At 48.6% G+C, this 71969-nt stretch overlaps 2 protein-coding genes across 2 annotated transcripts in view; both read right to left on the bottom strand.

Annotated features, from left to right (window-relative positions):
* Window positions 1-12912: 12912 nt before the first annotated feature.
* LOC140111071 (uncharacterized) lies at window positions 12913-69733 on the bottom strand. The gene is made up of 5 exons (XM_072132318.1): window positions 69608-69733; window positions 54607-54722; window positions 27526-27613; window positions 14529-14655; window positions 12913-13786 (listed from the first exon to the last, which is right to left on the bottom strand). The coding sequence occupies exons 1-5, from the start codon at window positions 69731-69733 to the stop codon at window positions 12969-12971; spliced, it is 1275 nt and encodes a 424-aa protein (XP_071988419.1). The 3' UTR covers window positions 12913-12968.
* Window positions 69734-71473: 1740 nt separating this feature from the next.
* LOC140111070 (uncharacterized) overlaps window positions 71474-71969 on the bottom strand; it is a 6433-nt gene continuing 5937 nt past the window's right edge. Inside the window, exon 4 of the mRNA XM_072132317.1 lies at window positions 71474-71969. This exon is cut by the window's right edge and continues 2893 nt beyond it. The gene's annotated coding sequence lies outside the window, so the exon portion shown is untranslated.

Raw genomic sequence — 71969 nt, 5'->3', positions numbered from 1 at the left:
TATGTAATAGGAGGGGGAGGTGGTGTATGTGTATATATATGTAATAGGAGGGGAGGTGGTGTATGTGTATATATGCTAATAGGAGGGGAGGAGGTGGTGTATGTATATATATGTAATAGGAGGGGGAGGTGGTGTATGTGTATATATATGTAATAGGAGGGGAGGTGGTGTATGTGTATATATATGTAATAGGAGGGGAGGTGGTGTATGTGTATATATATGTAATAGGAGGGGAGGTGGTGTATGTGTATATATATGTAATAGGAGGGGAGGTGGTGTATGTATATATATGTAATAGGAGGGGAGGTGGTGTATGTGTATATATGTAATAGGAGGGGAGGTGGTGTATGTGTATATATATGTAATAGGAGGGGAGGTGGTGTATGTGTATATATATGTAATAGGAGGGGAGGTGGTGTATGTGTATATATATGTAATAGGAGGGGAGGTGGTGTATGTATATATGTAATAGGAGGGGAGGTGGTGTATGTGTATATATATGTAATAGGAGGGGAGGTGGTGTATGTATATATGTAATAGGAGGGGAGGTGGTGTATGTATATATATGTAATAGGAGAGGGAGGTGGTGTATGTGTATATATGTAATAGGAGAGGAGGTGGTGTATGTGTATATATGTAATAGGAGAGGGTGGTGTGTATATATATATGTAATAGGAGGGGAGGTGGTGTATGTATATATGTAATAGGAGGGGAGGTGGTGTATGTATATATGTATTAGGAGGGGAGGTGGTGTATGTGTATATATATGTAATAGGGAGGGGAGGTGGTGTATGTATATATGTAATAGGAGGGGAGGTGGTGTATGTGTATATATGTAATAGGAGGGGAGGTGGTGTATGTGTATATATATGTAATAGGAGAGGAGGTGGTGTATGTGTATATATGTAATAGGAGGGGAGGTGGTGTATGTGTATATATATGTAATAGGGAGAGGAGGTGGTGTATGTGTATATATGTAATAGGAGGGGAGGTGGTGTATGTATATATATGTAATAGGAGAGGAGGTGGTGTATGTGTATATATGTAATAGGAGAGGAGGTGGTGTATGTATATATATGTAATAGGAGGGGAGGTGGTGTATGTATATATATGTAATAGGAGGGGAGGTGGTGTATGTGTATATATATGTAATAGGAGGGGAGGTGGTGTATGTGTATATATATGTAATAGGGAGGGGGGGGGGGTGTATATATATATGTAATAGGAGGGGAGGTGGTGTATGTCTGTATGTCAGAAGAGACTTAAAAGCGGTTGTGAATGAGTCAGTGTCTCAGAGTGTGAGGAGGCTGAAACTTTGTGGGTTGAAATTCAAAGCCAAGAGAGCTTTGAGAAAATTATTTTTGGTGTAATTTATAGACCCCCTAACATCTCTGAGGAAATAGAGGGTCACCTATATAAACAGATGGAGCGGCTGCACAGGGGGGGACCGTAGTGATAATGGGAGACTTTAACTTTCCAAATATAAATTGGGGTCAGGGCTCGTCTTCCTCTGTGAAGGGGAGACATTTTATCACCTTTCTGCAGGATAATTTTATGTTGCAGCTTGTAGAAGATCCCACAAGAGGTGACGCATTGTTGGACCTTGTGATTTCTAACAATGCGGAGATTGTCCAAAATGTCAGTATCAGGGAACCCCTTGGGAACAGCGATCATAATATAATTATTTTCCTCTTAAACTTTAAAAAGCAGAAACAGGTGGGAAAATCGAAAACTTTGAATTTTAAGAGGGCTAATTTCCAAAAATTCAGGGCTGCAATACAGGAGATAGACTGGGATCAGATTCTGTCAAGCGATGATACTAATGTTACATGGGAGAAATTCAAATCTATCCTGGGTTTTTATACTTCTAAATTTATTCCAATAGGTAACAAGTATAGACGGGCGAGATTACACCCCGCGTGGCTACAGCTACAGGTAACAAGTATAGACGGGCTAGATTACACCCCGCGTGGCTTACAGCTACAGGTAACAAGTATAGACGGGCGAGATTACACCCCGCGTGGCTTACAGCTACAGGTAACAAGTATAGACGGGCGAGATTACACCCCGCGTGGCTACAGCTACAGGTAACAAGTATAGACAGGCTAGATTACACCCCGCGTGGCTACAGCTACAGGTAACAAGTATAGACAGGCTAGATTACACCCCGCGTGGCTACAGGTAACAAGTATAGACGGGCTAGATTACACCCCGCGTGGCTACAGGTAACAAGTATAGACGGGCGAGATTACACCCCGCGTGGCTACAGCTACAGGTAACAAGTATAGACGGGCTAGATTACACCCCGCGTGGCTTACAGCTACAGGTAACAAGTATAGACGGGCGAGATTACACCCCACGTGGCTACAGGTAACAAGTATAGACGGGCTAGATTACACCCCGCGTGGCTACAGGTAACAAGTATAGACGGGCGAGATTACACCCCGCGTGGCTACAGCTACAGGTAACAAGTATAGACGGGCGAGATTACACCCCGCGTGGCTTACAGCTACAGGTAACAAGTATAGACGGGCGAGATTACACCCCGCGTGGCTACAGGTAACAAGTATAGACGGGCGAGATTACACCCCGCGTGGCTACAGCTACAGGTAACAAGTATAGACTGGCTAGATTACACCCCGCGTGGCTTACAGCTACAGGTAACAAGTATAGACGGGCGAGATTACACCCCGCGTGGGCTACAGGTAACAAGTATAGACGGGCGAGATTACACCCCGCGTGGCTACAGGTAACAAGTATAGACGGGCTAGATTACACCCCGCGTGGCTACAGCTACAGGTAACAAGTATAGACGGGCGAGATTACACCCCACGTGGCTACAGCTACAGGTAACAAGTATAGACGGGCTAGATTACACCCCGCGTGGCTACAGCTACAGGTAACAAGTATAGACGGGCTAGATTACACCCCGCGTGGCTACAGCTACAGGTAACAAGTATAGACAGGCTAGATTACACCCGCGTGGCTACAGCTACAGGTAACAAGTATAGACGGGCTAGATTACACCCCACGTGGCTACAGCTACAGGTAACAAGTATAGACGGGCTAGGATTACACCCCGCGTGGCTACAGCTACAGGTAACAAGTATAGACGGGCTAGATTACACCCCGCGTGGCTACAGCTACAGGTAACAAGTATAGACGGCTAGATTACACCCCACGTGGCTACAGCTACAGGTAACAAGTATAGACGGGCGAGATTACACCCCGCGTGGCTACAGCTACAGGTAACAAGTATAGACGGGCTAGATTACACCCCGCGTGGCTACAGCTACAGGTAACAAGTATAGACGGGCGAGATTACACCCCACGTGGCTACAGCTACAGGTAACAAGTATAGACGGGCGAGATTACACCCCGCGTGGCTACAGGTAACAAGTATAGACGGGCTAGATTACACCCCGCGTGGCTACAGGTAACAAGTATAGACGGGCGAGATTACACCCCACGTGGCTACAGCTACAGGTAACAAGTATAGACGGGCGAGATTACACCCCGCGTGGCTACAGCTACAGGTAACAAGTATAGACGGGCTAGATTACACCCTGCGTGGCTACAGCTACAGGTAACAAGTATAGACGGGCGAGATTACACCCCGCGTGGCTACAGCTACAGGTAACAAGTATAGACGGGCTAGATTACACCCCGCGTGGCTACAGCTACAGGTAACAAGTATAGACGGGCTAGATTACACCCCGCGTGGCTACAGCTACAGGTAACAAGTATAGACGGGCTAGATTACACCCTGCGTGGCTACAGCTACAGGTAACAAGTATAGACGGGCGAGATTACACCCCACGTGGCTACAGCTACAGGTAACAAGTATAGACGGGCTAGATTACACCCCGCGTGGCTACAGGTAACAAGTATAGACGGGCTAGATTACACCCCGCGTGGCTACAGGTAACAAGTATAGACGGGCTAGATTACACCCCGCGTGGCTACAGCTACAGGTAACAAGTATAGACGGGCGAGATTACACCCCACGTGGCTACAGCTACAGGTAACAAGTATAGACGGGCTAGATTACACCCCGCGTGGCTACAGCTACAGGTAACAAGTATAGACGGGCGAGATTACACCCCGCGTGGCTACAGCTACAGGTAACAAGTATAGACGGGCGAGATTACACCCCGCGTGGCTACAGCTACAGGTAACAAGTATAGACGGGCGAGATTACACCCCGCGTGGCTACAGCTACAGGTAACAAGTATAGACGGGCGAGATTACACCCCGCGTGGCTACAGGTAACAAGTATAGACGGGCTAGATTACACCCCGCGTGGCTACAGCTACAGGTAACAAGTATAGACTGGCGAGATTACACCCTGCGTGGCTACAGGTAACAAGTATAGACGGGCGAGATTACACCCCGCGTGGCTACAGGTAACAAGTATAGACGGGCGAGATTACACCCTGCGTGGCTACAGGTAACAAGTATAGACGGGCTAGATTACACCCCGCGTGGCTACAGCTACAGGTAACAAGTATAGACGGGCGAGATTACACCCCGCGTGGCTACAGCTACAGGTAACAAGTATAGACGGGTGAGATTACACCCCACGTGGCTACAGCTACAGGTAACAAGTATAGACGGGCGAGATTACACCCCGCGTGGCTACAGCTACAGGTAACAAGTATAGACGGGCGAGATTACACCCCGCGTGGCTACAGGTAACAAGTATAGACGGGCTAGATTACACCCCGCGTGGCTACAGCTACAGGTAACAAGTATAGACGGGCGAGATTACACCCCACGTGGCTACAGCTACAGGTAACAAGTATAGACGGGCTAGATTACACCCCGCGTGGCTACAGCTACAGGTAACAAGTATAGACGGGCGAGATTACACCCCATGTGGCTACAGCTACAGGTAACAAGTATAGACGGGCTAGATTACACCCCACGTGGCTACAGCTACAGGTAACAAGTATAGACGGGCGAGATTACACCCCGCGTGGCTACAGGTAACAAGTATAGACGGGCTAGATTACACCCCGCGTGGCTACAGGTAACAAGTATAGACGGGCTAGATTACACCCCGCGTGGCTACAGCTACATGTAACAAGTATAGACGGGCGAGATTACACCCCGCGTGGCTACAGGTAACAAGTATAGACGGGCGAGATTACACCCCGCGTGGCTACAGCTACATGTAACAAGTATAGACGGGCTAGATTACACCCCGCGTGGCTACAGGTAACAAGTATAGACGGGCGAGATTACACCCCGCGTGGCTACAGCTACAGGTAACAAGTATAGACGGGCGAGATTACACCCCGCGTGGCTACAGGTAACAAGTATAGACGGGCTAGATTACACCCCGCGTGGCTACAGGTAACAAGTATAGACGGGCGAGATTACACCCCGCGTGGCTTACAGCTACAGTTAAAAGGGCAATTAATGAGAAAAAGAGGGCATTTAAAAAATATAAATCTGACGGGTCACCTGAGGCTTTCAATACTTACAAAAAACTTTCCAAAATCTGTAAAAAAGAAATCAAATCAGCCAAAATACAAAATGAAAGACAGGTAGCTAAAGATAGCAAAACAAATCCCAAGAAATTTTTTAGGTATATCAATGCAAAAAAAAATGGGTCACAACAGGTTGGACCCCTTTATTCTGAAAATGGGGCATCGGTGACTGGAGACCAGGAGAAGGCGGAGATACTTAATAGGTTTTTTAGCTCCGTTTATACAATAGAAGAGAGAACTTCTGACTTGGGTGGTGCCAGTGCAGGTCATGCACCCTGTAATATACTAGACTGGCTGAATGTAGGCATTATCCAATCTAAGCTCAATAAAATCAATGTGTACAAAGCTCCTGGACCAGATGGGTTACACCCCAGAGTTCTTAAAGAACTCAGTTCTGTTATTGCTGTACCGCTGGCTAAAATCTTCAGGGATTCTGTAATGTCTGGTGTGGTGCCAAGTGACTGGCGCAAGGCAAATGTGGTGCCAATATATAAAAAGGGCTCTAGAACTTCGCCTGGCAATTACAGGCCTGTAAGCTTAACTTCCATTGTGGGGAAAGTATTGGAAGGGTTGGTAAAAGACTACATACTGGAGTATGTGACATCAAATAGTATAATAAGTGACAGCCAGCGAGGGGTTACTAAGAATAGAAGTTGTCAAACTAACCTTATCTGCTTCTATGAAGAGGTGAGCAGGTGTCTGGATGGAGGAGCAGCTGTGGATATTGTGTTCTTGGACTTTGCAAAGGCATTTGACACTGTTCCTCATAGACGCCTGATGGGTAAAATTAGGGCTGTTGGTTTGGCAGAAATCATTTGCAATTGGATTGAAAACTGGCTGAAGGATCGTATCCAGAGAGTTGTGGTCAATGATTCCTACTCGGAATGGTCACCAGTTATGAGTGGTGGACCCCAGGGTTCTGTGCTTGGCCCACTACTATTTAATATATTTATTAATGATATAGAGGTAGGAATTAATAGCACTGTGTCTATTTTTGCAGATGACACCAAACTGTGTAGTGTAATACAGTCTATGGAGGATGGGGGGAGTAGTACAACCTATGTAATGTAATACAGTCTATGGAGGATGGGGGGAGTAGTACAAGCTGTGTAGTGTAATACAGTCCATGGAGGATGTTCATAGGCTGCAGGGTGACTTGGACAAACTGAATGTTTGGTCATCCACTTGGCAAATGAGGTTTAATGTGGATAAATGTAATGTTATGCACCTGGGGGCCAATAATCCAAAGGCAAAATATGTCCTTGGGGGAGTAAATCTGGGAGAGTCCCTTGTTGAGAAGGACCTGGGGGTACTAGTAGATCATAAATTGAATAACAGCATGCAATGTCAATCAGCTGCCTCTAAAGCTAGTAGGATCTTGTCATGTATCAAAAGTGGTATGGACTCTCGTGATAGGGATGTAATATTACCACTATACAAGGCACTGGTTCGGCCACACCTGGAATATGCTGTCCAGTTCTGGGCACCGGTCCATAAAAAGGATGCCCTGGAGCTGGAGAGGGTTCAACGTAGAGCCACAAAAATGATAAGGGGTATGGAGGGTCTCAGTTATGAGGAAAGATTAAAACAACTAGATTTATTTAGTCTGGAAAAGAGACGACTACGAGGGGACATGATTAATTTATATAAATATATGAATGGTCCATATACAAAATATGGTGGTAAGTTGTTTCAAATTAAATCAAATCAAAAGACGAGGGGGCACTGTCTCCGTTTGGAGAAATCAAGGTTTAATCACCGGAGGCGACAGGGCTTTTTTACTATGAGAACGGTCAATCTGTGGAATAGCCGAGCTCAGGCGCTGGTCACAGCAGGGACAGCAGAGAGCTCAGGCGCTGGTCACAGCAGGGACAGCGGATAGCTTCAAGAAGGGTCTAGATGCCTTTTTACACCTAAATAACATTGATGGTTATGTTATATAGAATTGTTTCCCCTAAATCCCTTCCTCATCCAATCCCTACCCTTCCTTGGTTGAACTTGATGGACAAGTGTCTTTTTTCAACCGTAGAAACTATGAAACTATGAAACCACCTTTGACAAAGGCCATCATGCCATAAAAAAATTTTGCAAGAAAACTGGCACATTCTACCACAGGACCCGATTCTCAAAAAAGAACTTCCACCCCAACCTGGTATCACATATAGGAAGGCCAGGTCAATTCAAAACATACTAGCTCCTAGCAAGCTAAAAACATCAATCAACACAATAACCTGTCCAGCCCTCACAAAAAAATCCCAGGCTCGTTCAAACGCAATAAACCCAAATGTCTGTGCTGCAATATAATCGACAATGGAAACAGACTTAAATCTACAAGCACCGGAGAAACACATCCATGTAAACAGCACATTACCTGCGACTCTTCGTATGTAGTGTACCTGATCACGTGCGAATGCGGACTCCAGTATGTAGGTCGCCCCGCCCAATCCCTACGCATGCGCATGAATGGTCACCGTTTTAAAACTAAGTCAGGCTTTTTATCAAAACACCTCACCCTATCACACAATAAAAATTTTCACCAGCTAAAACTCCTAGGGATAGAACAGATTGCAGAAGATCTCAATAACAGACACAAAAGACTAAATAAAAGAGAATCGTTCTGGATCTACAAGATCAAAAGCCTTCAACCTGATGGATTAAATAAAGTCATCGAACATGTATAATCACTTCTTCTCATACAAGCACTAACATTCTCCCCTGATTCATCTCTCCACCACGCCACTACACTTACCACTCACTCCTTCCACCAGTTATCATCCTCATCCAGTCACTCCCGCCCATCCATCGCCACTTACCTCCACGTCCGATACCACAGTCAGCTATGCAGTCTTTCTCAAACATACATCCAGCGATCCCTCCGTTCTTTCACATCCAGTAGAGACACACTAGCCGTGCGCCTCATATACACCGCCTCCTTCCTCCGTGCGCCTCATATACACCGCCTCCTTCCTCCGTGCGCCTCATATACACCGCCTCCTTCCTCCGTGCGCCTCATATACACCGCCTCCTTCCTCCGTGCGCCTCATATACACCGCCTCCTTCCTCCGTGCGCCTCATATACACTGCCTCCTTCCTCCGTGCGCCTCATATACACCGCCTCCTTCCTCCGTGCGCCTCATATACACCGCCTCCTTCCTCCGTGCGCCTCATATACACCGCCTCCTTCCTCCGTGCGCCTCATATACACCGCCTCCTTCCTCCGTGCGCCTCATATACACCGCCTCCTTCCTCCGTGCGCCTCATATACACCGCCTCCTTCCTCCGTGCGCCTCATATACACCGCCTCCTTCCTCCGTGCGCCTCATATACACCGCCTCCTTCCTCCGTGCGCCTCATATACACCGCCTCCTTCCTCCGTGCGCCTCATATACACCGCCTCCTTCCTCCGTGCGCCTCATATACACCGCCTCCTTCCTCCGTGCGCCTCATATACACCGCCTCCTTCCTCCGTGCGCCTCATATACACTGCCTCCTTCCTCCGTGCGCCTCATATACACCGCCTCCTTCCTCCGTGCGCCTCATATACACCGCCTCCTTCCTCCGTGCGCCTCATATACACCGCCTCCTTCCTCCGTGCGCCTCATATACACCGCCTCCTTCCTCCGTGCGCCTCATATACACCGCCTCCTTCCTCCGTGCGCCTCATATACACCGCCTCCTTCCTCCGTGCGCCTCATATACACCGCCTCCTTCCTCCGTGCGCCTCATATACACCGCCTCCTTCCTCCGTGCGCCTCATATACACCGCCTCCTTCCTCCGTGCGCCTCATATACACCGCCTCCTTCCTCCGTGCGCCTCATATACACCGCCTCCTTCCTCCGTGCGCCTCATATACACCGCCTCCTTCCTCCGTGCGCCTCATATACACCGCCTCCTTCCTCCGTGCGCCTCATATACACCGCCTCCTTCCTCCGTGCGCCTCATATACACCGCCTCCTTCCTCCGTGCGCCTCATATACACCGCCTCCTTCCTCCGTGCGCCATACTCCCGTGCTCCACACACATTCCACATTCCTTCCCACGTCCGCAGGTGCATGTAATGGTGTTTCTTAATCTTTTACCAATATATTTATTTGATTTTATGTACAAGTCTTTTTACATTCATTTTTTACAATTTTTTTACAATCAATCTTTATTAATGTCTTTTACGTCACTTCCGATTACCATCATCAGTGACGTCAAACCCTTGTATATTTAAATGCTTAATGTTTCTTGGAATTGTATGTTACTATTTCACCTGACGAAGGCCCCAGCCCGGGGCCGAAACGCGTAGTGTTTCTAAATAAAATAGTTTTTTATCGTACCGAGTGTACACACTCATTCTACACTAGCAGCAGCGCCTCCAGAAGCGGGATAATACCTCAAGCATCTCGTGGATCTCCGCATTGTCCGCCAAGTCCGTCATCTGCTATATGTCCGGACCTGGTATCCCGTTGGCAGCAGCTTCCTTCTCCGATCAGCTATACGCCTAATTTGTAATTCTACAAGGTGAGAACCATTCTTCTTGACCTAGCTCTCGTTTAATAAGAAATACACTTGAATCTCTCGCGCTTTTTTTGTCTCCTGGCCTGTGGTGAATTGGTGCACATATATGCACCCACCCTTAGCATTTCGTCAACATTATTATCCAGTCATTGTGTCTCTGCATGAACAACACCGAACACCGACCTATTGTAATCGTCATACAGGACAATGCTGCAGCTGGTCCCACCATTTGGGGATGGCTGCTGGAGAATAGGGACCTCAAGGGGAGGGGCCTGTACTTTTTCCAGACGTGAATATAATTAATAGTAAAGTCTATTCTTGGTAGTAACACAATAACGTATACCTACCCCACCCCGTGCCAGTGATGTAGCGCTGCACCCACCACATGGCCTCAGATTGTGCTGCATCCAGGCACATGACCACCGCAGGAAATGGACCTGTACATCAGAGATTGGGACTTGTGTAAGGGTGGCAGCACTGGATGGTGGGGCAGGTAAGTACACCTTCTTGTGTTACTGCCTAGCTCTTGGACAATGTCTTTATAACGCCCATTTCCAGCCCTTTGCTTGGCACATCAGGGTCCGGCTCAGTGACTGGTTTGTAGTCCTTATGACTGGTTATTAGAAGAGAGTAGATCAGCGGTGTACTGGAAACCTACCACCAAGGATCTACCTAGGTTCCTCTCATGTAGAGTAGTGTAGCCCTTTGTAGGGCTAATTCTCTTGTGGCCCAAATTTTTATAAATTTTAATTCCCCCAGTATTCAGATTTCCTGAAGAGGCTACTGGGCCAGGGCCTAGCCTCTTGCGTTCCACCTACCAATGCACTCTTATGCGCAGCTTGGTTAGGGTTAGCCCAGCTGCGCATGCACAGTAGCTCCGGCTTCAGCGCATGCCAAGAATGTAGGTTGGTAGAAGATTGCGCGCAGCTACCAGGAGCTGCGCCCTGAAGATGTCAGGGTAGGCGGAACGCAAGAGGCTACTGGGGCCTCGGCTCCGGCTACTCCACACCCCAGGAGCCACTTTAGGAAAGTTGAATGTTGGGGGAATTAAAATTTATAAAAGTTCTGGGCCACCAACGAATTAGCCCTAAAAAGATCTACACTACTCTACATGAGAGGAACCTGCCCCCGGATCTACCTTATTAGGTGGTAGGTTTCCTTCAGTGTAGACCTGCTCATCTTTGTGGCACGGGTGGGGTGAGCGGCACATGCAGAACCACCGGGCCTATTCCTTGTGGCCCGCAGAATGCACACGGGGGCATGAAGCCTAGCACTAGCTGAATGGTTCAAGGTGCTAAAGGGTCCATGACACCGGCCTCTGACAATCTCCTCCACGTGTAGCTCAGGTTCACTGCAGCTCATTGGACTTTAGAAGCCGATATGTTATATCTTACCTGTTTCCTAAAAAATAGGGAATTCTAGGAAAGATCTAGAATAGATAAGAGCTCGGGGTCACTATATTGGACATATAGGAGTAACACAAGACCTGCCGGGATGATGAGGCGTTGACCGCTCCGCCCCCTTGTCTGGATTACCTGGGTGCTCTTGATTTTCAGGCTGTTATATAAGCCAATACTAGGAGCGCACCTTCCCTGGATCACTATTCTTAGTCACAATAGTAGACGTTAGACTCCCAAACCGGGATTCCTCCTCCTCCACCAGGCGGCACGGGGCTGAGGCTTGGGTGTAGGTGGTTCTTGTATATCTATGTTCCTTCATAATTACACCATCGCCCAAGAAACTCTGTGGGACATGGTTTCAGAACCTATAACTCTGCCCTTCACCTCGCGAGACGGGTTTATTTCACACATTTAATCTCCTCTGAATAACTCCGAAACAGCAACCACCTGTCACAGACCTCAGGGGGAAGATCTGACAAAAGAGACTGTATCCAACAGGGAATATCCACGGACCCTCTCCCCTTCTGCCCCCGCCCTGGGGGCTCTCTCCCCTCCTACCTCCGCTCTGGGGGCTCTGTCCCCTCCTGCACCTCGCCCCGGGGGCTCTCTCCCCTCCTGCACCTCGCCCGGGGGGCTCTCTCCCCTCCTGCACTTCGCCCTGGGGACCCTCTTCCCTCCTGCCCCCGCCCTGGGGGCTCTCTCCCCTCCTGCACCTCGCCCAGGGGGCTCTCTCCCCTCCTGCACCTCGCCCAGGGGGCTCTCTCCCCTCCTGCACCTCGCCCTGGGGGCTCTCTCCCCTCCTGCACCTCGCCCTGGGGGCTCTCTCCCCTCCTGCACCTCGCCCAGGGGGCTCTCTCCCCTCCTGCACCTCGCCCTGGGGACCCTCTTCCCTCCTGCCCCCGCCCTGGGGGCTCTCTCCCCTCCTGCACCTCGCCCAGGGGGCTCTCTCCCCTCCTGCACCTCGCCCTGGGGGCTCTCTCCCCTCCTGCACCTCGCCCTGGGGGCTCTCTCCCCTTCTGCACCTCGCCCTGGGGGCTCTCTCCCCTCCTGCACCTCGCCCTGGGGGCTCTCTCCCCTCCTGCACCTCGCCCTGGGGGCTCTCTCCCCTCCTGCACCTCGCCCTGGGGGCTCTCTCCCCTCCTGCACCTTGCCCTAGGACACCTCGGCGGTGGGATACGGTCTAGGACACCTCGGCGGTGGGATACGGTCTAGGACACCTCGGCGGTGGGATACGGTCTAGGACACCTCGGCGGTGGGATACGGTCTAGGACACCTCGGCGGTGGGATACGGTCTAGGACACCTCGGCGGTGGGATACGGTCTAGGACACCTCAGTTGCCAAAAGAGAAACAAAATTAAACAGTTTGCCATTTCTAGTTATGGATTATGACTGCAGTAACAATACACGTTGGAGCTGGGCGAGTGCTATACAGATGGTTATGAATTATTCAGAGATTCTCAACAATGTGACCTGGAGGTTCCCCAGCCGTGGACGTGCCCCAGGACAAGCTAAGTGAATGAGAAGCCATGTTTTATTGTGTTTAACATGTGATTGAGTTTTTATCCTTCCTCAGTCATACTGAAATCCGCAGGTGGATGAGATCAGCTGCTGGAGGAAGGCAGTGGAGAGCTGAAGGTTTTGGTGAAGCTTGGAGTAGGCGCCTTCTGTGTAGTTCACTTCTCTGTCCTCCATGGGGTGAAGCACCGGGACTCTGAAGACCTTCTGTAGTGGAGACACTGTCTCTCTCGCTGAGGCCTTGGTATGAGCGTGAGTCTTCTGATGGTGCTGAAGCCCAATGAGCTGTGTAAAGCTATGGTCACACTGTGGGCAGGAGAAATGCGGCTTTTCCTTCAAGGACTTAGTTGTGGAGTACGAGAGGCCAGTTTGTTTGTCTGTGTGGAGTAGAGTAGAGAGTGTCAGCTGAGGAGAATCCTGCTGATGCTGGTCACTGAGAAGATGTCTATAACATGAAGGACAAGTAAATGTACCCTCATCTATTTGAAGTCTCCCGCGATGGTTGAAGTCTGGAGTCCCTGTGAAGATTCTACTGCAGAAAGAACATTCATAGGAGCGTTCGGTGTAGAGAGACTCTTGTGTGGATATCTGCTGGTCAGCCAAGGTCCACCACCCCTCTCCTTCCTCCTCACACCAACCACTACCTGCCATGGTCTGTTCACTCCACTGCATTGTCCCCAGGGAGCGTAGCCTCTGATCCTCTGTCCATGGTAAGTGATAGCTGCTTGTAATGTGAGGATCGGGGAGCATGGCTTCACCCTGAAGGTCACCCTGCTCTTCTGGATGGATTTCACGCTCATATCTTTCCTTCATTGCTTCACTTTCCATGACCTTGAGTTCTTCCACCTTTATGACTTTGAAAAACTCTGATTCTGAAAAAGAGAGAGAAGGAAGAAGGTCAGGAATCCGCACTCCACCTACGGCTTATAGTGTCCATGCTGTGACCAGGAGTCTCCGGACTCCACCAGCAGATATCAAAACACTTGAATATGAGTTACTTTGTCCTATTTTCTGTGGCAAACTCTCGATAATACAACTCATGTCTGTACAAAGAAAGGTTGTAGAGAAACCCTGTGGTAAAAAGGTTCAATTCCCACATGGACAAAGAGCAGGACTCAACTGACAGATAAGAGGTGGACAATAGATGATGGAGGGACAGGAGCAGCAGCAGTACAGAAGTGGACAACTCGGTGGTAGGATACAGGGTGGCCTCCACTAATGACTAGACTTTATGAAGTCCACATTGGAAGCCTCTGTGATAATTGATGTATAGCGCATAATAATATTCTAGCATCACCTCAGCATCTGCTCAAGGAGCTACTGAGCAAGTAATCACCAACTTTCTTGAAAACCCTGAATTTTTTGGTTGTATTTTGTTTCGCTCATGGTTGACGTGTGATTGGTGATGACCATTGATGGCTGCCCTGACGTCAAACTGAACCATAACAACCAGTGTCATGGAGCTTCTGCCAAAGCAGGTAAAATCCCGGGATACATCCCAAGCTGTGAATGATGGAGACATCGACCTGCAACTGTACACATCACTGCTTCTTCATGGAGGTTTCCCATACTTCTCATCAAGAGCTGCTGAAGCGACTCCCTGAGACATCTCACCTATAGATGTGACCAGTTCCATGGTGTCCCTCATAACAGTCCTGTAGAGCTCTCTCTGCCACGCGTCCAGTCCCAGCCATTCTTCATCTGAGAAGGACAACGTCATGTCTTCAAACACATTAATGGCCTGAAAGACACAGAGGACACTATGTAACAGTCACCACCTGCTGCATGGTACACGATGGGAGTCCGGGAACACAGGATCTGTGGTTATCATATGGGGAGATCCTGCAGGGTGAGGGGACGGGGTGTGGGCTGGGATCAGCAATATTGGGTGTAGGTAATGGCTAATATACCAACCCCCAATATTCTGGTATGGAGATGGGTGAGGGGGAAGGGCCCAGACTGATCAAAGTCTTTGTACAGTTTTACATTTTGCATGTGATGTGTCTTCTGATGTCTATAAATGTATCTCATAACACAGTGTTCAGACTCTCACTTCACATCTTCACATCTTTTTAGTGAAGAATGGTGACAAAATTGGCCAACACTAGCTTTCTGTATCATCATGTAACAATGGAGCAGATGGTGGACTATATAAGACAGAAGAGACCTATGATGTGTGGTAGACCACGCATCGTATCTCAACTCAGTCTACTGGGTCTACCACACATCGTATCTCAGCTCAGTCTACTGGGTCTACCACACATCATATCTCAACTCAGTCTACTGGGTCTACCACACATCGTATCTCAACTCAGTCTACTGGGTCTACCACGCATCATATCTCAACTCAATCTACTGGGTCTACCACGCATCGTATCTCAACTTAGTCTACTGAATGTACCACACATCGTATCTCATCTCAATCTACTGGGTCTACCACACATCGTATCTCATCTCAATCTACTAAGTCTACCACACATCGTATCTCAACTCAATCTACTGAGTGTACCACACATCGTATCTCAACTCAATCTACTGGGTCTACCACACATCGTATCTCAACTCAGTCTACTGGGTCTACGACACATCGTATCTCAACTCAATCTACTGAGTCTACCACACATCGTATCTCAACTCAATCTACTGGGTCTACCACACATCGTATCTCAACTCATTCTACTGAGTGTACCACACATCGTATCTCAACTCATTCTACTGAGTGTACCACACATCGTATCTCAACTCAATCTACTGAGTCTACCACACATCGTATCTCAACTCAATCTACTGAGTCTACCACACATCGTATCTCAACTCAATCTACTGAGTCTACCACACATCGTATCTCAACTCAACCTACTGGGTCTACCACACATCGTATCTCAACTCATTCTACTGAGTCTACCACACATCGTATCTCAACTCATTCTACTGAGTGTACCACACATCGTATCTCAACTCATTCTACTGAGTCTACCACACATCGTATCTCAACTCAATCTACTGGGTCTACCACACATCGTATCTCAACTCATTCTACTGAGTGTACCACACATCGTATCTCAACTCAATCTACTGAGTGTACCACACATCGTATCTCAACTCAATCTACTGGGTCTACCACACATCGTATCTCAACTCAATCTACTGAGTCTACCACACATCGTATCTCAACTCAATCTACTGAGTCTACCACACATCGTATCTCAACTCATTCTTCTGAGTCTACCACACATCATATCTCAACTCAGTCTACTGAATGTACCACACATCATTGTTCTCTTCAGTATACCGAGTCTACAACACATGGTATCTCAACTCAATCTACTGAATCTACCACACATCGTATCTCCACTCAATCTACTGGGTCTACCACACATCGTATCTCAACTCAATCTACTGGGTCTACCACACATCGTATCTCAACTCAATCTACTGAGTCTACCACACATCGTATCTCAACTCAATCTACTGAGTCTACCACACATCGTATCTCAACTCATTCTACTGAGTATACCACACATCGTATCTCAACTCAATCTACTGAATGTACCACACATCGTATCTCAACTCAGTCTACTGAATGTACCACACATGGTATCTCAACTCAATCTACTGAGTCTACCACACATCGTATCTCAACTCAATCTACTGGGTCTACCACACATCGTATCTCAACTCAATCTACTGAGTGTACTACACATCGTATCTCAACTCATTCTACTGAGTGTACCACACATCGTATCTCAACTCAGTCTACTGAGTCTACCACACATTGTATCTCAACTCAATCTACTGAGTCTACCACACATCGTATCTCAACTCAATCTACTGAGTCTACCACACATCGTATCTCAACTCAATCTACTGGGTCTACCACACATCGTATCTCAACTCATTCTACTGAGTGTACCACACATCGTATCTCAACTCATTCTACTGAGTGTACCACACATCGTATCTCAACTCAATCTACTGAGTCTACCACACATCGTATCTCAACTCAATCTACTGAGTCTACCACACATCGTATCTCAACTCAATCTACTGAGTCTACCACACATCGTATCTCAACTCAATCTACTGAGTCTACCACACATCGTATCTCAACTCAATCTACTGAGTCTACCACACATCGTATCTCAACTCAATCTACTGAGTCTACTACACATCGTACCTCAGCTCATTCTTCTGAGTGTACCACACATCGTATCTCAACTCAATCTACTGGGTCTACCACACATCGTATCTCAACTCAATCTACTGGGTCTACCACACATCGTATCTCAACTCATTCTACTGAGTGTACCACACATCGTATCTCAACTCAATCTACTGGGTCTACCACACATCGTATCTCAACTCAGTCTACTGGGTCTACCACACATCGTATCTCAACTCAATCTACTGAGTGTACCACACATCGTATCTCAACTCAATCTACTGGGTCTACCACACATTGTATCTCAACTCAATCTACTGAGTGTACCACACATCGTATCTCAACTCAATCTACTGGGTCTACCACACATCGTATCTCAACTCATTCTTCTGAGTCTACCACACATCATATCTCAACTCAGTCTACTGAATGTACCACACATCATTGTTCTCTTCAGTATACCGAGTCTACAACACATGGTATCTCAACTCTATCTACTGAATCTACCACACATCGTATCTCCACTCAATCTACTGGGTCTACCACACATCGTATCTCAACTCAATCTACTGGGTCTAACACACATCGTATCTCAACTCAATCTACTGGGTCTAACACACATCGTATCTCAACTCATTCTACTGAGTGTACCACACTCGTATCTCAACTCAATCTACTGGGTCTACCACACATCGTATCTCAACTCAATCTACTGAGTCTACCACACATCGTATCTCAACTCATTCTACTGAGTGTACCACACATCGTATCTCAACTCAATCTACTGAATGTACCACACATCGTATCTCAACTCAGTCTACTGAATGTACCACACATGGTATCTCAACTCAATCTACTGAGTCTACCACACATCGTATCTCAACTCAATCTACTGGGTCTACCACACATCGTATCTCAACTCAATCTACTGAGTCTACTACACATCGTATCTCAACTCATTCTACTGAGTGTACCACACATCGTATCTCAACTCAGTCTACTGAGTCTACCACACATCGTATCTCAACTCAATCTACTGGGTCTACCACACATCGTATCTCAACTCAATCTACTGAGTCTACTACACATCGTATCTCAACTCAGTCTACTGAGTCTACCACACATCGTATCTCAACTCAGTCTACTGAGTCTACCACACATCGTATCTCAACTCAATCTACTGAGTCTACCACACATCGTATCTCAACTCAGTCTACTGAGTCTACTACACATCGTACCTCAACTCATTCTTCTGAGTCTACCACACATCGTATCTCAACTCAGTCTACTGAGTCTACCACACATCGTATCTCAACTCAATCTACTGAGTCTACCACACATCATTGTTCTCTTCAGTGTACCGAGTCTACCACACATGGTATCTCAACTCAATCTACTGAATCTACCACACATCGTATCTCAACTCAATCTACTGAGTGTACCACACATCGTATCTCAACTCAATCTACTGGGTCTACCACACATCGTATCTCAACTCAATCTACCGAATGTAGCAGACATCGTATCTCAACTCAATCTACTGAATGTACCACACATCGTATCTCAACTCAATCTACTGAGTCTACCACACATCGTATCTCAACTCAATCTACTGGGTCTACCACACATCGTATCTCAACTCAATCTACTGAGTGTACCACACATCGTATCTCAACTCAATCTACTGGGTCTACCACACATCGTATCTCAACTCAATCTACTGGGTCTACCACACATCGTATCTCAACTCATTCTTCTGAGTCTACCACACATCGTATCTCAACTCAGTCTACTGAATGTACCACACATCGTATCTCAACTCAATCTACTGGGTCTACCACACATCGTATCTCAACTCAATCTACTGGGTCTACCACACATTGTATCTCAACTCAGTCTACTGAATGTACCACACATCGTATCTCAACTCAATCTACTGGGTCTACCACACATCGTATCTCAACTCAGTCTACTGAATGTACCACACATCGCATCTCAACTCAATCTACTGGGTCTACCACACATCGTATATCAACTCAATCTACTGGGTCTACCACACATCATATCTCAATGCGACAGAAATGGGGGTGTGTGGCAATTGGGAAACCGGACGGATTTGGAAAAACTGCAGAATTTCTTTGATCAAATGTGGCGAGGTCTGTGGTGGATTGTGATGAGCTTTGAGGGTCTGTGGTGGATTGTGATGAGCTCTGAGGGTCTGTGGTGGATTGTGATGAGCTTTGAGGGTCTGTGGTGGATTGTGATGAGCTCTGAGGGTCTGTGGTGGATTGTGACAAGCTTTTAGGGTCTGTGGTGGATTGTGATGAGCTCTGTGGGTCTGTGGTGGATTGTGATGAGCTCTGAGGGTCTGTGGTGGATTGTGATGAGCTCTGAGGGTCTGTGATGGATTGTGATGAGCTTTTAGGGTCTGTGGTGGATTGTGATGAGCTTTTAGGGTCTGTGGTAGATTGTGATGAGATTTGAGGGTCTGTGGTGGATTGTGATGAGCTTTGAGGGTCTGTGGTGGATTGTGATGAGCTTTAAGGGTCTGTGGTGGATTGTGATGAGGTCTGAGGGTCTGTGGTGGATTGTGATGAGCTTTGAGGGTCTGTGGTGGATTGTGATGAGCTTTGAGGGTCTGTGGTGGATTGTGATGAGCTTTCAGGGTCTGAGGTGGATTGTGATGAGCTTTGAGGGTCTGTGGTGGATTGTGATGAGCTTTCAGGGTCTGAGGTAGATTGTGATGAGCGTTGAGGGTCTGTGTTGGATTGTGATGAGCTTTCAGGGTCTGTGGTGGATTGTGATGAGCTCTGAGGGTCTGTGGTGGATTGTGATGAGGTCTGAGGGTCTGAGGTAGATTGTGATGAGCGTTGAGGGTCTGTGGTGGATTGTGATGAGCTTTGAGGGTCTGTGGTGGATTAAGATGAGCTTTCAGGGTCTGTGGTGGATTGTGATGAGCTTTGAGGGTCTGTGGTGGATTGTGATGAGCTCTGAGGGTCTGTGGTGGATTGTGATGAGCTTTGAGGGTCTGTGGTGGATTGTGATGAGCTCTGAGGGTCTGTGGTACATTGTGATGAGCTTTGAGGGTCTGTGGTGGATTGTGATGAGCTTTGAGGGTCTGTGGTGGATTGTGATGAGCGCTGAGGGTCTGTGGTGGATTATGATGAGCTTTGAGGGTCTGTGGTGGATTAAGATGAGCTTTCAGGGTCTGTGGTGGATTGTGATGAGCTTTCAGGGTCTGAGGTAGATTGTGATGAGCGTTGAGGGTCTGTGGTGGATTGTGATGAGCGCTGAGGGTCTGTGATGGATTGTGATGAGCTTTGAGGGTCTGTGGTGGATTAAGATGAGCTTTCAGGGTCTGTGGTGGATTGTGATGAGCTTTCAGGTTCTGTGGTGGATTGTGATGAGCTTTGAGGGTCTGTGGTGGATTGTGATGAGGTCTGAGGGTCTGTGGTGGATTGTGAAGAGCTCTGAGGGTCTGTGGTGGATTGTGATGAGCTCTGAGGGTCTGTGGTAGATTGTGATGAGCTCTGAGGGTCTGTGGTGGATTGCGATGAGCGCTGAGGGTCTGTGGTGGATTGTGATGAGCTTTGAGGGTCTGTGGTGGATTAAGATGAGCTTTCTGGGTCTGTGGTGGATTGTGATGAGCTTTCAGGGTCTGAGGTAGATTGTGATGAGCGTTGAGGGTCTGTGGTGGATTGTGATGAGCGCTGAGGGTCTGTGATGGATTGTGATGAGCTTTGAGGGTCTGTGGTGGATTAAGATGAGCTTTCAGGGTCTGTGGTGGATTGTGATGAGCTTTCAGGGTCTGTGGTGGATTGTGATGAGCTTTGAGGGTCTGTGGTGGATTGTGATGAGCTTTGAGGGTCTGAGGTGGATTGTGATGAGCTTTCAGGGTCTGTGGTGGATTGTGATGAGCTTTGAGGGTCTGTGGTGGATTGTGATGAGCTTTCAGGGTCTGTGGTGGATTGTGATGAGCTTTCAGGGTCTGTGGTGGATTGTGATGAGCTTTCAGGGTCTGAGGTGGATTGTGATGAGCTTTGAGGGTCTGTGGTGGATTGTGATGAGCTTTGAGGGTCTGTGGTGGATTGTGATGAGCTCTGAGGGTCTGTGGTGGATTGTGATGAGCTCTGAGGGTCTGTGGTAAATTGTGATGAGCTTTCAGGGTCTGAGGTGGATTGTCATGAGCTTTGAGGGTCTGTGGTGGATTGTGATAAGCTCTGAGGGTCTGTGGTGGATTGTGATGAGCTCTGAGGGTCTGTGGTGGATTGTGATGAGCTCTGAGGGTCTGAGGTGGATTGTGATGAGCTTTGAGGGTCTGTGGTGGATTGTGATGAGCTTTGAGGGTCTGTGGTGGATTGTGATGAGCTCTGAGGGTCTGTGGTGGATTGTGATGTGCTCTGAAGGTCTTTGGTGGATTGTGATGAGCTCTGAGGGTCTGTGGTGGATTGTGATGAGCTTTGAGGGTCTGTGGTGGATTGTGATGAGCTATAAGGGGCTGTGGTGGATTGTGATGAGCTCTGAGGGTCTGAGGTGGATTGCGATGAGCTCTGAGGGTCTGTGGTGGATTGTGATGAGCTTTGAGGGTCTGTGGTGGATTGTGATGAGCTTTGAGGGTCTGTGGTGGATTGTGATGAGCTTTGAGGGTCTGTGATGGATTGTGATGAGCTTTGAGGGTCTGTGGTGGATTGTGATGAGCTTTCAGGGTCTGTGGTGGATTGTGATGAGCTTTCAGGGTCTGTGGTGGATTGTGATGAGCTTTCAGGGTCTGAGGTGGATTGTGATGAGCTTTGAGGGTCTGTGGTGGATTGTGATGAGCTTTGAGGGTCTGTGGTGGATTGTGATGAGCTCTGAGGGTCTGTGGTGGATTGTGATGAGCTCTGAGGGTCTGTGGTAAATTGTGATGAGCTTTCAGGGTCTGAGGTGGATTGTCATGAGCTTTGAGGGTCTGTGGTGGATTGTGATAAGCTCTGAGGGTCTGTGGTGGATTGTGATGAGCTCTGAGGGTCTGTGGTGGATTGTGATGAGCTCTGAGGGTCTGAGGTGGATTGTGATGAGCTTTGAGGGTCTGTGGTGGATTGTGATGAGCTTTGAGGGTCTGTGGTGGATTGTGATGAGCTCTGAGGGTCTGTGGTGGATTGTGATGTGCTCTGAAGGTCTTTGGTGGATTGTGATGAGCTCTGAGGGTCTGTGGTGGATTGTGATGAGCTTTGAGGGTCTGTGGTGGATTGTGATGAGCTATAAGGGGCTGTGGTGGATTGTGATGAGCTCTGAGGGTCTGAGGTGGATTGCGATGAGCTCTGAGGGTCTGTGGTGGATTGTGATGAGCTTTGAGGGTCTGTGGTGGATTGTGATGAGCTTTGAGGGTCTGTGGTGGATTGTGATGAGCTTTGAGGGTCTGTGATGGATTGTGATGAGCTTTGAGGGTCTGTGATGGATTGTGATGAGCTTTGAGGGTCTGTGGTGGATTGTGATGTGCTCTGAGGGTCTGTGGTGGATTGTGATGAGCTTTGAGGGTCTGTGGTGGATTGTGATGAGCTCTGAGGGCCTGTGGTGGATTGCGATGAGCTTTGAGGGTCTGTAATGAATTGTGATGAGCTCTGTGGGTCTGTGGTGGATTGTGATGTGCTCTGAGGGTCTGTGGTGGATTGTGATTAGCTTTGAGGGTCTGTGGTGGATTGTGGTGAGCTTTGAGGGTCTGTGTTGGATTGTGATGAGCTCTGAGGGTCTGTGGAGAATTGTCATGAGCTTTGAGGGTCTGTGGTGGATTGTGATAAGCTCTGAGGGTCTGTGGTGGATTGTGATGAGCTCTGAGGGTCTGTGGTGGATTGTGATGAGCTCTGAGGGTCTGAGGTGGATTGTTATGAGCTTTGAGGGTCTGTGGTGGATTGTGATGAGCTTTGAGGGTCCGTGGTGGATTGTGATGAGGTCTGAGGGTCTGTGGTGGATTGTGATGAGCTCTGAGGGTCTGTGGTGGATTGTGATGAGCTTTGAGGGTCTGTGGTGGATTGTGTTGAGGTCTGAGGGTCTGTGGTGGATTGTGATGAGCTTTGAGGGTCTGTGGTGGATTGTGATGAGGTCTGAGGGTCTGTGGTGGATTGTGATGAGCGTTGAGGGCCTGTGGTGGATTGCGATGAGCTTTGAGGGTCTGTAATGAATTGTGATGCGCTCTGTGGGTCTGTGGTGGATTGTGATGTGCTCTGAGGGTCTGTGGTGGATTGTGATGAGCTTTGAGGGTCTGTGGTGGATTGTGGTGAGCTTTGAGGGTCTGTGTTGGATTGTGTTGAGCTCTGAGGGTCTGTGGTGAATTGTCATGAGCTTTGAGGGTCTGTGGTGGATTGTGATGTGCTCTGAAGGTCTGTGGTGGATTGTGATGAGCTCTGAGGGTCTGTGGTGGATTGTGATGAGCTTTGAGGGTCTGTGGTGGATTGTGATGAGCTATAAGGGGCTGTGGTGGATTGTGATGAGCTCTGAGGGTCTGAGGTGGATTGCGATGAGCTCTGAGGGTCTGTGGTGGATTGTGATGAGCTTTGAGGGTCTGTGGTGGATTGTGATGAGCTTTGAGGGTCTGTGGTGGATTGTGATGAGCTTTGAGGGTCTGTGATGGATTGTGATGAGCTTTGAGGGTCTGTGATGGATTGTGATGAGCTTTGAGGGTCTGTGGTGGATTGTGATGTGCTCTGAGGGTCTGTGGTGGATTGTGATGAGCTTTGAGGGTCTGTGGTGGATTGTGATGAGCTCTGAGGGCCTGTGGTGGATTGCGATGAGCTTTGAGGGTCTGTAATGAATTGTGATGAGCTCTGTGGGTCTGTGGTGGATTGTGATGTGCTCTGAGGGTCTGTGGTGGATTGTGATGAGCTTTGAGGGTCTGTGGTGGATTGTGGTGAGCTTTGAGGGTCTGTGTTGGATTGTGATGAGCTCTGAGGGTCTGTGGTGAATTGTCATGAGCTTTGAGGGTCTGTGGTGGATTGTGATAAGCTCTGAGGGTCTGTGGTGGATTGTGATGAGCTCTGAGGGTCTGTGTTGGATTGTGTTGAGCTCTGAGGGTCTGTGGTGAATTGTCATGAGCTTTGAGGGTCTGTGGTGGATTGTGATAAGCTCTGAGGGTCTGTGGTGGATTGTGATGAGCTCTGAGGGTCTGTGGTGGATTGTGATGAGCTCTGAGGGTCTGAGGTGGATTGTGATGAGCTTTGAGGGTCTGTGGTGGATTGTGATGAGCTTTGAGGGTCTGTGGTGGATTGTGATGAGCTCTGAGGGTCTGTGGTGGATTGTGATGTGCTCTGAAGGTCTTTGGTGGATTGTGATGAGCTCTGAGGGTCTGTGGTGGATTGTGATGAGCTTTGAGGGTCTGTGGTGGATTGTGATGAGCTATAAGGGGCTGTGGTGGATTGTGATGAGCTCTGAGGGTCTGAGGTGGATTGCGATGAGCTCTGAGGGTCTGTGGTGGATTGTGATGAGCTTTGAGGGTCTGTGGTGGATTGTGATGAGCTTTGAGGGTCTGTGGTGGATTGTGATGAGCTTTGAGGGTCTGTGATGGATTGTGATGAGCTTTGAGGGTCTGTGATGGATTGTGATGAGCTTTGAGGGTCTGTGGTGGATTGTGGTGTGCTCTGAGGGTCTGTGGTGGATTGTGATGAGCTTTGAGGGTCTGTGGTGGATTGTGATGAGCTCTGAGGGCCTGTGGTGGATTGCGATGAGCTTTGAGGGTCTGTAATGAATTGTGATGAGCTCTGTGGGTCTGTGGTGGATTGTGATGTGCTCTGAGGGTCTGTGGTGGATTGTGATTAGCTTTGAGGGTCTGTGGTGGATTGTGGTGAGCTTTGAGGGTCTGTGTTGGATTGTGATGAGCTCTGAGGGTCTGTGGTGAATTGTCATGAGCTTTGAGGGTCTGTGGTGGATTGTGATAAGCTCTGAGGGTCTGTGGTGGATTGTGATGAGCTCTGAGGGTCTGTGGTGGATTGTGATGAGCTCTGAGGGTCTGAGGTGGATTGTTATGAGCTTTGAGGGTCTGTGGTGGATTGTGATGAGCTTTGAGGGTCCGTGGTGGATTGTGATGAGGTCTGAGGGTCTGTGGTGGATTGTGATGAGCTCTGAGGGTCTGTGGTGGATTGTGATGAGCTTTGAGGGTCTGTGGTGGATTGTGTTGAGGTCTGAGGGTCTGTGGTGGATTGTGATGAGCTTTGAGGGTCTGTGGTGGATTGTGATGAGGTCTGAGGGTCTGTGGTGGATTGTGATGAGCGTTGAGGGCCTGTGGTGGATTGCGATGAGCTTTGAGGGTCTGTAATGAATTGTGATGCGCTCTGTGGGTCTGTGGTGGATTGTGATGTGCTCTGAGGGTCTGTGGTGGATTGTGATGAGCTTTGAGGGTCTGTGGTGGATTGTGGTGAGCTTTGAGGGTCTGTGTTGGATTGTGTTGAGCTCTGAGGGTCTGTGGTGAATTGTCATGAGCTTTGAGGGTCTGTGGTGGATTGTGATGTGCTCTGAAGGTCTGTGGTGGATTGTGATGAGCTCTGAGGGTCTGTGGTGGATTGTGATGAGCTTTGAGGGTCTGTGGTGGATTGTGATGAGCTATAAGGGGCTGTGGTGGATTGTGATGAGCTCTGAGGGTCTGAGGTGGATTGCGATGAGCTCTGAGGGTCTGTGGTGGATTGTGATGAGCTTTGAGGGTCTGTGGTGGATTGTGATGAGCTTTGAGGGTCTGTGGTGGATTGTGATGAGCTTTGAGGGTCTGTGATGGATTGTGATGAGCTTTGAGGGTCTGTGATGGATTGTGATGAGCTTTGAGGGTCTGTGGTGGATTGTGATGTGCTCTGAGGGTCTGTGGTGGATTGTGATGAGCTTTGAGGGTCTGTGGTGGATTGTGATGAGCTCTGAGGGTCTGTGGTGGATTGTGATGAGCTTTGAGGGTCTGTGGTGGATTGTGATGAGGTCTGAGGGTCTGTGGTGGATTGTGATGAGCTTTGAGGGTCTGTGGTGGATTGTGATGAGCTCTGAGGGCCTGTGGTGGATTGCGATGAGCTTTGAGGGTCTGTAATGAATTGTGATGAGCTCTGTGGGTCTGTGGTGGATTGTGATGTGCTCTGAGGGTCTGTGGTGGATTGTGATGAGCTTTGAGGGTCTGTGGTGGATTGTGGTGAGCTTTGAGGGTCTGTGTTGGATTGTGATGAGCTCTGAGGGTCTGTGGTGAATTGTCATGAGCTTTGAGGGTCTGTGGTGGATTGTGATAAGCTCTGAGGGTCTGTGGTGGATTGTGATGAGCTCTGAGGGTCTGTGGTGGATTGTGATGAGCTCTGAGGGTCTGAGGTGGATTGTTATGAGCTTTGAGGGTCTGTGGTGGATTGTGATGAGCTTTGAGGGTCCGTGGTGGATTGTGATGAGGTCTGAGGGTCTGTGGTGGATTGTGATGAGCTCTGAGGGTCTGTGGTGGATTGTGATGAGCTTTGAGGGTCTGTGGTGGATTGTGATGAGGTCTGAGGGTCTGTGGTGGATTGTGATGAGCTTTGAGGGTCTGTGGTGGATTGTGATGAGGTCTGAGGGTCTGTGGTGGATTGTGATCAGCTTTGAGGGTCTGTAATGAATTGTGATGCGCTCTGTGGGTCTGTGGTGGATTGTGATGAGCTTTGAGGGTCTGTGGTGGATTGTGGTGAGCTTTGAGGGTCTGTGTTGGATTGTGTTGAGCTCTGAGGGTCTGTGGTGAATTGTCATGAGCTTTGAGGGTCTGTGGTGGATTGTGATAAGCTCTGAGGGTCTGTGGTGGATTGTGATGAGCTCTGAGGGTCTGTGGTGGATTGTGATGAGCTCTGAGGGTCTGAGGTGGATTGTGATGAGCTTTGAGGGTCTGTGGTGGATTGTGATGAGCTTTGAGGGTCTGTGGTGGATTGTGATGAGCTCTGAGGGTCTGTGGTGGATTGTGATGTGCTCTGAAGGTCTGTGGTGGATTGTGATGAGCTCTGAGGGTCTGAGGTGGATTGTGATGAGCTTTGAGGGTCTGTGGTGGATTGTGATGAGGTCTGAGGGTCTGTGGTGGATTGTGATGAGCTCTGAGGGTCTGTGGTGGATTGTGATGAGCTTTCAGGGTCTGAGGTAGATTGTGATGAGCGTTGAGGGTCTGTGGTGGATTGTGATGAGCGCTGAGGGTCTGTGGTGGATTGTGATGAGCTTTCAGGGTCTGTGGTGGATTGTGAAGAGCTTTCAGCGTCTGAGGTGGATTGTGATGAGCTTTGAGGGTCTGTGGTGGATTTTCTCTGTGTCACCTAACCTGAGGATGACCTGGGTGATGGTTAGAATATCCAACCTTGTATCCGTGGATCAGACATGTTGGAGAGAGTTTGCACAAATTATCTTCTGTGGTGGCAGCTGGATAGCCTCATTGTTACTAGGATATAAATATTTTGTTCTATCTTTGTTGCTAGAAGACCATTATCTCAGGCATATTAGTTGCTAGGATACCTGGTTTCCAGGGCGCTGGTAGTATAGCAGCCGCCACTCTGCTGCTGTTGCTAGGAAACCGTGTGCTGGACTGAGGCGCCGGTCACTTCTATAAGGTATAAAGCATCCAGTGCGATGTCCTCAATGCTGAGAATGGGCCTGCACCTGGCTAAACCTATCTACCCCCCAGAACATACACCTGCACTACAATAACCTACTACACTCCTCACCACATCCTGTACTCATACCCTGCAGTACCTGACCAATCTCATATCAAACATCCTTTACTCACACCCTGCAGAACCTCACCCATCTCTCATCCTGTACTCACACCCTACTGTACCTGACCCATCTCATATCTCACATCCTTTACTCACACCCTGCAGTACCTCACCCATCTCACACCCTGTAGTACCTGACCAATCTCATATCACACATCCTGTACTCACACCCTGCAGAACCTCACCCATCTCACATCCTGTACTCACACCCTGTAGTACCTGACCCATCTCATATCACACATCCTGTACTCACACCCTGTAGTACCTGACCCATCTCATATCTCACATCCTTTACTCACACCCTGCAGTACCTGACCCATCTCACATCCTGTACTCAAACCCTGCAGTAACTGACCCATCTCATATCACACATCCTGTACTCACATCCTGCAGTACCTGACCCATCTCACATTTCACATCCTGTAATCACACCCTGCAGTACCTGACCCATCTCACATCCTGTACTCACACCCTGCTGTACCTGACCCATCTCACTTCATGTACTCACACCCTGCTGTACCTGACCCATCTCTTATCACACATCCTGTACTCACACCCTGCAGTACCTGACCCATCTCATATCTCACATCCTGTACTCACACCCTGCTGTACCTGACCCATCTCACTTCATGTACTCACACCCTGCTGTACCTGACCCATCTCATATCACACATCCTGTACTCACACCCTGCTGTACCTGACCCATCTCATATTACACATCCTGTACTCACACCCTGCAGTACCTGACCCATCTCATATCTCACATCCTGTACTCACACCCTGCTGTACCTGACTCATCTCACATCCTGTACTAACACCCTGCTGTACCTGACCCATCTCACTTCATGTACTCATACCCTGCTGTACCTGACCCATCTAAAATCCTGTAATCACACCCTGCAGTACCTGACCCATCTCATATCACACATCCTGTACTCACACCCTGCAGTACCTGACTCATCTCATATCACACATCCTGTACTCACACCCTGCAGTACCTGACCCATCTAAAATCCTGTAATCACACCTTGCAGTACCTGACCCATCTCATATCACACATCCTGAACTCACACCCTGCAGTGCCTGACCCATCTCACATCCTGTAATCACACCCTGCAGTACCTGACCCATTTCATATCACACAACCTGTAATCACACCCTCTGTACTTGGCCCATCTCACATTCTGTACTCACACACTGCAGTACCTGACCCATCTCATGTCACACATCCTGTACTCACACCCTGCAGTACCTGACCCATCTCATATCACACATCCTGTACTCACACCCTGCAGTACCTGACCCATCTCATGTCACACATCCTGTACTCACACCCTGCAGTACCTGACCCATCTCATATCACACATCCTGTACTCACACCCTGCAGTACCTGACCCATCTCATATCACACATCCTGTACTCACACCCTGCAGTACCTGACCCATCTCATATCACACATCCTGAACTCACACCCTGCAGTACCTGACCCATCTCACATCCTGTAATCTCACCCTGCAGTAACTGACCCATCTCATATCACACATCCTGTGCTCACACCCTGCAGTACCTGACCCATCTCATATCACACATCCTGTAATCACACCCTGCAGTACCTGACCCATCTCATATCACACATCCTGTACTACCACTCTGCAGTACCTGACCCATCTCACATATCACATCCTGTACTCACACCCTGCAGTACCTGACCCATCTCATATCACACAACCTGTAATCACACCCTGCAGTACCTGACCTATCTCATATCGCACAACCTGTACTCACACCCTGCTGTATCTGACCCATCTCATATCACACATCCTGTAATCACACCCTGCAGTACCTGACCCATCTCATATCACACATCCTGTACTACCACTCTGCAGTACCTGACCAATCTCACATATCACATCCTGTACTCACACCCTGTGGTACCTGACCCATCGCATATCACACGTCCTGTACTCACATCCTGCAGTACCTGTCCCATCTCATATCACACATCCTGTAATCACACCCTGCAGTACCTCACCCATCTCACATCCTGTACTCACACACTGCAGTACCTGACCCATCGCATATCACACATCCTGTGCTCACACCCTGCAGTACCTGAGCAATCTCATATCACTCACCCTGTAATCACACCCTGCAGTACCTCACCCATCTCACATCCTGTACTCACACCCTGCTGTACCTTACCCATCTCATATCTCACATCCATTACTCACACCCTGCAGTACCTGATCCATCTCACATATCACATCCTGTACTCACACCCTGCTGTACCTGACCCATCTCACTTCATGTACTCACACCCTGCAGTACCTGACCCATCTCATAACACACATCCATTACTCACACCCTGCAGTACCTGATCCATATCACATATCACATCCTGTACTCACACCCTGCTGTACCTGACCCATCTCACTTCATGTACTCACACCCTGCAGTACCTGACCCATCTCATATCACACATCCTGTACTCACACCCTGCAGTACCTGACCCATCTCATATCACACATCCTGTACTCACACCCTGCTGTACCTGACCCATCTCACGTATCACACATCCTGTAATCACACCCTGCAGTACCTGACCCATCTCACATATCACATCCTGTACTCATACCCTGCAGTACCTGACCCATCTCATATCACACATCCTTTACTCACACCCTGCAGTACCTGACACATCTCATATCACACATCCTGTACTCACACCCTGAAGTACCTGACCCATCTCATATCACACAGCCTGTACTCACACCCCACTGTACCTGACCCATCTCACATCCTGTACTCACACCCTGCAGCACCTGACCCATCTCATATCACACATCCTTTACTCACACCCTGCAGTACCTGACCCATCTCATATCACACATCCTGTACTCACACCCTGAAGTACCTGACCCATCTCATATCACACAGCCTGTACTCACACCCCACTGTACCTGACCCATCTCACATCCTGTACTCACACCCTGCAGCACCTGACACATCTCATATCACACATCCTGTACTCACACCCTGAAGTACCTGACCCATCTTATATCACACATCCTGTAATCACACCCTGCAGTACCTGACCCATCTCATATCACACAGCCTGTACTCACACCCCACTGTACCTGACCCATCTCACATCCTGTACTCACACCCTGCAGTACCTGACCCATCTCATATCACACATCCTGTAATCACACCCTTCTGTACCTGACCCATCTCACATATCACATCCTGTACTCACACCCTGCAGTACCTGACCCATCTCATCTCACATCCTGTACTCACACCCTGCTGTACCTTACCCATCTCATATCTCACATCCATTACTCACACCCTGCAGTACCTGATCCATCTCACATATCACATCCTGTACTCACACCCTGCTGTACCTGACCCATCTCACTTCATGTACTCACACCCTGCAGTACCTGATCCATCTCACATATCACATCCTGTACTCAGACCCTGCAGTACCTGACCCATCTCAGATATCACATCCTGTACTCACACCCTGCAGTACCTGACCCATCTCATATCACACATCCTGTACTCACACCCTGCAGTACCTGACCCATCTCATATCACATATCCTGTACTCACACCCTGCTTTACCTGACCCATCTCACGTATCACATATCCTGCAATCACACCCTGCAGTACCTGACCCATCTCACATATCACATCCTGTACTCAAACCCTGCAGTACCTGACCCATCTCATATCACACATCCTGTACTCACACCCTGCTGTACCTGACCCATCTCACGTGTCACACATCCTGTAATCACACCCTGCAGTACCTGACCCATCTCATATCACATCCTGTACTCAAACCCTGCAGTACCTGACCCATCTCATATCACACATCCTGTACTCACACCCTGCAGTACCTGACCCATCTCACATATCACATCCTGTACTCATACCCTGCAGTACCTGACCCATCTCATATCACACAGCCTGTACTCACACCCCACTGTACCTGACCCATCTCACATCCTGTACTCACACCCTGCAGTACCTGACCCATCTCATATCACACATCCTGTACTCACACCCTGTAGTACCTGACCCATCTCATATCTCACATCCTGTAATCACACCCTGCAGTACCTGACCCATCTCATATCACACAGCCTGTACTCACACCCCACTGTACCTGACCCATCTCACATCCTGTACTCACACCCTGCAGTACCTGACCCATCTCACATATCACATCCTGTACTCACACCCTGCAGTACCTGACCCATCTCACATATCACATCCTGTACTCACACCCTGCAGTACCTGACCCATCTCATATCACATCCTGTACTCACACCCTGCAGTACCTGACCCATCTCACATACCACACATCCTGTACTCACACCCTGCAGTACCTGACCCATCTCACATATCACACATCCTGTACTCACACCCTGCAGTACCTGACCCATCTCAGATATCACATCCTGTACTCACACCCTGCAGTACCTGACCCATCTCATAACACACATCCTGTACTCACACCCTGCCGTACCTGACCCATCTCATATCACACATTCTGTAATCACACCCTGCTGTACCTGACCCATCTCATATCTCACATCCTGTACTCACACCCTGCAGTACCTGACCCATCTCATATCACACAGCCTGTACTCACACCCCACTGTACCTGACCCATCTCACATCCTGTACTCACACCCTGCAGTACCTGACCCATCTCATATCACACATCCTGTACTCACACCCTGTAGTACCTGACCCATCTCATATCTCACATCCTGTAATCACACCCTGCAGTACCTGACCCATCTCATATCACACAGCCTGTACTCACACCCCACTGTACCTGACCCATCTCACATCCTGTACTCACACCCTGCAGTACCTGACCCATCTCACATATCACATCCTGTACTCACACCCTGCAGTACCTGACCCATCTCACATATCACATCCTGTACTCACACCCTGCAGTACCTGACCCATCTCATATCACATCCTGTACTCACACCCTGCAGTACCTGACCCATCTCACATACCACACATCCTGTACTCACACCCTGCAGTACCTGACCCATCTCCCATATCACACATCCTGTACTCACACCCTGCAGTACCTGACCCATCTCAGATATCACATCCTGTACTCACACCCTGCAGTACCTGACCCATCTCATAACACACATCCTGTACTCACACCCTGCCGTACCTGACCCATCTCATATCACACATCCTGTAATCACACCCTGCTGTACCTGACCCATCTCATATCTCACATCCTGTACTCACACCCTGCAGTACCTGACCATCTCACATATCACATCCTGTACTCACACCTTGCAGTGCCTAACCCATCTCATATCACACATCCTGTAATCACACCCTGCTGTACCTGACCCATCTCATATCACACAGCCTGTACTCACACCCTGCAGTACCTGACCATCTCACATATCACATCCTGTACTCACACCTTGCAGTACCTGACCCATCTCATATCACACAGCCTGTACTCACACCCCACTGTACCTGACCCATCTCACATAGCCTGTACTCACACCCTGCAGTACCTGACCCATCTCATATATCACATCCTGTACTCACTCCCTGCAGTACCTGACCCATCTCACAACACACATCCTGTACTCACACCCTGCAGTACCTGACCCATCTCATATCACACAGCCTGTACTCACACCCCACTGTACCTGACCCATCTCACATCCTGTACTCACACCCTGCAGTACCTGACCCATCTCACACATCCTGTACTCACACCCTGCAGTACCTGACCCATCTCATATCAGACATCCTGTACTCACACCCTGCTGTACCTGACCCATCTTACATATCACACATCCTGTACTCACACCCTGCAGTACCTGACCCATCTCATATCACACATCCTGTACTCACACCCTGCAGTACCTGACCCATCTCACATACCACACATCCTGTACTCACAGCCTGCAGTACCTGACCAATCTCACATATCACATCCTGTTCTCACACCCTGCAGTACCTGACCCATCTCATATCACACATCCTGTACTCACACCCTGCAGTACCTGACCCATCTCAAGTATAACACATCCTGTACTCACACCCTGCAGTACCTGACCCATCTCAAGTATAACACATCATGTACTCACACCCTGCAGTACCTGACCCATCTCATATCACACATCCTGTACTCACACCCTACAGTACCTGACCCATCTCATATCACACATCCTGTACTCACACCCTGCAGTACCTGACCCATCTCATATCACACATCCTGTACTCATACCCTGCAGTACCTGACCCATCTCATATCACACATCCTGTACTCACATGCTGCAGTACCTGACCCATCTCACATCCTGTACTCACACCCTGCAGTAACTGACCCATCTCATATCACACATCCTGTACTCACACCCTGCAGTACCTGACCCATCTCATATCACACATCCTGTACTCACATGCTGCAGTACCTGACCCATCTCATGTCTCACATCCTGTACTCACACCTTGCAGTAACTGACCCATCTCATATCACACATCCTGTACTCACACCCTGCAGTACCTGACCAATCTCATATCACACATCCTGTACTCACATTCTGCAGTACCTGACCCATCTCACATCCTGTACTCACACCCTGCAGTACCTGACCCATCTCATGTCACACATCCTGTACTCACACCCTGCAGTACCTCACCCATCTCATATCACACATCCTGTACTCACACCCTACAGTTTCCTCACCCATCTCATATCACACATCCTGTACTCACACCCTGCAGTACCTCACCCATCTCATATCACACATCCTGTACTCACACCCTGCAGTACCTGACCCATCTCACATCCTGTACTCACACCCTGCAGTACATGACCCATCTCATATCACACATCCTGTACTCACACCCTGCAGTACCTCACCCATCTCATATCACACATCCTGTACTCACACCCTGCAGTACCTGACCCATCTCATGTCACACATCCTGTACTCACACCCTGCAGTACCTGACCCATCTCATATCACACATCCTGAACTCACACCCTGCAGTACCTGACCCATCTCACATCACACAACCTGTACTCACACCCTGCAGTACCTGACCCATCTCATATCACACATCCTGTACTCACACCCTGCAGTACCTGACCCATCTCACGTATCACACATCCTGTACTCACACCCTGCAGTACCTGACCCATCTCATATCACACATCCTGTACTCACACCCTGCAGTACCTGACCAATCTCATATCACACATCCTGTACTCACATTCTGCAGTACCTGACCCATCTCACATCCTGTACTCACACCCTGCAGTACCTGACCCATCTCATGTCACACATCCTGTACTCACACCCTGCAGTACCTCACCCATCTCATATCACACATCCTGTACTCACACCCTGCAGTACCTGACCCATCTCATATCACACATCCTGTACTCATACCCTGCAGTACCTGACCCATCTCATATCACACATCCTGTACTCACATGCTGCAGTACCTGACCCATCTCACATCCTGTACTCACACCCTGCAGTAACTGACCCATCTCATATCACACATCCTGTACTCACACCCTGCAGTACCTGACCCATCTCATATCACACATCCTGTACTCACATGCTGCAGTACCTGACCCATCTCATGTCTCACATCCTGTACTCACACCTTGCAGTAACTGACCCATCTCATATCACACATCCTGTACTCACACCCTGCAGTACCTGACCAATCTCATATCACACATCCTGTACTCACATTCTGCAGTACCTGACCCATCTCACATCCTGTACTCACACCCTGCAGTACCTGACCCATCTCATGTCACACATCCTGTACTCACACCCTGCAGTACCTCACCCATCTCATATCACACATCCTGTACTCACACCCTACAGTTTCCTCACCCATCTCATATCACACATCCTGTACTCACACCCTGCAGTACCTCACCCATCTCATATCACACATCCTGTACTCACACCCTGCAGTACCTGACCCATCTCACATCCTGTACTCACACCCTGCAGTACATGACCCATCTCATATCACACATCCTGTACTCACACCCTGCAGTACCTCACCCATCTCATATCACACATCCTGTACTCACACCCTGCAGTACCTGACCCATCTCATGTCACACATCCTGTACTCACACCCTGCAGTACCTGACCCATCTCATATCACACATCCTGAACTCACACCCTGCAGTACCTGACCCATCTCACATCACACAACCTGTACTCACACCCTGCAGTACCTGACCCATCTCATATCACACATCCTGTACTCACACCCTGCAGTACCTGACCCATCTCACGTATCACACATCCTGTACTCACACCCTGCAGTACCTGACCCATCTCATATCACACATCCTGTACTCACACCCTGCAGTACCTGACCCATCTCATGTCACACACCCTGTACTCACACCCTGCAGTACCTGACCCAGCTCACGTATCACACATCCTGTACTCACACCCTGCAGTACCTGACCCATCTCATATCACACATCCTGTACTCACATGCTGCAGTACCTGACCCATCTCATATCACACATCCTGTACTCACGGCCTGCAGTACCTGACCCATCTCACATCCTGTACTCACACCCTGCAGTACCTGACCCATCTCATATCACACATCCTGTACTCACACCCTGCAGTACCTGACCCATCTCCTGTCACACATCCTGTACTCACACCCTGCAGTACCTGACCCATCTCATATCACACATCCTGTACTCACACCCTGCAGTACCTGACCCATCTCACATCCTGTACTCACACCCTGCAGTACCTGACCCATCTCACATATCACACATCCTGTACTCACACCCTGCAGTACCTGACCCATCTCATATCACATCTTGTACTCACACCCTGCAGTACCTGACCCATCTCACATCCTGTACTCACACCCTGCAGTACCTGACCCATCTCACATATCACACATCCTGTACTCACACCCTGCAGTACCTGACCCATCTCATATCACATCTTGTACTCACACCCTGCAGTACCTGACCCATCTCATATCACACATCCTGTAATCACACCCTGCAGTACCTGACCCATCTCATATCACACATCCTGTACTCACACCCTGCAGTACCTGACACATCTCACATACCACACATCCTGTACTCACACCCTGCTGTATCTGACCCATCTCATATCACACATCCTGTACTCACACCCTGCAGTACCTAACCCATCTCACATCCTGTACTCACACCTTGCAGTAACTGACCCATCTCATATCATACATCCTGTACTCACACCCTGCAGTACCTGAGCCATCTCATATCACTCATCCTGTACTCACACCCTGCAGTTCCTGACCCATCTTACGTCCTGTAATCACACCTTGCAGTACCTGACCCATCTCATATCACACATCCTGTACTCACACCCTGCAGTACCTGACCCATCTCATATCACTCATCCTGTACTCACACCCTGCAGTTCCTGACCCATCTTACGTCCTGTAATCACACCCTGCAGTACCTGACCCATCTCATATCACACATCCGGTACGCACACCCTGCAGTACCTGACCCATCGCATATCACACATCCTGTACTCACACCCTGCAGTACCTGACCCATCTCACATATCACACATCCTGTACTCACACCCTGCAGTACCTCACCCATCTCACATCCTATACTCACACCCTGCAGTTCCTGACCCATCTCATATCTCACATCCTTTATTCAAACCCTGCAGTACCTGACCCATCTCATATCACACATCCTGTACTCACACCCTGCAGTACCTCACCCATCTCATATCACACATCCTGTACTCACACCCTGCAGTACCTGACCCATCTCATATCACACATCCTGTACTCACACCCTACTGTACCTGACCCATCTTACGTCCTGTAATCACACCTTGCAGTACCTGACCCATCTCATATCACACATCCTGTACTCACACCCTGCAGTACCTGACCCATCTCATATCACTCATCCTGTACTCACACCCTGCAGTTCTTGACCCATCTTACGTCCTGTAATCACACCCTGCAGTACCTGACCCATCTCATATCACACATCCTGTGCTCACACCCTGCAGTACCTGACCCATCTCATATCACACATCCTGTACTCACACCCTGCAGTACCTGACCAATCTCATATCACACATCCTGTACTCACACCCTGCAGTACCTCACCCATCTCACATCCTGTACTCACACCCTGCAGTTCCTGACCCATCTCATATCTCACATCCTTTACTCACACCCTGCAGTACCTGACCCATCTCATATCACACATCCTGTAGTCACACCCTGCAGTACCTGACACATCTCACATACCACACATCCTGTACTCACACCCTGCTGTATCTGACCCATCTCATATCACACATCCTGTACTCACACCCTGCAGTACCTAACCCATCTCACATCCTGTACTCACACCTTGCAGTAACTGACCCATCTCATATCATACATCCTGTACTCACACCCTGCAGTACCTGAGCCATCTCATATCACTCATCCTGTACTCACACCCTGCAGTTCCTGACCCATCTTACGTCCTGTAATCACACCTTGCAGTACCTGACCCATCTCATATCACACATCCTGTACTTACACCCTGCAGTACCTGACCCATCTCATATCACTCATCCTGTACTCACACCCTGCAGTTCCTGACCCATCTTACGTCCTGTAATCATACCCTGCAGTACCTGACCCATCTCATATCACACATCCGGTACGCACACCCTGCAGTACCTGACCCATCGCATATCACACATCCTGTACTCACACCCTGCAGTACCTGACCCATCTCACATATCACACATCCTGTACTCACACCCTGCAGTACCTGACCAATCTCATATCACACATCCTGTACTCACACCCTGCAGTACCTCACCCATCTCACATCCTGTACTTACACCCTGCAGTTCCTGACCCATCTCACATCCTGTACTCACACCCTGCAGTTCCTGACCCATCTCATATCTCACATCCTTTACTCACACCCTGCAGTACCTGACCCATCTCATATCACACATCCTGTACTCACACCCTGCAGTACCTCACCCATCTCATATCACACATCCTGTACTCACACCCTGCAGTACCTGACCCATCTCATATCACACATCCTGTACTCACACCCTACTGTACCTGACCCATCTTACGTCCTGTAATCACACCTTGCAGTACCTGACCCATCTCATATCACACATCCTGTACTCACACCCTGCAGTACCTGACCCATCTCATATCACTCATCCTGTACTCACACCCTGCAGTACCTGACCCATCTCATGTCACACATCCTGTACTCACACCCTGCAGTACCTGACCCATCTCATATCACACATCCTGAACTCACACCCTGCAGTACCTGACCCATCTCACATCACACAACCTGTACTCACACCCTGCAGTACCTGACCCATCTCATATCACACATCCTGTACTCACACCCTGCAGTACCTGACCCATCTCACGTATCACACATCCTGTACTCACACCCTGCAGTACCTGACCCATCTCATATCACACATCCTGTACTCACACCCTGCAGTACCTGACCAATCTCATATCACACATCCTGTACTCACATTCTGCAGTACCTGACCCATCTCACATCCTGTACTCACACCCTGCAGTACCTGACCCATCTCATGTCACACATCCTGTACTCACACCCTGCAGTACCTCACCCATCTCATATCACACATCCTGTACTCACACCCTGCAGTACCTGACCCATCTCATATCACACATCCTGTACTCATACCCTGCAGTACCTGACCCATCTCATATCACACATCCTGTACTCACATGCTGCAGTACCTGACCCATCTCACATCCTGTACTCACACCCTGCAGTAACTGACCCATCTCATATCACACATCCTGTACTCACACCCTGCAGTACCTGACCCATCTCATATCACACATCCTGTACTCACATGCTGCAGTACCTGACCCATCTCATGTCTCACATCCTGTACTCACACCTTGCAGTAACTGACCCATCTCATATCACACATCCTGTACTCACACCCTGCAGTACCTGACCAATCTCATATCACACATCCTGTACTCACATTCTGCAGTACCTGACCCATCTCACATCCTGTACTCACACCCTGCAGTACCTGACCCATCTCATGTCACACATCCTGTACTCACACCCTGCAGTACCTCACCCATCTCATATCACACATCCTGTACTCACACCCTACAGTTTCCTCACCCATCTCATATCACACATCCTGTACTCACACCCTGCAGTACCTCACCCATCTCATATCACACATCCTGTACTCACACCCTGCAGTACCTGACCCATCTCACATCCTGTACTCACACCCTGCAGTACATGACCCATCTCATATCACACATCCTGTACTCACACCCTGCAGTACCTCACCCATCTCATATCACACATCCTGTACTCACACCCTGCAGTACCTGACCCATCTCATGTCACACATCCTGTACTCACACCCTGCAGTACCTGACCCATCTCATATCACACATCCTGAACTCACACCCTGCAGTACCTGACCCATCTCACATCACACAACCTGTACTCACACCCTGCAGTACCTGACCCATCTCATATCACACATCCTGTACTCACACCCTGCAGTACCTGACCCATCTCACGTATCACACATCCTGTACTCACACCCTGCAGTACCTGACCCATCTCATATCACACATCCTGTACTCACACCCTGCAGTACCTGACCCATCTCATGTCACACACCCTGTACTCACACCCTGCAGTACCTGACCCAGCTCACGTATCACACATCCTGTACTCACACCCTGCAGTACCTGACCCATCTCATATCACACATCCTGTACTCACATGCTGCAGTACCTGACCCATCTCATATCACACATCCTGTACTCACGGCCTGCAGTACCTGACCCATCTCACATCCTGTACTCACACCCTGCAGTACCTGACCCATCTCATATCACACATCCTGTACTCACACCCTGCAGTACCTGACCCATCTCCTGTCACACATCCTGTACTCACACCCTGCAGTACCTGACCCATCTCATATCACACATCCTGTACTCACACCCTGCAGTACCTGACCCATCTCACATCCTGTACTCACACCCTGCAGTACCTGACCCATCTCACATATCACACATCCTGTACTCACACCCTGCAGTACCTGACCCATCTCATATCACATCTTGTACTCACACCCTGCAGTACCTGACCCATCTCACATCCTGTACTCACACCCTGCAGTACCTGACCCATCTCACATATCACACATCCTGTACTCACACCCTGCAGTACCTGACCCATCTCATATCACATCTTGTACTCACACCCTGCAGTACCTGACCCATCTCATATCACACATCCTGTAATCACACCCTGCAGTACCTGACCCATCTCATATCACACATCCTGTACTCACACCCTGCAGTACCTGACACATCTCACATACCACACATCCTGTACTCACACCCTGCTGTATCTGACCCATCTCATATCACACATCCTGTACTCACACCCTGCAGTACCTAACCCATCTCACATCCTGTACTCACACCTTGCAGTAACTGACCCATCTCATATCATACATCCTGTACTCACACCCTGCAGTACCTGAGCCATCTCATATCACTCATCCTGTACTCACACCCTGCAGTTCCTGACCCATCTTACGTCCTGTAATCACACCTTGCAGTACCTGACCCATCTCATATCACACATCCTGTACTCACACCCTGCAGTACCTGACCCATCTCATATCACTCATCCTGTACTCACACCCTGCAGTTCCTGACCCATCTTACGTCCTGTAATCACACCCTGCAGTACCTGACCCATCTCATATCACACATCCGGTACGCACACCCTGCAGTACCTGACCCATCGCATATCACACATCCTGTACTCACACCCTGCAGTACCTGACCCATCTCACATATCACACATCCTGTACTCACACCCTGCAGTACCTCACCCATCTCACATCCTATACTCACACCCTGCAGTTCCTGACCCATCTCATATCTCACATCCTTTATTCAAACCCTGCAGTACCTGACCCATCTCATATCACACATCCTGTACTCACACCCTGCAGTACCTCACCCATCTCATATCACACATCCTGTACTCACACCCTGCAGTACCTGACCCATCTCATATCACACATCCTGTACTCACACCCTACTGTACCTGACCCATCTTACGTCCTGTAATCACACCTTGCAGTACCTGACCCATCTCATATCACACATCCTGTACTCACACCCTGCAGTACCTGACCCATCTCATATCACTCATCCTGTACTCACACCCTGCAGTTCTTGACCCATCTTACGTCCTGTAATCACACCCTGCAGTACCTGACCCATCTCATATCACACATCCTGTGCTCACACCCTGCAGTACCTGACCCATCTCATATCACACATCCTGTACTCACACCCTGCAGTACCTGACCAATCTCATATCACACATCCTGTACTCACACCCTGCAGTACCTCACCCATCTCACATCCTGTACTCACACCCTGCAGTTCCTGACCCATCTCATATCTCACATCCTTTACTCACACCCTGCAGTACCTGACCCATCTCATATCACACATCCTGTAGTCACACCCTGCAGTACCTGACACATCTCACATACCACACATCCTGTACTCACACCCTGCTGTATCTGACCCATCTCATATCACACATCCTGTACTCACACCCTGCAGTACCTAACCCATCTCACATCCTGTACTCACACCTTGCAGTAACTGACCCATCTCATATCATACATCCTGTACTCACACCCTGCAGTACCTGAGCCATCTCATATCACTCATCCTGTACTCACACCCTGCAGTTCCTGACCCATCTTACGTCCTGTAATCACACCTTGCAGTACCTGACCCATCTCATATCACACATCCTGTACTTACACCCTGCAGTACCTGACCCATCTCATATCACTCATCCTGTACTCACACCCTGCAGTTCCTGACCCATCTTACGTCCTGTAATCATACCCTGCAGTACCTGACCCATCTCATATCACACATCCGGTACGCACACCCTGCAGTACCTGACCCATCGCATATCACACATCCTGTACTCACACCCTGCAGTACCTGACCCATCTCACATATCACACATCCTGTACTCACACCCTGCAGTACCTGACCAATCTCATATCACACATCCTGTACTCACACCCTGCAGTACCTCACCCATCTCACATCCTGTACTTACACCCTGCAGTTCCTGACCCATCTCACATCCTGTACTCACACCCTGCAGTTCCTGACCCATCTCATATCTCACATCCTTTACTCACACCCTGCAGTACCTGACCCATCTCATATCACACATCCTGTACTCACACCCTGCAGTACCTCACCCATCTCATATCACACATCCTGTACTCACACCCTGCAGTACCTGACCCATCTCATATCACACATCCTGTACTCACACCCTACTGTACCTGACCCATCTTACGTCCTGTAATCACACCTTGCAGTACCTGACCCATCTCATATCACACATCCTGTACTCACACCCTGCAGTACCTGACCCATCTCATATCACTCATCCTGTACTCACACCCTGCAGTTCCTGACCCATCTTACGTCCTGTAATCACACCCTGCAGTACCTGACCCATCTCATATCACACATCCTGTACTCACACCCTGCAGTACCTGACCCATCTCATATCACACATCCTGTGCTCACACCCTGCAGTACCTGACCCATCTCATATCACACATCCTGTACTCACACCCTGCAGTACCTGACCCATCTCATATCACACATCCTGTACTCACACCCTGCAGTACCTGACCCATCTCATATCACACATCCTGTGCTCACACCCTGCAGTACCTGACCCATCTCATATCACACATCCTGTACTCACACCCTGCAGTACCTGACCCATCTCACATATCACATCCTGTACTCACACCCTGCAGTACCTGACCAATCTCATATCACACATCCTGTACTCACACCCTGCAGTACCTCACCCATCTCACATCCTGTACTCACACCCTGCAGTTCCTGACCCATCTCATATCTCACATCCTTTACTCACACCCTGCAGTACCTGACCCATCTCATATCTCACATCCTTTACTCACATCCTGCAGTACCTGACCCATCTCACATCACACATCCTGTACTCACACCCTGCAGTACCTCACCCATCTCATATCACACATCCTGTACTTACACCCTACTGTACCTGACCCATCTCATGTCACACATCCTGTACTTACACCCTGCAGTAACTGACCCATCTCATATCACACATCCTGTACTCACACCCTGCTGTACCTGACCCATCTCATATCTCACATCCTGTACTCACACCCTGCAGTACCTGATCCATCTCGTATCACACATCCTGTACTCACACCCTGCAGTACCTGACCCATCTCATATCACACATCCTGTAATCACACCCTGCAGTACCTCACCCATCTCATATCACACATCCTGTACTCACACCCTACTGTACCTGACCCATCTCATGTCACACATCCTGTACTCACACCCTGCAGTAACTGACCCATCTCATATCACACATCCTGTACTCACACCCTGCTGTACCTGACCCATCTCATATCTCACATTCTGTACTCACACCCTGCAGTACCTGACCCATCTCGTATCACACATCCTGTACTCACACCCTGCAGTACCTGACCCATCTCATATCACACATCCTGTACTCACACCCTGCAGTACCTGACCCATCTCATATCACACATCCTGTAATCACACCCTGCAGTACCTCACCCATCTCATATCTCACATCCTGTACTCACACCCTGCAGTACCTGACCCATCTCATATCACACATCCTGTACTCACACCCTGCAGTACCTCACCCATCTCATGTCACACATCCTGTACTCACACCCTGCAGTACCTGACCCATCTCATATCACACATCCTGAACTCACACCCTGCAGTACCTGACCCATCTCATATCACATCCTGTACTCACACCCTGCAGTACCTGACCCATCTCACGTATCACACATCCTGTACTCACACCCTGCAGTACCTGACCCATCTCATATCACACATCCTGTACTCACACCCTGCAGTACCTGACCCAGCTCACGTATCACACATCCTGTACTCACATGCTGCAGTACCTGACCCATCTCATATCACACATCCTGTACTCACGGCCTGCAGTACCTGACCCATCTCACATCCTGTACTCACACCCTGCAGTACCTGACCCATCTCATATCACACATCCTGTACTCACACCCTGCAGTACCTGACCCATCTCATGTCACACATCCTGTACTCACACCCTGCAGTACCTGACCCATCTCATATCACACATCCTGTACTCACACCCTGCAGTACCTGACCCAGCTCACGTATCACACATCCTGTACTCACACCCTGCAGTACCTGACCCATCTCACATCCTGTACTCACACCCTGCAGTACCTGACCCATCTCATATCACACATCCTGTAATCACACCCTGCAGTACCTGACCCATCTCATATCACACATCCTGTAATCACACCCTGCAGTACCTGACCCATCTCATGTCACACATCCTGTACTCACACCCTGCAGTACCTGACCCATCTCATATCACACATCCTGTACTCACACCCTGCAGTACCTGACCCAGCTCACGTATCACACATCCTGTACTCACACCCTGCAGTACCTGACCCATCTCACATCCTGTACTCACACCCTGCAGTACCTGACCCATCTCATATCACACATCCTGTAATCACACCCTGCAGTACCTGACCCATCTCATATCACACATCCTGTAATCACACCCTGCAGTACCTGACCCATCTCATATCACACATCCTGTACTCACACCCTGCAGTACCTTACCCATCTCACATCCTGTACTCACACCCTGCAGTACCTGACCCATCTCGTATTACACATCCTGTACTCACACCCTGCAGTACCTGACCCATCTCATATCACACATCCTGTAATAACACCCTGCAGTACCTCACCCATCTCATATCTCACATCCTGTACTCACACCCTGCAGTACCTGACCCATCTCATATCACACATCCTGTACTCACACCCTGCAGTACCTGACCCATCTCATATCACACATCCTGAACTCACACCCTGCAGTACCTGACCCATCTCATATCACACATCCTGTACTCACACCCTGCAGTACCTGACCCATCTCACGTATCACACATCCTGAACTCACACCCTGCAGTACCTGACCCATCTCATATCACACATCCTGTACTCACACCCTGCAGTACCTGACCCATCTCACGTATCACACATCCTGTACTCACACCCTGCAGTACCTGACCCATCTCATATCACACATCCTGTACTCACACCCTGCAGTACCTGACCCATCTCATGTCACACACCCTGTACTCACACCCTGCAGTACCTGACCCAGCTCACGTATCACACATCCGGTACTCACACCCTGCAGTACCAGACCCGTCTCATATCACATCCGGTACTCACACCCTGCAGTACCTGACCCATCTCATGTCACACATCCTGTACTCACACCCTGCAGTACCTGACCCATCTCATGTCACACATCCTGTACTCACACCCTGCAGTACCTCACCCATCTCATGTCACACATCCTGTACTCACACCCTGCAGTACCTGACCCATCTCATATCACACATCCTGAACTCACACCCTGCAGTACCTGACCCATCTCATATCACATCCTGTACTCACACCCTGCAGTACCTGACCCATCTCACGTATCACACATCCTGTACTCACACCCTGCAGTACCTGACCCATCTCATATCACACATGAGTACAGAGTACAAAATCAACTCCCTTATTACATGTAGATCCTGTTTTACTGTCTATGTCATTTTTTGCCCATGTGGACACTTTTACATAGGTAAAACTATAAGAACTTTATTTACCCGATTCAGAGAGCACAAAAACTCCATCATTAATGGCAAAGGGGCCCCACGCTTAATAGAACACGTTAGGGTCGCACATAATGGCAACCCCGGGATTCTGTCTTTTGCAGGATTGGAGTTAGTGCCTACCCCGGTGCATGGGGGCGATAGGCAGAAGCAACTCCTGAGAAGGGAGGCATGGTGGATAATAAAAACGGAGGCTCTTGGAGCCTTAGGTCTAAATGACAAAAATGACATGGGGGTCTTTCTATGAGGCTAATCCTGCCTTCAGATATAAAAATATGCAATAAGAAGTTTATGTATTGATATGCCGTTATACATATACCCCTAAAAACTTCTGTATTATGTTCGGTTAAAGATATGCTAAGATTCCCCATATGGTTCTATCGGACAGAGAAAGAACCATAGTTCCTCTTTAGGTCTCTGCTAAAAAGTCTCCCTTTTAGCCACGCCCTCCCTAAAGGGTATCAGATTTTGTTCCCTTTAGGTTTCTTCTCTAAATTGTCATACCACGCCCCCTCTCATGACACGGACGATACGTAATTCCACTTTGAATTAAGTCCTCAATAAGGTCCGTTTTGCTGTTTAAACGCCTAACTCCGCCTACCTAAACAGTGATTGGAGGAGAATGACGAAGTAGTTTTCATTCTGGTCCGACGCAACATTTAGCCTTTTCAAAGGGAGTGGCCGAAAATCGACCACCCCCATATTTGTTTTTAACCAATAGTAACAAGTTAAGGTTGTGGGTGTGTTCTTTGTGACGTCAGTGAGGTATGCTTGGCGGCCAGCATAAATTGTTTGGAACGCCATGCAGTAGCAGGCAAGATGAAGCGCTAGGACAGCGCGAAACGACTCGTCCCTCTAACCCTCACCCCCGTTTTTTCCTGCTGTCAGATGTCTCTCCCTGTGAAACGAAGTACTTTTTAAGAATATGAAATAAAAGAAAAAGAAATTTTAATGATAAAACGGTGAGTGCCGACTTTTTTTCTACTCCCTTGATGAATGTCATATCACACATCCTGTACTCACACCCTGCAGTACCTGACCCATCTCATGTCACACATCCTGTAATCACACCCTGCAGTACCTCACCCATCTCATATCACACATCCTGTACTCACACCCTGCAGTACCTGACCCATCTCATGTCACACACCCTGTACTCACACCCTGCAGTACCTGACCCATCTCATGTCACACACCCTGTACTCACACCCTGCTGTACCTGACCCAGCTCACGTATCACACATCCTGTACTCACACCCTGCAGTACCTGACCCATCTCATGTCACACACCCTGTACTCACACCCTGCAGTACCTGACCCAGCTCACGTATCACACATCCTGTACTCACACCCTGCAGTACCTGACCCATCTCATATCACACATCCTGTACTCACATGCTGCAGTACCTGACCCATCTCATATCACACAATCTGTACTCACGGCCTGCAGTACCTGACCCATCTCACATCCTGTACTCACACCCTGCAGTACCTGACCCATCTCATATCACACATCCTGTACTCACACCCTGCAGTACCTGACCCATCTCATATCACACATCCTGTACTCACACCCTGCAGTACCTGACCCGTCTCATATCACACATCCTGTACTCACACCCTGCAGTACCTGACCCATCTCACATCCTGTACTCACACCCTGCAGTACCTGACCCATCTCACATATCACACATCCTGTACTCACACCCTTCAGTACCTGACCCATCTCATATCACATCTTGTACTCACACCCTGCAGTACCTGACCCATCTCACATCCTGTACTCACACCCTGCAGTACCTGACCCATCTCACATATCACACATCCTGTACTCACACCCTACTGTACCTGACCCATCTCATGTCACACATCCTGTACTCACACCCTGCAGTAACTGACCCATCTCATATCACACATCCTGTACTCACACCCTGCTGTACCTGACCCATCTCATATCTCACATCCTGTACTCACACCCTGCAGTACCTGACACATCTCACATACCACACATCCTGTACTCACACCCTGCTGTATCTGACCCATCTCATATCACACATCCTGTACTCACACCCTGCAGTACCTGACCCATCTCACATACCACACATCCTGTACTCACACCTTGCAGTAACTGACCCATCTCATATCATACATCCTGTACTCACACCCTGCAGTACCTGAGCCATCTCATGTCACACATCCTGTACTCACACCCTGCAGTACATGACCCATCTCACATCCTGTACTCACACCCTGCAGTACCAGACCCATCTCATGTCACACATCCTGTACTCACACCCTGCAGTACCTGACCCATCTCACACATCCTGTACTCACACCCTGCAGTACCTGACCCATCTTACATATCACATCCTGTACTCACACCCTGCAGTACCTGACCCATCTCATATATCACATCCTGTACTCACACCCTGCAGTACCTGACCCATCTCAAATCACACATCCTGTACTCACACCCTGCAGTACCTGACCCATCTCATATATCACATCCTGTACTCACACCCTGCAGTACCTGACCCATCTCAAATCACACATCCTGTACTCACACCCTGCAGTACCTGACCCATCTCATATATCACATCCTGTACTCACACCCTGCAGTACCTGACCCATCTCACATCACACATCCTGTACTCACACCCTGCAGTACCTGACCCATCTCATATCACTCATCCTGTACTCACACCCTGCAGTTCCTGACCCATCTTACGTCCTGTAATCACACCTTGCAGTACCTGACCCATCTCATATCACACATCCTGTACTCACACCCTGCAGTACCTGACCCATCTCATATCACTCATCCTGTACTCACACCCTGCAGTTCCTGACCCATCTTACGTCCTGTAATCACACCCTGCAGTACCTGACCCATCTCATATCACACATCCGGTACTCACACCCTGCAGTACCTGACCCATCTCATGTCACACATCCTGTACTCACACCCTGCAGTACCTGACCCATCTCATATCACACATCCTGTACTCACACCCTGCAGTACCTGACCCATCTCACATCCTGTACTCACACCCTGCAGTACCTGACCCATCTCACATATCACACATCCTGCACTCACACCCTGCAGTACCTGACCCATCTCATATCACATCTTGTACTCACACCCTGCAGTACCTGACCCATCTCACATCCTGTACTCACACCCTGCAGTACCTGACCCATCTCACATATCACACATCCTGTACTCACACCCTACTGTACCTGACCCATCTCATGTCACACATCCTGTACTCACACCCTGCAGTAACTGACCCATCTCATATCACACATCCTGTACTTACACCCTGCTGTACCTGACCCATCTCATATCTCACATCCTGTACTCACACCCTGCAGTACCTGACCCATCTCGTATCACACATCCTGTACTCACACCCTGCAGAACCTGGCCCATCTCATATCACACATCCTGTACTCACACCCTGCAGTACCTGACCCATCTCATATCACACATCCTGTACTCACACCCTGCAGTACCTGACCCATCTCATATCACACATCCTGTACTCACACCCTGCAGTACCTGACCCATCTCAAATCACACATCCTGTACTCACACCCTGCAGTACCAGACCCGTCTCATATCACATCCGGTACTCACACCCTGCAGTACCAGACCCGTCTCATATCACATCCGGTACTCACACCCTGCAGTACCTGACCCATCTCATGTCACACATCCTGTACTCACACCCTGCAGTACCTGACCCATCTCATGTCACACATCCTGTACTCACACCCTGCAGTACCTGACCCATCTCATATCACTCATCCTGTACTCACACCCTCCAGTACCTGACCCATCTCATATCACATCCTGTACTCACACCCTGCAGTACCTGACCCATCTCACGTATCACACATCCTGTACTCACACCCTGCAGTACCTGACCCATCTCATGTCACACACCCTGTACTCACACCCTGCAGTACCTGACCCAGCTCACGTATCACACATCCTGTACTCACACCCTGCAGTACCTGACCCATCTCATATCACACATCCTGTACTCACATGCTGCAGTACCTGACCCATCTCATATCACACAATCTGTACTCACGTCCTGCAGTACCTGACCCATCTCACATCCTGTACTCACACCCTGCAGTACCTGACCCATCTCATATCACACATCCTGTACTCACACCCTGCAGTACCTGACCCTTCTCATGTCACACATCCTGTACTCACACCCTGCAGTACCTGACCCATCTCATATCACACATCCTGTACTCACACCCTGCAGTACCTGACCCATCTCACATCCTGTACTCACACCCTGCAGTACCTGACCCATCTCACATATCACACATCCTGCACTCACACCCTGCAGTACCTGACCCATCTCATATCACATCTTATACTCACACCCTGCAGTACCTGACCCATCTCACATCCTGTACTCACACCCTGCAGTACCTGACCCATCTCACATATCACACATCCTGTACTCACACCCTGCAGTACCTGACCCATCTCATATCACATCTTGTACTCACACCCTGCAGTACCTGACCCATCTCATATCACACATCCTGTAATCACACCCTGCAGTACCTGACCCATCTCATATCACACATCCTGTACTCACACCCTGCAGTACCTGACACATCTCACATACCACACATCCTGTACTCACACCCTGCTGTATCTGACCCATCTCATATCACACATCCTGTACTCACACCCTGCAGTACCTGACCCATCTCACATCCTGTACTCACACCTTGCAGTAACTGACCCATCTCATATCATACATCCTGTACTCACACCCTGCAGTACCTGAGCCATCTCATGTCACACATCCTGTACTCACACCCTGCAGTACATGACCCATCTCACATCCTGTACTCACACCCTGCAGTACCTGACCCATCTCATGTCACACATCCTGTACTCACACCCTGCAGTACCTCACCCATCTCACACATCCTGTACTCACACCCTGCAGTACCTGACCCATCTCACATATCACATCCTGTACTCACACCCTGCAGTACCTGACCCATCTCATATATCACATCCTGTACTCACACCCTGCAGTACCTGACCCATCTCAAATCACACATCCTGTACTCACACCCTGCAGTACCTGACCCATCTCATATATCACATCCTGTACTCACACCCTGCAGTACCTGACCCATCTCACATCACACATCCTGTACTCACACCCTGCAGTACCTGACCCATCTCATATCACTCATCCTGTACTCACACCCTGCAGTTCCTGACCCATCTTACGTCCTGTAATCACACCCTGCAGTACCTGACCCATCTCATATCACACATCCGGTACTCACACCCTGCAGTACCTGACCCATCGCATATCACACATCCTGTACTCACACCCTGCAGTACCTGACCCATCTCACATATCACATCCTGTACTCACACCCTGCAGTACCTGACCCATCTCACGTATCACACATCCTGTACTCACACCCTGCAGTACCTGACCCATCTTACATCCTGTACTCACACCCTGCAGTTCCTGACCCATCTCATATCTCACATCCTTTACTCACACCCTGCAGTAGCTCACCCATCTCACATCCTGTACTCACACCCTGCAGTTCCTGACCCATCTCATATCTCACATCCTGTACTCACACCCTGCAGTACCTCACCCATCTCACATCCTGTACTCACACCCTGCAGTTCCTGACCCATCTCATATCTCACATCCTTTACTCACACCCTGCAGTACCTGACCCATCTCATATCACACATCCTTTACTCACACCCTGCAGTACCTCACCCATCTCATATCACACATCCTGTACTCACACCCTACTGTACCTGACCCATCTTACGTCCTGTAATCACACCTTGCAGTACCTGACCCATCTCATATCACACATCCTGTACTCACACCCTGCAGTACCTGACCCATCTCATATCACTCATCCTGTACTCACACCCTGCAGTTCCTGACCCATCTTACGTCCTGTAATCACACCCTGCAGTACCTGACCCATCTCATATCACACATCCTGTGCTCACACCCTGCAGTACCTGACCCATCTCATATCACACATCCTGTACTCACACCCTGCAGTACCTGACCCATCTCACATATCACATCCTGTACTCACATCCTGCAGTACCTGACCAATCTCATATCACACATCCTGTACTCACACCCTGCAGTACCTCACCCATCTCACATCCTGTACTCACACCCTGCAGTTCCTGACCCATCTCATATCTCACATCCTTTACTCACACCCTGCAGTACCTGACCCATCTCATATCTCACATCCTGTACTCACATCCTGCAGTACCTGACCCATCTCATATCACACATCCTGTACTCACACCCTGCAGTACCTCACCCATCTCATATCACACATCCTGTACTCACACCCTACTGTACCTGACCCATCTCATGTCACACATCCTGTACTCACACCCTGCAGTAACTGACCCATCTCATATCACACATCCTGTACTCACACCCTGCTGTACCTGACCCATCTCGTATCACACATCCTGTACTCACACCCCGCTGTACCTGACCCATCTCACATATCACATCCTGTACTCACACCCTGCAGTACCAGACCCATCTCATATCACACATCCTGTAATCACACCTTGCAGTACCTGACCCATCTCATATCACACATCCTGTACTCACACCCTGCAGTACCTGACCCATCTCATATCACTCATCCTGTACTCACACCCTGCAGTTCCTGACCCATCTTACGTCCTGTAATCACACCCTGCAGTACCTGACCCATCTCATATCACACATCCTGTGCTCACACCCTGCAGTACCTGACCCATCTCATATCACACATCCTGTACTCACACCCTGCAGTACCTGACCCATCTCACATATCACATCCTGTACTCACACCCTGCAGTACCTGACCCATCTCATATCACACATCCTGTACTCACACCCTGCAGTACCTCACCCATCTCACATCCTGTACTCACACCCTGCAGTTCCTGACCCATCTCATATCTCACATCCTTTACTCACACCCTGCAGTACCTGACCCATCTCATATCTCACATCCTGTACTCACATCCTGCAGTACCTGACCCATCTCATATCACACATCCTGTACTCACACCCTACTGTACCTGACCCATCTCATATCACACATCCTGTACTCACACCCTGCAGTAACTGACCCATCTCATATCACACATCCTGTACTCACACCCTGCTGTACCTGACCCATCTCATATCTCACATCCTGTACTCACACCCTGCAGTACCTGACCCATCTCGTATCACACATCCTGTACTCACACCCTGCAGTACCTGACCCATCTCATATCACACATCCTGTAATCACACCCTGCAGTACCTGACCCATCTCATGTCACACATCCTGTACTCACACCCTGCAGTACCTGACCCATCTCATATCTCACATCCTGTACTCACACCCTGCAGTACCTGACCCATCTCGTATCACACATCCTGTACTCACACCCTGCAGTACCTGACCCATCTCGTATCACACATCCTGTACTCACACCCTGCAGTACCTGACCCATCTCACGTCCTGTACTCACACCCTGCAGTACCTGACCCATCTCACGTCCTGTACTCATACCCTGCAGTACCTGACCCATCTCACGTCCTGTACTCACACCCTGCAGTACCTGACCCATCTCACGTCCTGTACTCACACTCTGGAGAGAATGATCCAGACACAGAACTTCCCCGTTACCTGACAATATCTCATCATCAATGGACACAAGACAATTATATTATAACTAAAAGAATGTAAATAAGGAGAATAATAAGACAATAAATGACAATCACCTGCTCTGTGTATGGAGACGCTTCCATCCCTTCCGGCATCTTTCTCCAGTCTCCGTCTCTCTACTGATTCCTGCCTTATATCCAGCACCCCTCCCCCCCTGTGCCCCCCCTGAGTACTTATAATAGCAGCACACGTGCCGTATGTAATATCCACCTCCAAAGCGCACAGTACTACTTCTCCTGTATATATACAGCGCACAGTACTACTTCTCCTGTATATATACAGCGCACAGTACTACTTCTCCTGTATATATACAGTGCACAGTACTACTTCTCCTGTATATATACAGTGCACAGTACTACTTCTCCTGTATATATACAGTGCACAGTACTACTTCTCCTGTATATATATACAGTGCACAGTACTACTTCTCCTGTATATATACAGTGCACAGTACTACTTCTCCTGTATATATATATATATATACAGTGCACAGTACTACTTCTCCTGTATATATATATACAGTGCACAGTACTACTTCTCCTGTATATATACAGTGCACAGTACTACTTCCCCTGTATATATACAGCGCACAGTACTACTTCTCCTGTATATATACAGTGCACAGTACTACTTCTCCTGTATATATATATACAGTGCACAGTACTACTTCTCCTGTATATATATATACAGTGCACAGTACTACTTCTCCTGTATATATATACAGTGCACAGTACTACTTCTCCTGTATATATACAGTGCACAGTACTACTTCTCCTGTATATATATACAGTGCACAGTACTACTTCTCCTGTATATATACAGTGCACAGTACTACTTCTCCTGTATATATACAGTGCACAGTACTACTTCTCCTGTATATATACAGTGCACAGTACTACTTCTCCTGTATATATATACAGTGCACAGTACTACTTCTCCTGTGTATATACAGTGCACAGTACTACTTCTCCTGTATATATACAGTGCACAGTACTACTTCTCCTGTATATATACAGTGCACAGTACTACTTCTCCTGTATATATATATATATATATATACAGTGCACAGTACTACTTCTCCTGTATATATATACAGTGCACAGTACTACTACTCCTGTATATATACAGTGCACAGTACTACTTCTCCTGTATATATACAGTGCACAGTACTACTTCTCCTGTATATATATACAGTGCACAGTACTACTTCTCCTGTATATATACAGTGCACAGTACTACTACTCCTGTATATATACAGTGCACAGTACTACTTCTCCTGTATATATACAGTGCACAGTACTACTTCTCCTGTGTATATACAGTGCACAGTACTACTTCTCCTGTATATATATACAGTGCACAGTACTACTTCTCCTGTATATATACAGTGCACAGTACTACTTCTCCTGTATATATACAGTGCACAGTACTACTTCTCCTGTATATATACAGTGCACAGTACTACTTCTCCTGTATATATACAGTGCACAGTACTACTTCTCCTGTATATATACAGTGCACAGTACTACTTCTCCTGTGTATATATACAGTGCACAGTACTACTTCTCCTGTATATATACAGTGCACAGTACTACTTCTCCTATATATATACAGTGCACAGTACTACTTCTCCTATATATATACAGTGCACAGTACTACTTCTCCTGTATATATACAGTGCACAGTACTACTTCTCCTGTATATATATACAGTGCACAGTACTACTTCTCCTGTATATATACAGTGCACAGTACTACTTCTCCTGTATATATATACAGTGCACAGTACTACTTGTCCTGTATATATATACAGTGCACAGTACTACTTCTCCTGTATATATATATACAGTGCACAGTACTACTTCTCCTGTATATATACAGTGCACAGTACTACTTCTCCTGTATATATACAGTGCACAGTACTACTTCTCCTGTATATATACAGTGCACAGTACTACTTCTCCTGTATATATACAGTGCACAGTACTACTTCTCCTGTATATATATACAGTGCACAGTACTACTTCTCCTGTATATATATACAGTGCACAGTACTACTTCTCCTGTATATATATACAGTGCACAGTACTACTTCTCCTGTATATATATACAGTGCACAGTACTACTGCTCCTGTATATATATACAGTGCACAGTACTACTTCTCCTGTGTATATACACAGTGCACAGTACTACTTCTCCTGTATATATACACAGTGCACAGTACTACTTCTCCTGTATATATATATACAGTGCACAGTACTACTTCTCCTGTATATATATATACAGTGCATAGTACTACTTCTCCTGTATATATATATATATATACAGTGCACAGTACTACTTCTCCTGTATATATACACAGTGCACAGTACTACTTCTCCTGTATATATATATACAGTGCACAGTACTACTTCTCCTGTATATATACACAGTGCACAGTACTACTTCTCCTGTATATATATATACAGTGCACAGTACTACTTCTCCTGTATATATACAGTGCACAGTACTACTTCTCCTGTATATATACAGTGCACAGTACTACGTCTCCTGTATATATATACAGTGCACAGTACTACTTCTCCTGTGTATATATACAGTGCACAGTACTACTTCTCCTGTATATATACAGTGCACAGTACTACTTCTCCTGTATATATACAGTGCACAGTACTACTTCTCCTGTATATATACAGTGCACAGTACTACTTCTCCTGTATATATACAGTGCACAGTACTACTTCTCCTGTATATATACAGTGCACAGTACTACTTCTCCTGTATATATACAGTGCACAGTACTACTTCTCCTGTATATATATATACAGTGCACAGTACTACTTCTCCTGTATATATACAGTGCACAGTACTACTTCTCCTGTATATATATACAGTGCACAGTACTACTTCTCCTGTATATATACAGTGCACAGTACTACTTCTCCTGTATATATACAGTGCACAGTACTACTTCTCCTGTATATATACAGTGCACAGTACTACTTCTCCTGTATATATACAGTGCACAGTACTACTTCTCCTGTATATATACAGTGCACAGTACTACTTCTCCTGTATATATATATACAGTGCACAGTACTACTTCTCCTGTATATATACAGTGCACAGTACTACTTCTCCTGTATATATACAGTGCACAGTACTACTTCTCCTGTATATATATACAGTGCACAGTACTACTTCTCCTGTATATATACAGTGCACAGTACTACTTCTCCTGTATATATATACAGTGCACAGTACTACTTCTCCTGTATATATACAGTGCACAGTACTACTTCTCCTGTATATATATACAGTGCACAGTACTACTTCTCCTGTATATATATACAGTGCACAGTACTACTTCTCCTGTATATATACAGTGCACAGTACTACTTCTCCTGTATATATACAGTGCACAGTACTACTTCTCCTGTGTATATATATACAGTGCACAGTACTACTTCTCCTGTATATATATATACAGTGCACAGTACTACTTCTCCTGTATATATATACAGTGCACAGTACTACTTCTCCTGTATATATATACAGTGCACAGTACTACTTCTCCTGTATATATACAGTGCACAGTACTACTTCTCCTGTATATATACAGTGCACAGTACTACTTCTCCTGTATATATACAGTGCACAGTACTACTTCTCCTGTATATATACAGTGCACAGTACTACTTTTCCTGTATATATACAGTGCACAGTACTACTTCTCCTGTATATATACAGTGCACATTACTACTTCTCCTGTATATATACAGTGCACAGTACTACTTCTCCTGTATATATATATACAGTGCACAGTACTACTTCTCCTGTATATATATATACAGTGCACAGTACTACTTCTCCTGTATATATACAGTGCACAGTACTACTGCTCCTGTATATATACAGTGCACAGTACTACTTCCCCTGTATATATACAGTGCACAGTACTACTTCTCCTGTATATATACAGTGCACAGTACTACTTCTCCTGTATATATACAGTGCACAGTACTACTTCTCCTGTATATATATACAGTGCACAGTACTACTTCTCCTGTATATATACAGCGCACAGTACTACTTCTCCTGTATATATACAGTGCACAGTACTACTTCTCCTGTATATATACAGTGCACAGTACTACTTCTCCTGTATATATACAGTGCACAGTACTACTTCTCCTGTATATATATATACAGTGCACAGTAATACTTCTCCTGTATATATATACAGTGCACAGTACTACTTCTCCTGTATATATACAGTGCACAGTACTACTTCTCCTGTATATATATACAGTGCACAGTACTACTTCTCCTGTATATATATACAGTGCACAGTACTACTTCTCCTGTATATATATACAGTGCACAGTACTACTTCCCCTTTATATATACAGTGCACAGTACTACTTCTCCTGTATATATACAGTGCACAGTACTACTTCTCCTGTATATATATATACAGTGCACAGTACTACTTCTCCTGTATATATATATACAGTGCACAGTACTACTTCTCCTGTATATACACAGTGCACAGTACTACTGCTCCTGTATATATACAGTGCACAGTACTACTTCCCCTGTATATATACAGTGCACAGTACTACTTTTCCTGTATATATACAGTGCACAGTACTACTTCTCCTGTATATATACAGTGCACATTACTACTTCTCCTGTATATATACAGTGCACAGTACTACTTCTCCTGTATATATATATACAGTGCACAGTACTACTTCTCCTGTATATATATATACAGTGCACAGTACTACTTCTCCTGTATATATACAGTGCACAGTACTACTGCTCCTGTATATATACAGTGCACAGTACTACTTCCCCTGTATATATACAGTGCACAGTACTACTTCTCCTGTATATATACAGTGCACAGTACTACTTCTCCTGTATATATACAGTGCACAGTACTACTTCTCCTGTATATATACAGTGCACAGTACTACTTCTCCTGTATATATACAGTGCACAGTACTACTTCTCCTGTATATATACAGTGCACAGTACTACTTCTCCTGTATATATACAGTGCACAGTACTACTTCTCCTGTATATATATACAGTGCACAGTACTACTTCTCCTGTATATATATACAGTGCACAGTACTACTTCTCCTGTATATATACAGTGCACAGTACTACTTCTCCTGTATATATATACAGTGCACAGTACTACTTCTCCTGTATATATACAGTGCACAGTACTACTTCTCCTGTATATATATACAGTGCACAGTACTACTTCTCCTGTATATATACAGCGCACAGTACTACTTCTCCTGTATATATACAGTGCACAGTACTACTTCTCCTGTATATATACAGTGCACAGTACTACTTCTCCTGTATATATACAGTGCACAGTACTACTTCTCCTGTATATATATATACAGTGCACAGTAATACTTCTCCTGTATATATATACAGTGCACAGTACTACTTCTCCTGTATATATACAGTGCACAGTACTACTTCTCCTGTATATATATACAGTGCACAGTACTACTTCTCCTGTATATATATACAGTGCACAGTACTACTTCTCCTGTATATATATACAGTGCACAGTACTACTTCCCCTTTATATATACAGTGCACAGTACTACTTCTCCTGTATATATACAGTGCACAGTACTACTTCTCCTGTATATATATATACAGTGCACAGTACTACTTCTCCTGTATATATATATACAGTGCACAGTACTACTTCTCCTGTATATACACAGTGCACAGTACTACTGCTCCTGTATATATACAGTGCACAGTACTACTTCCCCTGTATATATACAGTGCACAGTACTACTTTTCCTGTATATATACAGTGCACAGTACTACTTCTCCTGTATATATACAGTGCACATTACTACTTCTCCTGTATATATACAGTGCACAGTACTACTTCTCCTGTATATATATATACAGTGCACAGTACTACTTCTCCTGTATATATATATACAGTGCACAGTACTACTTCTCCTGTATATATACAGTGCACAGTACTACTGCTCCTGTATATATACAGTGCACAGTACTACTTCCCCTGTATATATACAGTGCACAGTACTACTTCTCCTGTATATATACAGTGCACAGTACTACTTCTCCTGTATATATATACAGTGCACAGTACTACTTCTCCTGTATATATACAGCGCACAGTACTACTTCTCCTGTATATATACAGTGCACAGTACTACTTCTCCTGTATATATACAGTGCACAGTACTACTTCTCCTGTATATATATATACAGTGCACAGTAATACTTCTCCTGTATATATATACAGTGCACAGTACTACTTCTCCTGTATATATACAGTGCACAGTACTACTTCTCCTGTATATATATACAGTGCACAGTACTACTTCTCCTGTATATATATACAGTGCACAGTACTACTTCTCCTGTATATATATACAGTGCACAGTACTACTTCCCCTTTATATATACAGTGCACAGTACTACTTCTCCTGTATATATACAGTGCACAGTACTACTTCTCCTGTATATATACAGTGCACAGTACTACTTCTCCTGTATATATATACAGTGCACAGTACTACTTCTCCTGTATATATATACAGTGCACAGTACTACTTCTCCTGTATATATATACAGTGCACAGTACTACTTCTCCTGTATATATACAGTGCACAGTACTACTTCTCCTGTATATATATACAGTGCACAGTACTACTTCTCCTGTATATATATACAGTGCACAGTACTACTTCCCCTGTATGTATACAGTGCACAGTTCTACTTCTCCTGTATATATACACAGTGCACAGTACTACTTCTCCTGTGTATATACAGTGCACAGTACTACTTCTCCTGTATATATATACAGTGCACAGTACTACTTCTCCTGTATATATATACAGTGCACAGTACTACTTCTCCTGTATATATATACAGTGCACAGTACTACTTCCTTTTAGGAAAGGGCACCCCTCAGTATGTATCTAGGGTTGTACGAGCATTATAACCCCTGAGATGCTGGCCCACATGTAATACAATGTGAAGGGGGCAGTGTAAAAATTGCATTGTTTTCTGAAATGTGTCATTGTAGTGAGAAATCTGTTCATCCCAACTCATCCCCCTGGGGACAAACACCCCAAAAATCATAATGCGGGTGCTCCAGGGTACAGCAATACCCCATATGGGGCAGTAATCTACAGGCTGGGCACATGGCAGGGCTCAGCAGGGAAGCTGCAGCATGATGTATAAGCTGTGTGTGCATCAGGGGACGTGGGATAAATCCTCGGGGCAGGGGTCACACTGGGAGATGGTTTGCCTCTTGCCTCGCACCTCCTCTGTGTCCTTCCCTTGTTGGCAGTTTGGGGAACTTTTCCTGTACCTATTGTAATCCAATATACAGTCAGGCTTGGGGGCTTCTGTACTGGTACCTCGTACAGGGTCTCTCCTGTACACAGTCCCTGCATAGTGCCCGGCTCTCCTGTATAGAGGTGCTGAATAGTGCCCGGCTCTCCTGTACACAGTCGCTGCATAGTGCCCGGCTCTCCTGTACACAGTCGCTGCATAGTGCCCGGCTCTCCTGTACACAGTCGCTGCATAGTGCTCGGCTCTCCTGTACAGAGTCGCTGCATAGTGCCCGGCTCTCCTGTACAGAGTCGCTGCATAGTGCCCTGCTCTCCTGTACACAGTCGCTGCATAGTGCCCGGCTCTCCTGTACACAGTCGCTGCATAGTGCTCGGCTCTCCTGTACAGAGTCGCTGCATAGTGCCCGGCTCTCCTGTACACAGTCCCTGCATAGTGCCCGGCTCTCCTGTACAGAGTCGCTGCATAGTGCTCGGCTCTCCTGTACAGAGTCGCTGCATAGTGCCCGGCTCTCCTGTACAGAGTCGCTGCATAGTGCCCGGCTCTCCTGTACACAGTCCCTGCATAGTGCTCGGCTCTCCTGTACAGAGTCGCTGCATAGTGCCATGCTCTCCTGTACAGAGTCGCTGCATAGTGCCCGGCTCTCCTGTACAGAGTACAGTACATAGTGCCCGGAGAGTGCCCGGCAATACAGCAATACCCCATATGGGGCAGTAATCTACAGGCTGGGCACACGGCAGGGCTCAGCAGGGAAGCTGCAGCATGATGTATAAGCTGTGTGTGCATCAGGGGACGTGGGATAAATCCTCGGGGCAGGGGTCACACTGGGAGATGGTTTGCCTCTTGCCTCGCACCTCCTCTGTGTCCTTCCCTTGCTGGCAGTTTGGGGAACTTTTCCTGTACCTATTGTAATCCAATATACAGTCAGGCTTGGGGGCTTCTGTACTGGTACCTCGTACAGGGTCTCTCCTGTACACAGTCCCTGCATAGTGCCCGGCTCTCCTGTATAGAGGTGCTGAATAGTGCCCGGCTCTCCTGTACACAGTCGCTGCATAGTGCCCGGCTCTCCTGTACACAGTCGCTGCATAGTGCCCGGCTCTCCTGTACACAGTCGCTGCATAGTGCTCGGCTCTCCTGTACAGAGTCGCTGCATAGTGCCCGGCTCTCCTGTACAGAGTCGCTGCATAGTGCCCTGCTCTCCTGTACACAGTCGCTGCATAGTGCCCGGCTCTCCTGTACACAGTCGCTGCATAGTGCTCGGCTCTCCTGTACAGAGTCGCTGCATAGTGCCCGGCTCTCCTGTACACAGTCCCTGCATAGTGCCCGGCTCTCCTGTACAGAGTCGCTGCATAGTGCTCGGCTCTCCTGTACAGAGTCGCTGCATAGTGCCCGGCTCTCCTGTACAGAGTCGCTGCATAGTGCCCGGCTCTCCTGTACACAGTCCCTGCATAGTGCTCGGCTCTCCTGTACAGAGTCGCTGCATAGTGCCATGCTCTCCTGTACAGAGTCGCTGCATAGTGCCCGGCTCTCCTGTACAGAGTACAGTACATAGTGCCCGGAGAGTGCCCGGCAATACAGCAATACCCCATATGGGGCAGTAATCTACAGGCTGGGCACACGGCAGGGCTCAGCAGGGAAGCTGCAGCATGATGTATAAGCTGTGTGTGCATCAGGGGACGTGGGATAAATCCTCGGGGCAGGGGTCACACTGGGAGATGGTTTGCCTCTTGCCTCGCACCTCCTCTGTGTCCTTCCCTTGCTGGCAGTTTGGGGAACTTTTCCTGTACCTATTGTAATCCAATATACAGTCAGGCTTGGGGGCTTCTGTACTGGTACCTCGTACAGGGTCTCTCCTGTACACAGTCCCTGCATAGTGCCCTGCTCTCCTGTACACAGTCCCTGCATAGTGCCGGGCTCCCCTGTACAGAGTCTCTGCATGGTGCCCGGCTCTCCTGTACACAGTCGCTGCATAGTGCCTGGCTCTCCTGTACACAGTCGCTGCATAGTGCCCGGCTCTCCTGTACAGAGTGGCTGCATAGTGCCCGGCTCTCCTGTACAGAGTCACTGCATAGTGCCCGGCTCTCCTGTACAGAGTGACTGCATAGTGCCCGGCTCTCCTGTACAGAGTGGCTGCATAGTGCCCGGCTCTCCTGTACAGAGTGGCTGCATAGTGCCCGGCTCTCCTGTACAGTATCACTGCATAGTGCTTGGCTCTCCTGTACAGAGTCGCTGCATAGTGCCCGGCTCTCCTGTACAGAGTCGCTGCATAGTGCTCGGCTCTCCTGTACACAGTCGCTGCATAGTGCCCGGCTCTCCTGTACAGAGTCGCTGCATAGTGCCCGGCTCTCCTGTACAGATTCTCTGCATAGTGCTCGGCTCTCCTGTACAGAGTCGCTGCATAGTGCCTGGCTCTCCTGTACAGAGTCGCTGCATAGTGCTCGGCTCTCCTGTACACAGTCGCTGCATAGTGCCCGGCTCTCCTGTACAGAGTCGCTGCATAGTGCCCGGCTCTCCTGTACAGAGTCGCTGCATAGTGCCCGGCTCTCCTGTACAGAGTGGCTGTATAGTGCTCAGCTCTCCTGTACAGAGTCGCTGCATAGTGCTCGGCTCCCCTGTACACAGTCGCTGCATAGTGCCCGGCTCTCCTGTACAGAGTGGCTGTATAGTGCTCGGCTCTCCTGTACAGAGTGACTGCATAGTGCCCGGCTCTCCTGTACACAGTCGCTGCATAGTGCCCGGCTCTCCTGTACACAGTCGCTGCATAGTGCCCGGCTCTCCTGTACAGTCGCTGCATAGTGCCTGGCTCTCCTGTACAGAGTCGCTGCATAGTGCTCGGCTCTCCTGTACACAGTCGCTGCATAGTGCCCGGCTCTCCTGTACAGAGTCGCTGCATAGTGCCCGGCTCTCCTGTACACAGTCGCTGCATAGTGCCCGGCTCTCCTGTACAGAGTCGCTGCATAGTGCTCGGCTCTCCTGTACACAGTCGCTGCATAGTGCCCGGCTCTCCTGTACAGAGTCGCTGCATAGTGCCCGGCTCCCCTGTACAGAGTGGCTGCATAGTGCCCGGCTCCCCTGTACAGAGTGGCTGCATAGTGCCCGGCTCTCCTGTACAGAGTCGCTGCATAGTGCTCGGTTCTCCTGTACAGAGTCGCTGCATAGTGCCCGGCTCTCCTGTACAGATTCTCTGCATAGTGCCCGGCTCTCCTGTACAGAGTCACTGCATAGTGCCCGGCTCTCCTGTACAGAGTGACTGCATAGTGCCCGGCTCTCCTGTACACAGTCGCTTCATAGTGCCTGGCTCTCCTGTACACAGTCGCTTCATAGTGCCCGGCTCTCCTGTACACAGTCGCTGCATAGTGCCCGGCTCTCCTGTACACAGTCGCTGCATAGTGCCCGGCTCTCCTGTACACAGTCGCTGCATAGTGCCCGGCTCTCCTGTACAGATTCTCTGCATAGTGCCCGGCTCTCCTGTACACAGTCGCTGCATAGTGCCCGGCTCTCCTGTACACAGTCGCTGCATAGTGCCCGGCTCTCCTGTACAGAGTCGCTGCATAGTGCCTGGCTCTCCTGTACAGAGTCGCTGCATAGTGCTCGGCTCTCCTGTACACAGTCGCTGCATAGTGCCCGGCTCTCCTGTACAGAGTCGCTGCATAGTGCCCGGCTCTCCTGTACAGAGTCGCTGCATAGTGCCCGGCTCTCCTGTACAGAGTGGCTGTATAGTGCTCAGCTCTCCTGTACAGAGTCGCTGCATAGTGCTCGGCTCCCCTGTACACAGTCGCTGCATAGTGCCCGGCTCTCCTGTACAGAGTGGCTGTATAGTGCTCGGCTCTCCTGTACAGAGTGACTGCATAGTGCCCGGCTCTCCTGTACACAGTCGCTGCATAGTGCCCGGCTCTCCTGTACACAGTCGCTGCATAGTGCCCGGCTCTCCTGTACAGTCGCTGCATAGTGCCTGGCTCTCCTGTACAGAGTCGCTGCATAGTGCTCGGCTCTCCTGTACACAGTCGCTGCATAGTGCCCGGCTCTCCTGTACAGAGTCGCTGCATAGTGCCCGGCTCTCCTGTACACAGTCGCTGCATAGTGCCCGGCTCTCCTGTACAGAGTCGCTGCATAGTGCTCGGCTCTCCTGTACACAGTCGCTGCATAGTGCCCGGCTCTCCTGTACAGAGTCGCTGCATAGTGCCCGGCTCCCCTGTATAGAGTGGCTGCATAGTGCCCGGCTCCCCTGTACAGAGTGGCTGCATAGTGCCCGGCTCTCCTGTACAGAGTCGCTGCATAGTGCTCGGTTCTCCTGTACAGAGTCGCTGCATAGTGCCCGGCTCTCCTGTACAGATTCTCTGCATAGTGCCCGGCTCTCCTGTACAGAGTCACTGCATAGTGCCCGGCTCTCCTGTACAGAGTGACTGCATAGTGCCCGGCTCTCCTGTACACAGTCGCTTCATAGTGCCTGGCTCTCCTGTACACAGTCGCTTCATAGTGCCCGGCTCTCCTGTACACAGTCGCTGCATAGTGCCCGGCTCTCCTGTACACAGTCGCTGCATAGTGCCCGGCTCTCCTGTACACAGTCGCTGCATAGTGCCCGGCTCTCCTGTACAGATTCTCTGCATAGTGCCCGGCTCTCCTGTACACAGTCGCTGCATAGTGCCCGGCTCTCCTGTACACAGTCGCTGCATAGTGCCCGGCTCTCCTGTACACAGTCGCTGCATAGTGCCCGGCTCTCCTGTACAGAGTGGCTGCATAGTGCCCGGCTCTCCTGTACAGAGTCACTGCATAGTGCTTGGCTCTCCTGTACAGAGTCGCTGCATAGTGCCTGGCTCTCCTGTACAGAGTCGCTGCATAGTGCCTGGCTCTCCTGTACAGAGTCGCTGCATAGTGCCCGGCTCTCCTGTACAGAGTCGCTGCATAGTGCCTGGCTCTCCTGTACAAAGTCGCTGCATAGTGCTCGGCTCTCCTGTACAGAGTCGCTGCATAGTGCCCGGCTCTCCTGTACAGAGTCGCTGCATAGTGCCCGGCTCTCCTGTACAAAGTCACTGCATAGTGCTCGGCTCTCCTGTACACAGTCGCTGCATAGTGCCCGGCTCTCCTGTACACAGTCGCTGCATAGTGCCCGGCTCTCCTGTACAGAGTGACTGCATAGTGCCCGGCTCTCCTGTACAGAGTCGCTGCATAGTGCCTGGCTCTCCTGTACACAGTCGTTGCATAGTGCTCGGCTCTCCTGTACACAGTCGCTGCATAGTGCCCGGCTCTCCTGTACACAGTCGCTGCATAGTGCCCGGCTCTCCTGTACACAGTCGCTGCATAGTGCTCGGCTCTCCTGTACACAGTCGCTGCATAGTGCCCGGCTCTCCTGTACAGAGTCGCTGCATAGTGCCCGGCTCTCCTGTACACAGTCGCTGCATAGTGCCCGGCTCTCCTGTACAGATTCTCTGCATAGTGCCCGGCTCTCCTGTACACAGTCGCTGCATAGTGCCCGGCTCTCCTGTACACAGTCGCTGCATAGTGCCCGGCTCTCCTGTACACAGTCGCTGCATAGTGCCCGGCTCTCCTGTACACAGTCGCTGCATAGTGCCCGGCTCTCCTGTACAGAGTCACTGCATAGTGCTTGGCTCTCCTGTACAGAGTCGCTGCATAGTGCCCGGCTCTCCTGTACAGAGTCGCTGCATAGTGCCCGGCTCTCCTGTACAGAGTCGCTGCATAGTGCCCGGCTCTCCTGTACAGAGTCGCTGCATAGTGCCTGGCTCTCCTGTACAAAGTCGCTGCATAGTGCTCGGCTCTCCTGTACAGAGTCGCTGCATAGTGCCCGGCTCTCCTGTACAGAGTCGCTGCATAGTGCTCGGCTCTCCTGTACAAAGTCGCTGCATAGTGCTCGGCTCTCCTGTACACAGTCGCTGCATAGTGCCCGGCTCTCCTGTACAGAGTCGCTGCATAGTGCCCGGCTCTCCTGTACAGAGTCGCTGCATAGTGCCCGGCTCTCCTGTACAAAGTCACTGCATAGTGCTCGGCTCTCCTGTACACAGTCGCTGCATAGTGCCCGGCTCTCCTGTACAGAGTGGCTGCATAGTGCCCGGCTCTCCTGTACAGAGTGACTGCATAGTGCCCGGCTCTCCTGTACACAGTCACTGCATAGTGCCCGGCTCTCCTGTACAGAGTCGCTGCATAGTGCCCGGCTCTCCTGTACACAGTCTCTGCATAGTGCCCGGCTCTCCTGTACAGAGTCGCTGCATAGTGCCCGGCTCTCCTGTACACAGTCTCTGCATAGTGCCCGGCTCTCCTGTACAGTATCACTGCATAGTGCTTGGCTCTCCTGTACACAGTCGCTGCATAGTGCTTGGCTCTCATGCCTTCTGAGCTTCCCCCCTAGCAGTTACTTTGGGAGACCTCTGATTCCTTCTAACAGTGTCGCATGCCAGAGTTTTTCTGGAAGCGAGGCTCTTGAATAGGGTAGTGCTGGTATAAAAATTGTCCAGGTAGAGGTGATAGCACTGGTCCAATAATGGACGCAACAAATCCCACACTATCTTTTCAGCATTTCCCACAAGTTGGGCATTCTGGGGGCACTGTTCTGGAGTCCTTCCCTTCATACACTCTGGACCTATAAGTGTAGCCTGATGCCCTCTCACACAGCTTATACATCTTCACGCCATACCTTACCCTCTTATTGGGCAGGTAATGGAGGAACTGAAGTCTCCCTTTGAAATGTACCAGGGACTCATCTGTAAATATGTGCTTTTTTTGGAGTATACACTTCCATAAATCAGACCCTCAATCTAATAGGGGCCTGATCTTATACAATCTATCATATCTGGGGTCATCTCTGGGTGGGCACTAAGAATGGTCGGCAAAATGCAAAAACCTATGGATGGATTCAAAGCGCATCCTACTCGTCGCCATGCGGAATATCGGGGTGCGGTGCAGAATGTCTGGGCTCCAGGGGTCCCTGATTGTGGGCTTTTTGACCAGTCCGTAAGAAGCATAATGCGCCAATACTTCTCCATCTCTGCTGCACTGGCAGGGGTCCACCTGTGGGGTCCTCCAGTGGGGTCGCGCGTAAAAAGAATAATGGTTTTGGGCCATATGCTGTGCAGCATAGAGATTGGTCTGGGATACAATCAGACCAATTTGCTCCTCACTAAAAAAAACTTTAAAAAGTCCAATGATCCTAGCCTTGCCATGTCGCAGTGTCTCCTAGGACTGGACGAAAAATCAGGGACCTCAAGGAAACAGAAGTCCCAGGCACTTCATCAGGAACTCCAGGCACTTCAGCACAACTCCGAAGGCGCCTTCTCTGGGGTTCCTCAGGTCACTTTGTAAGGACGAGGTGGACAAATAAAATGGATGCTCATCCCCCGGAAGCATAACTATATACCTCCAAGGCCGTGTACAACGGTGGGGTAGTACACAACCTCCTCTGCACTGGAGGACTATCGGACGCTGAGCGCTAAGATATATCAGACGCAGAGTGGGAAAGGGCTAAAGGGAAGCTGCCACCAGAGGGCTATTTTTATCAGGGAACAAGTTACTGCCAAATATGTTTTTAAAAAATGTCTGTTACATGGTGCTGCCAGATGCTTCAGCCGAGACCCAGAGAGAAAAACGTCAAATGAGAACTTGTGTCTGCCTGGTTAATTGACATCTTTGGTTCATACGGACCACATTGGCTTTATTCAATCACACCAAGATCCTGACATTGTCCAGAAGGTTCTGAATCTTCATCATCAAACTTATCTCCCAAAAACTCCCATGGTGCTCCTTCCACTTGACCAAGTGAAGGCCTTTAATGGCGTTTAACCTTTCCTCCATCATTTAAAGTTTTGGTATAATTGGTTGTTTTTTTGCTACCAATATTGTGATCAACCCCCGGGCCTTCCTTGTAACTACCTTCCACCTCAAGGCTCCCTAGTCACAACGCTCAGTGAACAAGGCAAGGTTGTCCTCTCGCCAGTTCTTTTTGCCATGTCTATGGGGCCGTTAGGCAGACTAATCAGATCTGACCCTAATATTTTTGGAATAGATGTAGGGGGGTAAGCTTTATAAGACCTTTTCTACAGGTGCTTCAGAAAGCTCTCGCTTCATCGTGGTGGAGAAACGTCCTAGAATGACTGCGTCTGACACTGCTCAGCTTGCTTAGGTAACTACTATCCATGAGGGTCGCCTTGCTCCTCTATGGGTTAAAGTAAAAACAGCCTTGCACTCCATTAGGTCTTTTGGAATATGGGGCCATGAGCACCTTCATTTTTTCCGACTGCGTCACAGATTGAAGAAGTACTCGAAGGCCGACACACCAGCTAGACGTCTACCAGAAGTTCTGATATTGGAAGGCATCCGCCCTCTCTTCTCTGTAGGGGAGGTACTGGCACAGCTCCATAACGTTTTAGAAGTAAGTATGGCCTCCAAATTTATGGAGAAACGAAATCCTCGTCAATCTGAACATTTTGCCTTAAAGGACATCTACAACCAGGATGAAGGATTGTAAACCAAGCACACTGACACTGATCTAGCTTCTTATGCCCTTTCCTTTTAAGAAAATATGGTTTTAAAAATAATGCAAATGAGCCTGTGGGGCTCTGGGTTCCATTGTTACCTATGGAGAATAGAGCCCCTCGGGCTCATTTGCATACCTTTATAAAAAAAAAGTCCTGGTGGTAGATGTCCTTTAACAGCTGCTGCATATTGTTGGTTCCTTCCCTCACTCTACTCTCTCTGGTATGACCTGAGATTATCTGCAAGAAAGCTTCGAGGTGCATTACCCTATACGTACTCAGAAATCCAATGATCAGATTATACATTTTATGATGCAGCAGGACGATACGACTATAGAAATGCAGCTATCGTGGCTGCGCTACAGGACGATACGACTATAGAAATGCAGCTATCGTGGCTGCGCTACAGGACAATACCACTATAGAAATGCAGCTATCGTGGCTGCGCTACAGGAAGGTACCACTATAGAAACGCAGCTACCGTCGCTACGCTACAGGACGATACTATAGAAATGCAGCTATTGTGGCTGCGCTACAGGACGATACTATAGAAATGCAGCTATTGTGGCTGCGCTACAGGACGATACTATAGAAATGCAGCTATTGTGGCTGCGCTACAGGACGATACCACTATAGAAACGCAGCTATCGCGGCTGCGCTACAGGAAGGTACCACTATATAGAAACGCAGCTACCGTCGCTACGTTGCAGGACGATACCACTATAGAAACGCAGCTACCGTTACTGCAAATATATACACATGAAGTTCCTCAGAATGCCCTAAAAAGGGCAATTATTTCAGACCAGTTCCTCAGTACAGCAGCCTGCACTCCCTATCTAATTGCTTGGAAAAGTTGCTTTTAAAGTCCCACACATGTCGGTCACATGTCCCGCTAATAGCTGGCTCATAGGCTTAGCATTCCGTCACTCAGCTTTTCCTGATGCTGTGAAACGCCGAATGAGAACTTCATGCTGAAGGCCGGTTCTGGATTTGTGTACCTGAAGACACCATGTTCGGGGATTACAGTTTGCTCATCACCATCTACAGATTATACAGCCACTAATGAGCAACAGACATATATTACATACAGAGAAGCCATGTAGTGCACAGAACACACATCATATATGCAACCACCAAACAGTGCACAGGATATACATCAGCCATAGTGGACATAGTTGATATACCGTTAAGGCGAGGTGGGGGGGTAGGGTTACATTCTCCTTGGAGCACTCCCTCCCCCAATCCTCAAAACCACACATAATGTCAGAGCATCGAGAAAGTTCCAGACACACGGGAAGACCATCTGCAAGTAGACCTGTCCCTCATACTGTAATGCAGGTATAGGGCGGTGTATAGGATTCTGCACCAAGTAGTTTGATTAATAGATGTAGCAAATTGTGTGTGCGCTTCTCCGCACCTGTAAAGCATCACTATGCTACTCTGTACCTCTCCATGGGTCATTCTGCTCCAGTCCACATCCCACTATGTGTCAGCTTCACTTCTCCCAGCAGCGACACCTTGTTCCGTCCAGCCTTTCCTCTGCCCCCGCGAGCCTC

Source organism: Engystomops pustulosus, unplaced genomic scaffold (genome assembly GCF_040894005.1).
Source record: "Engystomops pustulosus unplaced genomic scaffold, aEngPut4.maternal MAT_SCAFFOLD_376, whole genome shotgun sequence".
Taxonomy (NCBI): domain Eukaryota; kingdom Metazoa; phylum Chordata; class Amphibia; order Anura; family Leptodactylidae; genus Engystomops; species Engystomops pustulosus.
Note: the sequence above shows the minus strand (reverse complement) of the source record. Positions and strands in the feature narration are given on the sequence as shown.

Coding starts and splice junctions, on each gene's coding strand:
- LOC140111071 (XM_072132318.1), bottom strand. CDS start 69,733: ATGGAGGAAAGGTTAAACGCCATTAAAGGCCTTCACTTGGTCAAGTGG. Junction 54,723..69,607: donor TGGACAATGTCAGGATCTTG/GTGTGATTGAAT, acceptor TGCTATTATAAG/TACTCAGGGGGGGCACAGGG. Junction 14,656..27,525: donor ACCAGCGCCCTGGAAACCAG/GTATCCTAGCAA, acceptor TGTGTCTTTCAG/GCCATTAATGTGTTTGAAGA.